At 45.3% G+C, this 72089-nt stretch overlaps 1 protein-coding gene across 1 annotated transcript; it reads right to left on the bottom strand.

The window, feature by feature from the left end:
• Positions 1–32300: 32300 nt before the first annotated feature.
• On the bottom strand, positions 32301–50204 carry SLC39A2 (solute carrier family 39 member 2). Its single transcript, XM_073631364.1, has 3 exons — positions 49804–50204; positions 41743–41861; positions 32301–33956 (listed from the first exon to the last, which is right to left on the bottom strand). Exons 1-3 carry the CDS (start codon positions 49916–49918, stop codon positions 33270–33272), a joined length of 921 nt encoding a protein of 306 aa, XP_073487465.1. The 5' UTR covers positions 49919–50204; the 3' UTR covers positions 32301–33269.
• Between the last annotated feature and the right edge of the window lie 21885 nt (positions 50205–72089).

The raw sequence follows: 72089 nt of genomic DNA, 5'->3' as shown, positions 1-72089 counted from the left end.
GTACAGGGGGGTGATCGGGGGTGAAATGTGTGCCTAGTGTGTTTTACTGTTAGTGTAGTGTTGGTGCACTTACTTAAATGTCTTTTCTCCTCAGCGCCGGAACGAAAAAGACCGACGCAAGGAGAGGTGACCTCACTTCTTCTGCCGCTGTTTATATTACAGCAGCAGAGGAAGATTTTCATCCGTTGGGAGCGATCGCGAGGGGGTGGTCACGAATGAGTGGTCTCCCCCTCAGCATGGATCACTCCCCTAACCATGCCGACCGCCTCGGGCACCAGGTACGCGATTTTGCCTGCCCGTGCCATTCTGCCGCAGCATATCTGAGTTAGGCGGTCGGCAAGTGGTTAAAGCACCTGTGCAAGATGAAGGAAAACCTGCAAACATGGCCTGTTGGGGGTACTTGAGGACAGGGTTGAGAACCACAGATTTGGAGCACTGAGCTAAAATCTAGCTCAAGACAATCCTATTCTAATTGTGGGCATTTGAGGGAAACCAAGTGAGTGTTAGAACCCCTGTTTGTCTTATTTAGGTTGGGCTTTGTGTCCCTTTTCGGAAAATTGCCTTCACTTCCTGTCACAGCCAAACAGAAAGTGAGGGTAAAACCCTACCAATGTCTTTCCTTGGGGACTCACAGGTCAATCTAACTAGTGCCCCCATTAGGCAAATTGCATTCTAGCACTTTGTTGTGTACACCCCAAATTATTAGGTATTTTGTGGTTTATTAAAGGCAAATCCACTCTGCAATACTAGTGTACTCGCTGTAAATATGAGGGGAAGCACTGGTGATTTTATCATCCAATCATGTAGAAGCAAAGATGCGTTTTTTTTTTTCCCTTGCATGTCCCCCCGGATCTCCAGCAACTGCACTTCCAAGTGCACTTGTAGTGCAAAGTGGATTTGCCTTTAGTAAATAAACCCCAAAGTCCAAGATACCTAATAATTTGGGGTGTACACAGCAAAATGCTAATGTGCCATTTACCTAATGGGGAAGCTATTTAGATTGACCTGTGTATCCCAAAGAAAAAGACATTGGTAGGGTTTTAACCCTTACTTCCTATTTGGCTATGTGACAGGAAGTGAATAAATTTGAAGGAGAAAGTGACAAAATTTGGGAGGTGTCTTCACCCTATCAGGGGTGCAGACATCCCCAAAAACTGACAGGACTTATAATCCCGCTGCACTCTATCCCCAAGCAAAAATAAGAAAGGATTTCATTTAGTTTAACTTTGCAAAGACACATTCCTAAGTTCAACTGTGATGCATGTCAATGGCCCATTTAGACATTGTTTAATAGAAAACACCAGTTGCCTTTCACTAGAAACATTTGTTGGTCCAGTCCTGGGAAATCTGCATCTGCTTTACTATTAATTTCCCTAAAAATTGGGTTCCTGCAGCTAGATGCGCCAAATGCATCTAGATGCGTGACCGCTGTGTATGTGAGATGCGCAACTGCTGTGTGCACTGAGGTATGCAGTAGTGTATTTAGGTTTTGTGCTGCCCTAGGCCTGACTAAACTCATGCACCCCTAATTTAAATATGACCACCCCTTCCTGTCAAGGCCACACCCCTTGCTGTTCAAGACCTGCCCCGAAAATTTCAAGTGGGGATACTAGTTCTGAGGGCCTGGGGGGGGGGGGGGGGGGGGCAATGGATTCCCTTAATTTGCAAAGATTTCTTCTTGCTTCCTGTTTGGTTATGGGGCAGGAAGTGAAGGGAAATCTCTACAATGGGACAGGGATGGTAAAAATAAACTGACAGGGGCTCCCTTACTCTTTCCAAAATGAATAAAAAAGGGTTGCCTATAGTTCTACTTTAAGCACAAATTTCTGATAATTTTATGGAGAGGACTAAGAAGATATAACCATGCCACCGCAGAAAACATAGCACAGTGAGGAAGGTTTGTGGTCCAGGATGATAGGACAGTCAAATTTAGAAGTGGCGCCCCCCGCCCCCCCCCCCTCCCAGTTGCAGAATGCCAGCCGCCCGCATACCGGAAGCAGTGAGGCCGCTTTATGGGGGCGCTAGACTAATTTGCCTCTCAGTCCAGTCTGCCCCATAGAACTGGTGCTACACTAGCAGTGTAGCGCAAGCTGATGAGGAATCTTTCCGTGCTGCCCCCCCTACAAAGTGCTGCCCTAGGCCTGGGCCTTGTTGGCCTAGGCCAGGATACAGCATTGGAGGTATGTACCCGTGGTGCATATCTGGTTCCCGGAAGCAGTGGCCAGCACACAGGAATGACATCACGCCCCACCAGGAAGTTGCTTGTACTGCTGCTAATTTCTTCCCACCACCATGCCCCGCTCACTGTTCTCTGAGGAAAAGATGATCCTTATTTGAAAATTAATAAAAAATTTTATTTTTTAACATGGTGTGGTGTTTGTATGGGTCCCTAACACACATTCATACATCCAATTTAGACAGGATCCGATTTACCTACCAGCATGTTTTTAGAGTGTAGGAGGAAACCGGAGTACCTAGATGAAACCCACACAGGGAGAACATGCAAACTCCAGGCAGATGGTGTCACAGGCGGGATTCGAACTAGTGAACCTTTTTGCTGCTAGGTGAAAGTGCTAACCACTACACCACTGTGCTGGCCAAATATATATCCATAGATGTAGGTTCTTATGTCCACCAGCAGAGAGAAGTTGGGTAGATGCCACACTCCCATTTCTGGAGGCATAATAATGGTCTAGCACAGGGGTCTTCAAACTATGGCCCTCCAGTTGTTCAGGAATAGGGATGAGCTTCGTATTCGAGTCGAACCCATCGAATTGCGAACGATATGGGCCGTTTGCGCCAAATTCGTGTGGAGCGTCACGGCCCATAATTCACTGAGGCATCGCAGTGCATTGCTGGCTGATTGGCCAAGCATGCACTATGACCCACATGCTTGGCCAACCACAGCGCCGTCTGTAGAAAGAGCTGTAATTGGCCAAAGCCAGGGTGGCTTTGGCCAATTATGGCTCAGGGGGTTTAGTACACGCCCCACACTATATAAGGCCGCCTACACGGCGGCCCTGTGTAGTGTGTTCCGGCGTTGAGAGACAGAGAGACAGTGTCATTTTATTTAAGTTAGATAGATTAGGCAGGACAATCATTCAGTTAGCTGCACTTACAGTGTATTGTGTGTGTGTGTGTGTGTGTGTGTGTGTGTGTGTGTGTGTGTGTGTGTGTGTGTATATATATATATATACACACACATACATACACATATACATACATATATATATATATATATATATATATATATATATACTGTATTCAGTTTAGCTAGATCCGTTCCTGTTATTATCTTCCTACTGACAGGCAGGCTTGTGTTACAGTAGTTACAGCTACCTGAAGAAAATTGCTGGTGTTCTTCCGATCCTATTAGTACAACAGTCAGGCAGCTAGACTATTTACAGTTAGTGTAGTGTGTCCTCCTCACAGTGTTCAGCTAAAGCTTCAAGTTAGTTTAGTGTGACCTCTGCACAGTGTTCAGCTAAAGCTACAAGTTAGTGTAGTACGACCTATGCACAGTGTTCAGCTAAAGCTACAAGTTAGTGTAGTGCATCCTCCTCCTCACAGTGTTCAGCTAAAGCTACAAGTTAGTGTAGTGCACAGTGTTCAGCTAAAGCTACAAGTTAGTGTAGTGCGTCCTCCTCACAGTGTTCAGCTAAAGCTACAAGTTAGTGTAGCGCATCCTCCTCACAGTGTTCAGCTAAATCTACAAGTTAGTGTAGTGCGTCCTCTTCACAGTGTTCAGCTAAATCTACAAGTTAGTGTAGTGCGACCTCTTCACAGTGTTCAGCTAAAGCTACAAGTTAATGTAGTGCGTCCTCTGAACAGTGTTCAGCTAAAGCTACAAGTTAGTGTAGTGCGTCCTCCTCACAGTGTTCAGCTAAAGCTACAAGTTAGTGTAGCGTGTCCCCCTCACAGTGTTCAGCTAAAGCTACAAGTTAGTGTAGTGCGTCCTCTTCACAGTGTTCAGCTAAAGCTACAAGTTAGTGTAGTGCGTCCTCTGAACAGTGTTCAGCTAAAGCTACAAGTTAGTGTAGTGCACAGTGTTCAGCTAAAGCTACAAGTTAGTGTAGTGCGTCCTCCTCACAGTGTTCAGCTAAAGCTACAAGTTAGTGTAGTGCATCCTCCTCACAGTGTTCAGCTAAAGCTACAAGTTAGTGTAGTGCGACCTCCTCACAGTGTTCAGCTAAAGCTACAAGTTAGTGTAGTGCGACCTCTGCACAGTGTTCAGCTAAAGCTACAAGTTAGTGTAGTACGACCTCTGCATGGTGTTCAGCTAAAGCTACCTGTAGAAGGTTGGTGGTGTTTTCCTGATCCTATCACTACCGCAGGCAGCTACATTATTTACACGTTAGTGTAGTGCGACCTCTGCACAGTGTTCCGCTAAAGCTACCTGTAGAAGGTTGGCGGTGTTTTCCTGATCCTATCACTATTGCAGGCAGCTACATTATTTACACGTTAGTGTAGTGCGACCTCTGCACAGTGTTCAGCTAAAGCTACCTGTAGAAGGTTAGTGGTGTTTTCCTGATCCTATCACTACCGCAGGCAGCTACATTATTTACACGTTAGTGTAGTGCGACCTCTGCACAGTGTTCCGCTAAAGCTACCTGTAGAAGGTTGGCGGTGTTTTCCTGATCCTATCACTATTGCAGGCAGCTACATTATTTACACGTTAGTGTAGTGCGACCTCTGCACAGTGTTCAGCTAAAGCTACCTGTAGAAGGTTAGTGGTGTTTTCCTGATCCTATCACTACCGCAGGCAGCTACATTATTTTAACGTTTAGTGTAGTGCATCCTCTGCACAGTGTTCAGCTACAGCTACCTGTAGAAGATTGGTGGTGTTCTCATACTACAGTTGATTTTGCTAGCTGCAGTATCAGTATATATATATATATATCTCCCAGCTTAGTGCAGCTACATCTCACTGCAGGCCATTAGTATGTCTGGAAGGCCAACAAGGAGAGGCAGACAGTCGCAAGCCAATAAAAGAAGGCAAGCAGGCTCTGTGTCTAGAGGCAACAGTGCTGGTCGTGGAGACGGTGCATGATCATCAGCAAGCTTGGCCTTTTTTTCGGCAGCTGACCGTGTTGAGCCGTAACATGCGGAAGACTTGGTCGAGTGGATGACAGAGCCGTCCTCATCCTCCTCATCCTCTCTCACCTATGCTCAGGGTACTTTGTCTGGCAAAGCAGCTGCCAACGCGGCCTCTTCCCTCGGCTCAATGGCATCAGTGACTCCTACCCTAGCCCCACCATGTCCTCCTGAGGAGTCCCTCGAACTGTTTGACCACAGTGTTGGGTACATGCTCCAGGAGGATGCCCAGCGTTTAGAAGGCTCTGATGATGATACTGAGCTAGATGAAGGCAGTAACGTGAGCACGGACAGAGGGGGTGCCCAAGAAGGACAGCAATCTGGCAGTCATGCTCCTCCTGCTTGAGCATACTGCCAGGTTTGCTCCAGCGATGAGGAGGGAGGGGATGATGAGGTCACTGACTCAACGTGGGTGCCTGATAGAAGGGAGGAAGAGGAGGAGGCACATCACCAACGAGGCAGGATGCCCTCCAAGGGCCAGTCTAAGGGCAGCACACTGATTGGATCACACCGCAAAGCTCCGCATGTGCAGGCGCTGCTGTCTCTGCGCGTTATTCCAAAAGTTCTTTGGTGTGGGCCTTTTTTGAGACGAGTGCATCAGATCGCACCGCTGCTATTTGCAACATATGTCGCAAGCGTATCTCGCGTGGCCAAAACATCTCTGGTCTGCTTGACCAGACATATGTTGACCTGCCATGCAGTTCGTTGGTAAGCATATCTAAAAGACCCACACCAAAGAAAAAAGAGGACCTCTCCTTGCTCCTCATCAGCTGAGATCTCCAACCCCACTATACCTTCAGTCCTCTCCGAGACCTGCACTGAGAGGAATGAAGGTGTAGAATTAGGTGTGTCACAGCCAAGTACTTGTGGGCAATCTGCTTTCGGTACACCGGCATCAGATTGTACCACGCAAATTTCCCTGCCCCAGCTGCTGCACCACCGAAAGAAGTTCGCTCCCAGCCATCCACATGCCCAGCGGTTGAATGCTAGCTTGGCAAAATTGCTAGCACTTCAACTGCTACCTTTTCAGTTGGTAGACTCTGCCCCCTTCCGTGAGTTTGTAGAATGTGCGGTTCCTCAGTGGCAGGTACCCAAACGCCACTTGTGGAAGGCAATGTCCATGCCTCGCTGGACAGGGCGGTCAGCGGTAAGGTGCATATTACCGCTGACTCATGGTCCAGCAGGCATGGACAAGGATATTACCTAAGTTTCACGCCGCATTGGGTGACTCTGCTGGCAGCTGGGAAGGATGCAGGACAAGGTGCAGTAGTGTTGGAGGTTGTTCCACCACCATGCCCCCAAAATGCCACTACTAATGATTCTGACACACCTCTCTCCTCCACCCCCTCCTCTTCTTCTTCCTCCATGGCCTCTTCCTGTGCTTTTTCCTCGGAACCAGCGGTGCTCCGTAGGCGTTCAAGGGGCTACTTAAGTATGCAGGCCAAAAGATGCCATGCGGTGCTTGAGCTGGTGTGCTTGGGGGACAGGAGCCACACTGGGGCAGAGTTTCTGTCAGCTCTGCAGGGGCAGGTTCAGAGGTGGTTGACGCCACGCCAACTTAAGGCAGGAATGGTTGTTTGTGACAATGGCACCAACCTCCTCTCCACCGTCTGACAGGGACAAATGACCCATGTGCCCTCTTTGGCTCACGTCCTTAACTTGGTGGAGCAGCGGTTCTTGGGCAGGTACCTGGGCTTACAGGATGTCCTGAGGCAGGCCAGGAAAGTCTGTGGTCATTTCCGCCGGTCATATAATGCCAGTGCTCGGCTGGCAGACCTCCAAAAGGAATTTAAGCTGCCCAAGAACCGCCTAATCTGTGACATGCCCACCAGGTGGAACTCAACGTTGGCCATGCTGCAGCAGCTGCACATGCAGCAGAGGGCCATCAATGAGTACCTGTGTGACTATGGCACCAGGACAGCGTCAGGGGAGCTTGTTTTTTTTTCCCCACGCCAGTGGGCCATGATCAGGGATGCATGCACTGTCCTGTCACCATTTGGGGAGGCCACGAGGATGGTGAGCAGTGACAGTGCATGCATCAGTGACACTGTTCCCCTTGTCCACCTGTTGGAGCACACGCTGCAAGGAATAATGGACAGGGCACTTGAGGCAGAACAGAGGCAGGAAGAGGAGGACTTCCTTAGCTCTCAAGGCCCCCTTTATCCGGACAGTGTTCCTGCGTGCCCGCCGATCACACAGGAAGAGGATGAGGACGAGGAGGATTGTGTAAGTATGGAGGTGGAGCCTGGCACTCAGCATCAGCAGCAGTCTTTAAGGGATCATTTACAGTCCCAAGAAACACATGGACTTGTATGTGGCTGGGAGGAGGTGACTGCGGTTCATGTCGTCCTTAGTGACCCAGAGGACTCTGGACCGAATGCCTCAGCAAACCTACGCTGCATGGCCTCCCTGATCCTGCAAAGCCTGCGGAAGGATCCTCGTATTCGTGGTATCAAGGAGAAGGAACAATACTGCCTGGCAACCCTCCTTGATCCACGTTACAAGGGTAAGGTTGCGGACCTTATCTTGCCATCGCAGAGGGAGCAGAGGATGAAACATCTTCGAGAGGCCTTGCAGAAAGGTTTGTGCAATGCGTTTCCAGAGCCTGGGAGGTTACAATTTCCTGGTCCTCCTGGATAACGTGTTGCTGAGGCTTCAGTCAGTTACAGAAGGAGCGGTGGAGAAGGTGGCCATCTGACCGATGCGTTCAGACAATTTTGGAGTCCGCAGCCCCAAGGTCTGATCAGGTCCAGCAACCATCGCCAGCGTCAGATTCACATGGTGTAGGATTACCTAGGGGCAAGATCAGACTTGGACACCTTTCCCACCGAAAATCCTCTAGGTTACTGGGTCTTGAGGATGGATCACTGGCCAGAGTTTGCACAGTATGCAATTGAGCTACTGGCCTTTCCTGCATCCATCGTTCTTTGGGAACGCACATTCAGTGCTGCTGGAGGCTTTGCGTCTGACCACCGACTTGGTCGATCGACTGACCTTCATAAAAATGAATCAGTCTTGGATCACCACCAGCTACCAAGCACCTTATGTTGATGTAACCGAATAAATTTTTTTGAAATGTCAGATCCCTTCAAAGACTGCCTATGCTGATGCTGACTATCCTGTTATACTGAGTAATTATCCTCTTCCTCCTCAATGATCATGATGATAGCTTGTAAGAAAATTTTTGGTTCTGAGCGCCGCCAGTCCCGCCACCAGTGCCTAAGGCCCAATTTTTCTGTTTAACAGGGGCATGTAATTACAAATTTTTCATGCAATTCTTTGCAGCAGGGCTAGTTCCTGCGCTCCAACTAGAGCATCTGTGAGGGGTTTCAGTGTTGTGGCACCAGCACCAGTGCATAAGGCCCAATTTTTCAGCCCCTGTTCAACAGGGACATGTAATTAGAATTCTTGATCTAATATTTCACAGCAGGGACCGTTTCTGCGCCCACCAACAGTATCTGTGAGGACTTACAGTGTTGTGGCACCAGCACCACCATCAAAGGCCCAATTTTTCTGCCCCTGTTCAACAGGGGCATGTAATTACAATTCTTGATCTAATATTTCACAGCAGGGCCCTGTGAGGGCTTACAGTGTTGTGGCCACAACACCCAAGGCCCAAATTTCTGCTGAGCATATAGGGCAGGCCCCTACTTTCAAACATCCAACTTACAAACGACTCCTACTTGCAAATGGAAGTAGACAACAGGAAGTGAGATGAAATGTACCCCTAGGAAGGAAAATTCTCTCCTGTAAGAGTTAATATGGGAAAAACTTTTCTCCTTTCCACTGAGGCTTTATCACTGATCCTTGTTTCACCACACATTTTCAAAAAACATTTGTCATTGGGACAAAAAGTGAGGTGAAATCTTCTGAAGAGGAGCACAGACAGCAAAACAAATGTCACAGGGGTGATAACCCTTCTCTATGTTTTCCAAAAAGCTTTTTTTGGCTGGAGCTAAACACGTTAAAAATGTAACAGTTCAAAATTACAAACAGATTCTACTTAACAACAAATCTACAGTCCCTGTCATGTTTGCACCGCCTGTATACTGCTGTTCAGAGTATATAGGGCCTGGGGGCCACACACCTTTCCTTTTTTAATTTGGGTGCGGGGTTCCCCTTAATATCCATACAAGACCCAAAAGGCCTGGTAATAGACTGGGGGGTACCCATGCCGTTTGTCTCTCTGATTTTCATCCATATTGCCATGACTCGACATTACATTAAAGCCGCAAGCAGTTTTAGATTACTTTTTTTCCTTTAAAAATGACATTTTGTGCAAGGACTGTTCTAAGCACGGGAAACGCGCCACTTTACAGGCATACTATAGACACCCGCCAGGTACGATATTTTAAGGAATATTTCATTTTTTTTTTTGCTTTAAGCATCATTAAAATCACTGCTCCCAAAAAAACGGCCGTTTTTAAAACTTTTTTTTGCATTGATACATGTCCCCTGGGGCAGGACCCGGGTCCCCAAACCCTTTTTAGGACAATACCATGCAAATTAGCCTTTAAAATGAGCACTTTTGATTTTCAACGTTCGAGTCCCATAGACGTCAATGGGGTTCTAACGTTCGTGCGAATTTTCGGTCCGTTCGCAGGTTCTGGTGCGAACCTAACCGGGGGGTGTTCGGCTCATCCCTATTCAGGAACTACAATTCCCATCATGTCTAGTCATGTCTGTGAATGTCAGAGTTTTACAATGCCTCATGGGATGTGTAGTTCAGCAACAGCTGGAGAGCCGTAGTTTAAAGATTCCTGATCACTCTAGCATGTCTTGAAAAAAGGTCGTTTCTCACGTGCCTTGTATAATGCCCAAAAAATATCGTTAGGAAAATACAAGTGGTTCATGGCACATCTACATTCCAATTTTGGCACTTAAGATGGTCATGCACTATGCAATCTGATTGGCCAATCTTTGTACAACTCGATATTTCGGCAAACTAGATAATAGTAAGATGCACTTGAACAATGAATTCAAATTAGAGGAAATCAAACAGGCTCTTGCACTAAATCTAATTTATTTAAGATCTAACTGATTGCAGTGTATTGTCACCTTTAAAGATCAAGATCTGAAAATATTAATTTATTGGGTTTAGAAACACTTCTCTGTAATGTATTAAAGATTTGGGTAAAAGAAAAAAAAAACGGAAAATTTATATCAAATACTTACCGTAATTTTCCTTTCCTGATAGGCTCCATGGCAGCATACGTGTGGGTTGACCCCGCCTCCATAACTACCCAATAGGACCCCTCCCTATAAATTTCAGCTGTGGGCTCTCAGCCGTGTTTCGTAACTAGCCTACTCCAAGCATTGGGAGGGACTCCTGCTGCCATGGAGCCTATCAGGAAAGGAAAATTACGGTAAGTATTTGATATAAATTTTCCGTTTTCCTGACAGGCTCCATGGCAGCATACGTGTGGGAAATAACTCGCCAAACACACCCGGGTGGGCAATAACTCGCCAAACACACCCGGGTGGGCACAATGCTGAGCGAGAAAATAAATTTATTTAACACTGTCCACTGACAGCACTTTCAAACCAAAATTAATGGATGACAAAGCGGCAGGTTCAACACAATAGTGGGAAACAAACGTATTGATAGATGACCAGGAAGCCGCTCTACATATAACTTCGGGTGCGACATGAAGAGAAGCCGCCCACGAGGTTGAAATACTCCGAGTTGAGTGTGCGGTCACTGCCTCTGGAGGAGCCAAGCCCTTCGCTTTATAAGCCCTTTGAATGGTCTGTACTATCCAAGCAGAGATGGATCTGATTGAGGCCCGTTTTCCTCTATTTTTTCCTTGTAGAAGAATGAAAAGGAAATCCGTCTGTCTAAATGATTCCGTAGCTTCCAGGTATTGACTCAAAGTATGTCCCACATCAAGGGGATGAACTTCTTGACCTTCTGTTGAGTTAAAGGTAGGCAATACAATTTCCTGATTTTCGTGAAAAATAGAAGTCACTTTAGGGTTTGAGCCCAACATGGGAATTAATACTGCTCTATCTGGGAAAAAGGTCAGGAAAGGCTCTTTGGAACCTAAGTTCGTGATTTCAGACACTCTCTTGGCTGAAGTTACTGCCACCAGGAAGACGGTCTTGAGTGTGAGGTCTTTAACTGATAGAGGATTCTCAGGATCTGTTCCAAGCGTGGAAAGGAAATCTAGAACAAGGGGAAGATCCCATTTAGGGAATCTCGGTTTCCTTTGAGGTCTTAGCCTGATAGCACCCTTGAAGAATTGGCGAACCAGGGCCTGGTTAGCCCATGAAATTCCTGTGAATGCCGAGATGGCTGATATTTGCACACGAAGGGAACTTACTGCTAGAGGCAAATCCAACCCTGTTTGCAGAAAGCTGAGGATATCCTGGACTTTTGGAGAACCACAAGGATTAGGTCTAGAGGCCATGTGCTCTGTGAACTTGGACCAGATACGTTCATACACTCTATTAGTGCTCTTCCGTCTGGCATTCAGAAGCGTCGGGATGGCTTCTTCTGGACAACCTAAGGCTTCAAGCCTTCCCCTCTCAAAAACCAAACCCTGAGATGTAGATGAGCAGGGCATGGATGCAGGATAGAACCTTGGGACAGAAGATCCGCCCTGAGAGGCAGAGGGATTGACTCCTGATAACTGAGGAGAGTTAAGAGGGGAAACCATGGCCTGTTGGGCCAAAACGGTATCACTGCCATGACTTCCACTTCCTCTGTTCTGAGCCTGCGGAGAAACTGGAGTATCACAGGTACCGGAGGGAAGGCATACGCCTTGTTGAACCTCCACCGATCCGTGAGGGCATCTATCCCATATGCTTGGGGATCCCGGAACCTCGAGTAATACTTGGTGAGTTTGTAGTTGCATGGGGATGCAAACAGATCCACTTCTGGAGACACTCCCAGTGTCAGGAGCCATTTGAACACCTCTTTGTGCAGGGACCACTCGTTGTTGTCCATTTGAACACGGGACAGAAAGTCCGCCTGAACATTCTGGACCCCCGGAATGTAGACTGCCGAAATGTTGGACAGATTCCTCTGAGCCCAGTTCATGATTGGCTCCACTTCCCTTAGGAGGGACCAGCTGCGAGTCCCACCTTGTTTCCTTATATAGGCCACCGCGGTTGTATTGTCCAACCGGAGCATCACTGAGGAGTTCTTTATCAGATGGTGGAAGGATCTGAGCGCCTGAAAGGCCGCTCGAAGTTCCAGAATGTTGGATACAGTCTTCTGAGATGGCGAGATCCATCTGCCCTGAGCCACTTCTGACAGGCAATGAGCACCCCAGCCCTGATTGCTGGCATCTGAGGTCACTGTGACCCATGTGATGGGAAGAATCGAATGGCAATTGCGGAGATTTTTCCCTTGGAGCCACCAAAGGAGAGACTCTCTCATGGATGGAGTGAGGAGGATGCGCTGATTCTTGCTGGGAGAATCCCACTGTTGGAGAAACCCTTTCTGGAATGGGCGAGTGTGCCATTGAGCCCACTTCACCATGGGAATGGTGGCTGCCATTGTGCCAATCACCTTCAGACATTGAAGAGCGGATAGGTGAGATGAAGCAAGGGTTGAACGGATCCTGTCCCGGATCACCACAATCTTCTCCTCGGGTAGCGAGATGGTGCCTTCTAGTGTGTTGAAATGGGCACCTAGAAATATGAGAGACTGAGATGGAATCAGGTGACTTTTCTCCAAATTCAGGAGCCACCCAAACTCTTGGAGAGTGGCAATTACTAGACTCCTGTGCTCTAGAAGCTGACCCTTGTCCTGGGCTAGAAGGAGGAGGTCGTCTAGATAGTGGTGAAGGCGAACTCCTTTGACTCGGAGCAGAGCAACAACAGCCAGCAGAACCTTGGAAAACACCCGAGGTGATGTTGTGAGACCAAATGGAAGGCAGGTAAACTGTAAGTGTTGATCGCCTACAGCAAAGCGAAGGAACTTTTGGAAGTCTGCCGCCACTGGGACATGAAAGTAGGCGTCTTTCAAGTCTATTGACACCAGCCAATCTCCTAGATGAACTGATTGTTGAATCGTTAATAGTGACTCCATCTTGAATTTTTCCTTTCGGATAAACCGGTTGAGATGAGTCAGGTCTATAACAGGCCTCCATGTGCCGTTCTTCTTCTGTACCAGAAACAGAGGGGAATACATGCCTTCTCCTCGTTCGCCATCTGGAACAGGAATGGCTGCGTTTTGAGCCAATAAAGAGCTTATGTAAGCTAAAAGAACTTGTTTCTTCTCCTCTGAACTTGGAAGATTTGTTGGTATAAATCTTAGTCTGGGAGTGCTGTTGAAAACCCAGGTGTGGCCTGAGGACACTGTCTTGACAGTTCAGAAATCCCGAATTGAGGCCGCCCAAACATGCCGGAAGTGGAGCAGACGAGCCCCTACCTGACATGTTTGAGCGGGCCCAATTTCAAAAGGACTTAGTGGAGTCCTGGTTACTGGTAGAAGCCCCTTTTATGGGCTTTTTAAAAGAGGACTGCCTGGATTTCCAGGATCTAGAAAATTCCCGACCAGGCCTATAGCTACGTGCTTCCCTTGCACGGTCGGTGTTCTGCGATCTTGAAAAGGTGCGTTTTTGGTTCTGTAAACGCCTGTCTTGAGGGAGGAACCCCGATTTACCACCCGTAGCCCGGGTAATGGCGCTATCAAGCTTGTTGCCGAAGAGGGATGAACCCTCAAATGGAATACGGCACCAAGCCTGCTTAGAGGCTGGATCCGCCAACCAAGGTCGCAGCCACAAGGCCCGACGGGCGGTGACCGATGACAACATCACCCGAGCCACTAGGCGAACAATGTCAATAGAGACCTCCCCCAGAAAGGCAGAGGCAAGCCTGATTTCCTAAATAGGGGAGCTCTTAGCCGCTTCTTCAGAGATACCTCTAAGAGAATCATTCACATTGTCTGACCATGCCTCTAAAGCTTTAGAGACTGCTGCTAAGGCCAGAGCGGGTTTGCACACTGTGCCTGCTGTCAGGTAAATCCTTTTTAGGTCGGCATCAATCCGTCTCTCCAGCGGATCTTTAAATGAGACTGTATCTTCAAGAGGCAGAGTCACATATCTCACAAGCCTCATTAATGCAGCATCTACCAAGGGAGCTGACTCAAGGTGTTTAACCTCTTCTTCCTTGAAAGGGTATAGTTTTGCGATTTTAGATTGCATAGAGCTTTTTTTATCCATCTTGCCCCATTCTTCAAAAATTATAGCACCTACTTCCGTGAGGAAAGGAAAATAATGACGCTCCTTGCTGAGTTGTTTGAAAAACTTTCTCTGTTTAGCAGGAGAAACAACTGGTTCTTCCCAAACCAGAGCGTTTTTAACAGCTTTCACCAGAGAAGGAACCAGGGCGTATTCAAAGCCCATCCCAGGATCATCTGCTTCTGACCCACTATCTGAAGGGGGAGCTGACTGGTGACTAGGTTGAGAAGACTCCCACGTCTCAGGGACTGGACCCTCTTCTGACAGGGGAATCAGTGGATCTTGAGGAGAATCACGAGGCTTTGCAGCGTCTCTCTCCTGCAGCGATTCTTTCACGACTCGCTTTATTAGAGTTTCCAGGTGTTGGTCTGCACCTTCCCTCTCATTAGCTGCTTTAGAAAAACAGCGGTCACAGAGAGACTTGCTGGCAGGAACTGGGACCCTGCACCCCCAACATATTTTCTCCGGTCCCCTATGAGATGAGGGGGGGTGAGGAGAGCCTCTACTGTGGTCTTTAGACTTAGAGGATGAACCATGGTGTCTAGAGCCAGAGGAGGAATGCCGGTGGTGTGATTTAGATGACCCGCTCCTTCTGCGGGAACTACTTTGTCTTTGATCAGACCTAGAAGGGCTAAGGAAAGAAGGAAGACAGGAAAAGAGAAAGGCACAAAGTCAGAATGATGCCCTACACTCCGCTCTCTTCCCCCCAGCAGGTAAGTAAAGAAATATACTTTCAAATCCTACCTGCTGCGAGAGGACTGGCCACCAGGAGGCAGTGAAGAGTCCATTGCTGATGCTGGGAATCACTGCAGGTGAACACAGAGTAAATCAGATACACCAGAAAGCAAAACAGCAAGCACAGACCCATCTGTACTGCACCTACCTGGGGAAGGCTCTGCAGATGCTCAGGGAAGTCGCCGCTATGCCCATGATCAATCCCGAGCTCTGCAAGCTTCCCCATGCTTTTAAAATTGGCGCCGCGTGACGTCACGGCCGCGCCAGGCCCACGGTCGTCGTGCGCATGCCCGAAACCAGGCCTCGCTTTCGTTCCGGGACTGCGCCTGCGCAGAACGCAGACAGAACCCGGAAGTAGAGGGAGCGGCGGCTGGAACGCACAGGGAACCAGCTGCTGCATAGGCAATTTGACAAAGAGCACACAGAGAGAAAAACAACAACAACAAATATATACACTGCTGCCATGAAGGCGATATATGCTCACCACCACCACCTACGATCGACTCGGCCGGAACATCCATACACACACCGGGCTTTTGGCAGATAATGGCCACCTGCATACTGCTAGGCGATTGGCCTGTGCGCGCTTTTCATTCAAAAATGACTCCAGCTCTTCAGCGCTTACTCTGCAATACACTCCATACCCTGCTAACAGTCAAGGCTTATTGGAGGGATGAGACATCACGCCAGTCGGCCGATACGATCGCAGGACATCGTCTTCAGGTAGGAGAACCAAACATAAGGTCCTACGGAGGAGGACAAAAAAAGGAACACGGCTGAGAGCCCACAGCTGAAATTTATAGGGAGGGGTCCTATTGGGTAGTTATGGAGGCGGGGTCAACCCACACGTATGCTGCCATGGAGCCTGTCAGGAAAAACACATTTCAAAGATATATTAGAAGTAGGGTTGTCCCGATACCGATACTAGTATCGGTATCGGCACCGATACCAAGCATTTGCCCAAGTACTTGTACTCGGGCAAATGCTCCCGATGCTTCAGCCGATACCTTGACTGTCAGCGGTGATGGACGTGTGGGGGAGTTACAAGCTTCTCCCCCCGCGGCTTTCAGCTGCTTAGTGACATACAGTGGTGATCGGTGCTTGTAATTCCCCCACACGCGATCACCGCTGACTGTCACCTCCTCCTCCTTAGTCCTCCTCCGTTCCTCTGTCCCCCTCCGCTGTCCTGCTCCATTGCTGTGTCCCCCTCCGTTCCTCTGTCCCCCCCCCCGCTGTCCTCCTTCTTTGCTCTGTCCCCCTCCGCTGTCCTCCTCCGTTCCTCTGTCCACCTCCCGCTGTCCTTCTTCTTTGCTCTGTCCCCCTCCGCTGTCCCCATCCGTTCCTCTGTCCCCCTCCGCTGTCCCCATGCGTTCCTCTGTCCCCCTCCGCTGTCCCCATCCGTTCCGGCTTTCCGTTGTCCCCCTCTCTCTTCGTCTGTCCCCTCCGTTCTGCTCTCTCTCCGCTGTGTGTATGGAGAGAGTCAGCTGACTCTTTCCATTCACATAACTGAAACATTGTAATCTTCTGTGATTACAATGTGTCAGTTTATGAATGGAGAGAAGCTGCTGTGTTCTCTCCATTCATTCTCAGTGCAGCTGACGCTGCAGAGAAAGGGACTGGGGAATCTCTATCCTCAGTCTATTTCTCTGTCTCAAGGGGGAGATATCAGAGGTCTGTTAAGACCCCTGATATCTCACCAAAGCCCCCCAAAAGGGCTGATTAAAAAAAAAAAAAAACACACACATAGTGCAATAAAGAATAAAAAAAAAATTGTAAAAAATAATAAATGTAAATGAAAAAAAACAAAACAAAAACACACACACAGACACCGTTCACTATACCACCACCCCCACCCCACCCGCCCCCCCCCCTCAAAAAAAAAAAAAAAAAAAACTGTCACGTGACATTAAAAAAAAGTATCGGTAATCGGTATCGGCGAGTACTTGAAAAAAAGTATCGGTACTTGTACTCGGTCCTAAAAAAGTGGTATCGGGACAACCCTAATTAGAAGTAATAGGAATGAGCATAGCATCAAAAGGGTTAATTAACTGAGAACACCTACTAATTGCCTAACAGGACATATCCAATGAGATGAAATTAACTAATTGTTTTGGGCATTCGCTATTATCAATGAGAAAACCGCAGTTACCCTTGCACCAGTTGCTGTTTACATATTTATTCACATTTTGCGCTTCAAAGTGCGGTTCGCATGTTCGGTTACTGACTTTTCCAGCACACCAATTAAGGTATGAACTGGCGCAGAACATTCGTCTTAGTCAATCACCCCCAATGTCTCCTCTACTGCTGTGAGAATGTCTAACCACTGAAATGCTAGGATTATTATCAGAGACCTTCAAATGCCACATTGCCAAGGCGCCATACTAAAATGCCACATTTTGCCCATTTTTCGGTGAAATGCCATATTTTTGGCGATTTTCGGGAAAATGCCACATTTTGTGCCATATTTTGCCTTATTTGGGCCAAGATAAAATAAAAATATTCTAATATTCTTCAAGTGGGACAGTAATATTTGTCAGCAATGTCTTCATATAGCAATATGAAGATTTAATACCACCTTACACAGTGTATTCCATGTGCTTGTCTGTGAGAGAGACACACAGACTGTCATTGGCAGACTTCCCTATTGTGTATGTATTGGGAGGGAATGTGGATTGTGCCTGTCTCATTGTTAAATGTTAATGACCTCACATTGTTCTGTCTGCCTTAAGATAAACTTATTATGGGATGTATGTGTGTATGTGGATTGGCTGCTAAGGGGGAGGGGGATTGTCCCACAGTGTATATCTTTGTGTACACTGTATGTAAAAATCCATTAGCAGGGGGGAGAACCATAGGGAAACGCATATATACAGTATATCAGCTCCCTTTCCCACGTCCTTCATACCGAGCTGAAGTGTATTACTGAAGCCATCGCTTTTGTTTTACATTTTTCGTGTTTTCCTAATTCAATATGCCTAAAGTTGCTAGTTCAAACGTAACCCTTTTCAAGAAGTGGATTAATGGTGACAGCAATTTCGCCGTGGAAGGTGGAAAGATATTCTGCAAGTTGTGCACGAAATCGGTAAGTTTTTTTTTTTTATTCAGTTTTCTTTGAGAACTCTTCTTACACCTATATCATTCTCATTTCTCTCACTTTTTCCATTTTTCGAGAGAATGTCATCTTTTTCTATTACTTCCACAAGCATGGGCGTCCGCAGCAGGGGGCAAGGGAGGTCAAGTGCCCCGCCCCCCCCCCCCCCCCGGAATCGGCAACGTGACAGTGCGGGCAGTGCCGGCTAAACTGTGCTCGATGGCAGATGAACATGCACATCAGTACACAGTCACAGATCACTACCCAAGTCAGACCTAAAGTGTCCTTGCAGAGCTGCAGCGGGCTGCCAAGTGCTGGATTGCTCCCTGCGCTCCTACATTCAGCTGAGAAGGCATCAGTTACACTTCTCTGACATGATGTCATTCAGAGGCCGGGACAGGAAGAGAGAGAGGCACCGCGAGGGAGCGTGCATGTTGCTGGAATTAGGTAAGTGAGCGATGGCAGACAGAGGGCAATATATGTTGCTTAACAGTGTAATGTTGCAGTGACGCTTTTCCAGTGCACTGGACTGGTTAATGTCTTGGGAGCTGTGGTGGGTTTTGTGATTGGGGGTTAATTAAGCCATTAGCCAGTAATATGCAGCATGAAGGGGTTAATGTACTGACAGTGGCCACAAAAGCACAAGGCGTTTATGAACACTGCCATTGATCTCTAATGCATTAGTGGCAAGTAGCAGTTAATTAACCCCTTTGTGCTGCATTAGTGGCCAGTGTCAGTGTTAACCTATTCCTGCTGCAATTCAAAGGGGTAATTAACACTGCCACTGGCCGCTACCCCATTAGTGATCAATAGCAGTGTTCATTAACCCCTTGAGCTGAATTAGTGGCCAATGTCAGTGTTAATTAGCTCCTTCATGCTGCATGGTTTTAAATTAGCATATCACCACTGACCATCTATGCTGGGGCTAATATTGCAGCTACTGCACCAACGCTGGGGATTATTATTGCAGAAACTGACACCAATATTGGGGATTATTATTGCAGAAACAAAATGTGCCAAATGTGGCAGTGGAAGGGGGAGGGTTATCACGCTTTATGGGATAATGACTAAGCCCCTCCCCTTCATGACATTATTGAAAAGAGGTGGAGCATTGGTGATTAAAATTATGCCCCCCCCCCCCTGAAAAAAGTTCTGCGGACGCCCATGTCCACAAGCACTGTATATTTTGAAGTTATGGCCACTAACGTTCGTTTTATGGTACCCAACAGCCTTGTACCCCAAGTAGCCTTGAAATGCTCCTCAAGTGTCAAAATTTTCTATAGTTGAAAACTGTTTTCTGTCCTCACCTTAGTCCCCGTTCCGAAACTGATCTATTCTGGCCTGTGTAGGAAACATACTTTTACTGGAGAATTTTTACAGGTACTGAATACAAAACTTTTTCTTGTATTTAATTTACAGTATGAGTTTAAGAAGAAGTGGCAATTCGACGTGCACAAGAAAAGCGAGCAGCACCTGGCAAGGGACAAAGCTCTGAGTACTTATCGGAAGCAGCAGCAGCTCCTTAGAGATGTGGTGTCATGGGAAATTCGGCCCGAGGTCCAGGAATTTTCCAGAGACGTCACCATGGCTTTCCTTAACCACCTCAATACAGTGCACTTACACCCCCTTCCTGCCCAGACCAATTTTCAGCTTTCAGCGCTCTCACACTTTGAATGACAATTACTCAGTCGTGCAACACTGTACCCATATGAAATTTGTGTCCTTTTTTTCACACAAATAGAGCTTTCTTTTGGTGGTATTTAATCACTAGTGGGTTTTTTATTTTTTGTGCTATAAATAAAAAAAGACCGTAAATTTTGTGAAAAAAATGCCTTTTTCTTTGTTTCTGTCATAAAATTTTGCAAATTAGTAATTTTTCTTCATAAATTTTGGCCAAAATTTATACTGCTACATAGCTTTGGTAAAAATAACCCAAATTAGTGCAAATTATTTGATCTTTGTGAAAGTTATAGAGTCTACAAACTATGGTGCCAATCACTGAAAATTGATCACATCTGATCACACAGATGTAGTGATGGTCTATCTCATTTCTTGGTACACTAAGGCCCCTTTCACAGGATCGGACCGTTCAGGTCCGCCTGTCAGTTTTGACGGCGGACCTGAATGGGCGATCCATGTTAGCCTATGGAGCGTCGGATGTCAGCGGAGACATGTCCGCTGACATCCGACCCCGTCCGATCCGCTAAAAGCAGACGTATGGCTCTACGTCCAGATCCGTCGCTGGCGGATCGGATCGGGTGAGATCTGACAAAAACGGACACGCTGTCCGTTTTCGTCCGATCCCTCCATAGGCGGCAGCGGCGCCTGACAAGCCCCTCCCCGCTCAGTGAGCAGAGAGGGACCTGTCATCCGCCAGCTCAGCGGAGATCAACGGACTGATCTCCCGCTGAGCCGGCGGACCGAGGCGGGCTCCGTAGAAACGGAGCCCGCCTCGTGTGAAAGGGGCCTAACAAGTCAGAAAAGTACAAATACCACCTAAATGACCCCTTTTTAGAAAGTAGACATTCCAAGGTATTAAGTAAGTAGCATGGTGAATTTTTTTAAGTTGTAATTTTTTCCCACAATTCTTTGCAAAATGAAGATTTTTTTTTTTTTTTTTTTTTTTTTTTTTTTTTTACAAAATTGTCATATTAACAGGTTATTTCTCTCTCAGAGCATATGCATACAACAAATTACACCCCAAAATACATTCTGCTACTCTTCCTGAGTATGGCGATACCACATGTGTGAGACTTTTACACAGCCTGGCCACATACAAAGGCCGAACATTGAAGTAGCATCTCCATGCGTTCTACGAGCATAAATGTCACATCTCAGTTCTCAACCACCTATTACACTTTTGAAGGCCCTGGAGCACCAGGACAATGGAATTGCCCCCAAAATGACCCCATTTTGGAAAGCAAACACCCCAACGTATAATCTATGAGGCATAATGAGTCTTTTGAACGGTTCATTTTTTTCCAGAAGTTTTTGGAAAATGTGGAAGAAAATGAAAACGCATTTCTTTTTACACAAAGTTGTCCATTTATCAGATATTTCCAACACATAGCATGTACGTAGCAAAGATGACACCCCAAAATACATTCTGCTACTCCTCCTGAGTATGGCGATACCACATGTGTGAGACTTTTACACAGCCTGGCCACATACAAAGGCCCAACATTGAAGTAGCATCTCCATGCGTTCTACGAGCATAAATGACACATCTCAGTTCTCAACCACCTATTACACTTTTGAAGGCCCTGGAGCACCAGGACAATGGAATTGCCCCCAAAATGACCCCATTTTGGAAAGCAAACCCCCTAACGTATAATCTATGAGGCATAATGAGTCTTTTGAACGGTTCATTTTTTTCCAGAAGTTTTTGGAAAATGTGGAAAAAAATGAAAACGCATTTTTTTTTTACACAAAGTTGTTCATTTATCAGATATTTCCAACACATAGCATGTACGTAGCAAAGATGACACCCCAAAATACATTCTGCTACTCCTCCTGAGTATAGCGATACCACATGTGTGAGACTTTTACACAGCGTGGCCACATACAAAGGCCCAACATTGAAGTAGCACCATCAGGCGATCTACGAGCATAAATGACACATCTCATTGCTCAACCACCTATTGCATTTTTGAAGGCCCTGGAGCACCAGGACAATGGAATTGCCCCCAAAATGACCCCATTTTGGAAAGCAAACACCCCAACATATAATCTATGAGGCATAATGAGTCTTTTGAACGGTTCATTTTTTTCCAGAAGTTTTTAAAAAATGTGGAAAAAAATGAAAACGCATTTTTTTTTTACACAAAGTTGTCTATTTATCAGATATTTCCAACACATAGCATGTACGTAGCAAAGATGACACCCCAAAATACATTCTGCTACTCCTCCTGAGTATAGCGATACCACATGTGTGATACTTTTACACAGCGTGGCCACATACAAAGGCCCAACATTGAAGTAGCACCATCAGGCGATCTACGAGCATAAATGACACATCTCATTTCTCAACCACCTATTGCATTTTTGAAGGCCCTGGAGCATCAGGACAATGGAATTGCACCCAAAATGACCCCATTTTGGAAAGCAAACACCCCAACGTATACTCTATGAGGCATAATGAGTCTTTTGAACGGTTCATTTTTTTCCAAAAGTTTTTGGAAAATGTGGAAAAAAATGAAAACGCATTTTTTTTTACACAAAGTTGTCTATTTATCAGATATTTCCAACACATAGCATGTACGTAGCAAAGATGACACCCCAAAATACATTCTGCTACTCCTCCTGAGTATGGCGATACCACATGTGTGAGACTTTTACACAGCCTGGCCACATACAGAGGCCCAACATCAAAGTAGCACCATCAGGCGTTCTAGGAGCATAAATGACATATATAATTTCCTGGCAACCTATCATTTTTGAAAACCCTTCATATTTCTAACACATAGCATGCACATACCAAGAATTACAATCCAAAATAAATTCTATTGCAGAAAGGGTAAAAAAAAAGCATTACCTGTGCTTTTAGTAGTATCCACAGAGGAGAGCACTGGTCCAGGCAGCAGGCAGGGAGGTGCTTAGCGACAGCAATATTAACTATCCAGGCAGCAGGCAGGAATATTGTCTATAGTCGGCACAGCACAGTCCATAGAAATTGTCCAGGCAGAGACAGCCAGCACAGCCATAATATTGGTCCTGGTACACTGTTAACTGCAGACACTCATTATTGTACCGCGACAGGCATGGGCATGGTGGCAGTAAGTCAGCAGCAGGCTGAGGGCCACAATCAGGTAAGACCTGTGCACAGGGGCACAGGGGTAGAGGCTTCGACCCACCCAAATCTCTATGAAGCCTCCGGACTCCAGACCCTAATTCCGAAACCCGGAGAAAACAAAAATAATTGTTTTCTCCAACCGGAAAAACAATTATGGAGCCCCTCATATATGTGAGACCCCTGTGTACTACAGTAGCAGGGCAACAGATCAGTCCAAGCGGTAGGCAAAAGCATAGTCCATAAAACAGGCCAGGGTCGGTTCACATGTAAGCAGTCCAAGCGGTAGGCAGTAGAGTAGTTGATAAAACAGGCCAGGGTCAGTTCACGTGGAGGCAGTCCAAACGGTAGGCAGAGGCATAGTCACAAAACAGGCCAGGGTCAGTTCACATGAAAGCAGTCCAAACGGTAGGCAGAGGCATAGTCAAAAAACAGGCCAGGGTCAGTTCACATGGAAGGCAGTGGCATGGTTATTTGGGAAAGAATGGAAAATGGTCAGCACAGATGATGAAAATGGGGAAATGGTTAAAAATATGGGCTAATATTTTATGGATGTGTGATAAATTTGGAAGCATTCACCAATGCAAAGGCCAGGTTGGGAGGGACACTGGGGACAATGGTAGCTGGTATCTCTTCTAAATCCTCTTTTGGTGCACACGCGACATTTTTTTTGCCGTCTTCGGCCTGCTTCAGATGGTGGAATGCTGAAGAGGAAGTGGCGCTCATGGAGTCGGCAAACAGTCTCAGAGCGAAGGTCTTCTTGGGGGGGTCTTTGGTGATAGATGAGGGACGTGACAACTTCTTCTATGAATTTTAGGAAGGGGGCGGGGCTTTCAATGGATTTGGTGTAGACTACGTAGGAATTGTAAATGGCCAAATGGATGAGATAAATTGCTACCTTCTTATACCAGAATCGGGACCTCCTGATTGACAAATAGGGCTGAATCATTTGATCGTTAAAATCTACCCCCCCATGTAGAGATTATAATCTTGGACACATGTTGGCTTTTCAATGAGACCTTGTCTTCTTTGTACCACAATTGCAGTGTCTTCATGGATGGTGGACATCATGTGCACGTCCCTCTTATCCTTCCACCTCAAGGCCAGCACTTCGTTGCATCTCAATGATGCTCTTTCCCCCCTTCGCAGCTTTTTGTTCACTAAAGATTGTGGGAAGCCCTTTCTATTTTTTCTGGAGGTTCCACAGGCCAGGGTTTTTGCGATGTATAAGTGTTTGAAAAGGGGCAGGCTGGTGTAAAAGTTGTCAACGTAAATGTGATATCCTTTGTTTAGAAGTGGGTATGCCAGGTCCCATACAATCTTTCCAGTTGTGCCCATGTAGGCCGGGCACTCAGGGGGCTGGAGCTGGGAATCTTTTCCTTCATATATGCGGAATGCATACAAATATCCCGTGGCTCTCTCACATAGCTTGTATAACTTTATTCCGTATCTGGCCCTTTTTGCTAGGAATATACTGCTTTATTCTTAGCCGGCCTGAAAAGGGTACCAGGGACTCATCAACGCAAATTTTCTGATCGGGGACATAGAGTTCTGCAAATTGTTGAGAAAAGAAATTTATCAGTGGGCGAATCTTGTATAACTTGTCGTAATTTGGATGATTGTGGGGAGGGCACTGGGTGTTATCGCTGAAGTGAAGAAAGCGCATTATCATCTTGTATCGGGACCTGGACATTAGGGCAGAATAAATGGGCATATTGTGGATGGGGTGGGTGGACCAGTAGGCATGTCCTTCATTTTTTTTTGTAATCCCCATGTTTAGGGTGAGGCCCATAAACATTTTCAACTCCTCCAAATTCAGATCTCTCCACTCAAAAGGACGGGCATAGGATGATTGGGGGTTGTTGGCAATATATTGCTGGGCATACAAATTTGTCTGGTCCACAATAAATTGCAGCATAGTGTCGGGCAAAAACATATGAAAGAAATCAATCTCTGAGAAATTGGGTGTTGGTCTGCACACCTGGCAGTGCTGTGAACGGGGGAATAATTGGCGATGCCGAGTTGGAAGGCAGCCATATTGGGTTGGCAAGACCATCTGGCATGTATGTAGAGGCCCTGGCTCTTGGGGGGTGTGACACTCCAGTAGTTGGATTGGAATTTCCTGTGCTGGTACTCAGGCGTGATGTGGCAGGACTGGTACTGGGTCTGGGCATTTGTTCCTGGGGCCTATCGCCGGCGGCAGCGCTGGTACTGGGCAATTGTTCCTGGGGCCTAACGCTGGTGGCATCGCTGGTACTGGGCCTGGGAATTTGTTCCTGGGGTCTATTGGTGGTGGCAGCGCTGGTACTGGGCATTTGTTCCCGGGGCCTAACGCTGGCGGCAGCGCTGGTACTGGGCCTGGGAATTTGTTCCTGGGGCCTATTGGTGGTGGCAGCGCTGGTACTGGGCCTGGGAATATAATCCTGGTTTCCAGAGTGCGGTGCCCTTTTGGGAGGGACCCATTCTTCCTCCGAATCATTTGTCGATTCACTATTTGGTTCAAATGCCGAACTTGAATCAGAATCCAAATTGGAATCTGATGAGAACTCCCCGTTGCTCTCATCGGTCATGGAGAGGATCTGGAACGCCTCCTCACGGCTGAATACTCTTTTGGACATGACGCGGTGTGACAGGTGGCAGGTGACGGTCACTGATGGGCTGTGCGATAGGTGGCAGCTGACGTTCACTGATCGGTGATGACGGTGTGACAGGCGATGGTCACTGATGGGTGACAGGCCACGGACACTTTCTGGTGATGGGTGACGGTCACTAAAAGGTGACAGGTGATCGGTGATGGCTGACGGTCACTGATGGGTGACAGGTGATGGGTAACGGGTGATGGCTGGTGGTCACTGATGGGTGACGGGTGATGGCTGGCGGTCACTAATGGGTGACGGGTGATGGCTGACGGGTGACAGGTGCACCACTGATGGTCACTGATTTGTGACGGGTGACAGGAGCACCGCTGGCGGTCACTGATGGGTGACGGGTGATGGCTGGCGGTCACTGATGGGTGACGGCTGGCGGTCACTGATGGGTGACGGGTGACGGCTGGCGGTCACTGATGGGTGACGGGTGATGGCTGACGGGTGACAGGTGCACCGCTGATGGTCACTGATTTGTGACGGGTGACAGGAGCACCGCTGGCGGTCACCGATGGGTGATGGCTGGTGGTCACTGATGGGTGACGGCTGGCGGTCACTGATGGGTGACGGGTGACGGCTGGCGGTCACTGATGGGTGACGGGTGACGGCTGGCGGTCACTGATGGGTGACGGGTGACAGCTGGCGGTCACTGATGGGTGACGGGTGATGGCTGACAGGTGACAGGTGCACCGCTGATGGTCACTGATTTGTGACGGGTGACAGGTGCACCGCTGACGGTCACTGATGGCAGTCCCTTATGTGACAGGTGCACTTTATTGGGTGACACTGGTGACTGTTGGGTGACAGATGACAATTGGGGGGGGCGATGGGACAGGTGTGGTGTTGGTGCAGACACTACAGAACACAGATCGGTAACTCACTGCTTCTGGCTCTTCTCTCCTCACACTGGAAACGGTGTGTGAGGAGAGAAGAGCTGGTAACAGCTAGTTACCGCTCTGTGTTTACATTTATGATCGGCTGTGAATGGATCACAGCCGATCACGTGGGTAAACAGCCAGCCAATGGCTGTTTACCGGCGTCGGTGACGAGTAGTGTTCCCGGGAACACTCCGTCACCGAAGTGCACGCGCAGCGCGCTCGCGATCGCGCGCATGCGCCGTGCACAATGGGGTGGACCTATCTGTGATCGGCCGTGACTTCATCACGGCCGATCACGTGGTAAACAGCCATGTCCAATGGCTGTTCACCCCCCTCGGTGGCGAGCGGTGTCTCCGTGACACGCCGCCACCGAAGGAACAGGGATGTGCGCGCACGATCGCGCATTCCCTGTTTAAATGGGAGGACGTCATATGACGCCCTCCCGCAACGAGAGCCGCGCCGCCTGGCCGTCAATTGACGGCCGGCGGTCGGCAGGCGGTTAAAGAAGGCATTCCGTTACACAAACTGGAGAAGGGTCCCCTGCGCAACATTTTTGACAAGTACTGTAGCGTCAAATTGCCAAGCGTGAGCACCCTAAGTCGAATGGTACCTCAATTGTGTGAAAAGGTAAGCAACGTTCAATGATAGTTTATGTTCAAATCACGCATAGGTACCTTTGGTTGAGCAACAATACCTTCTGCAAAAATTAAGATCAACGAGTAAAAATTTACAAACATGTTTACGTGTAGGTATGAAAAAAACAAATGTTCATGTTTTAAATGGTGCCGACTGTATACGTGTGTCAGTGGCGTAACTAAAACCTTCAGGGCCCCGATGCAAGAAATCATGAAGGGCCCCCCTGACCCCTGGACAGCGCTTTTCCTAGGGGGATGTCTGATAAGAGGAGGAGCCGCGAGAGCCGCCGAGGGACTCCATAAGTCGGTGTTCGGGGCCACTCTGTGCAAAACTAACTGCACAATGAAGGTATGACATGTTTTTTATTAAAAAAAAAAAAAAAACCTTTACAATTACTTTAAGGGGTTAAAACAGGTGGTCAGGAGGAAACATATTGCCTCTTTACCGGCTGTCAAATGCCTCTGAAAAGTGATCTGAGCATGGATCGCTTTTCAGAGGAACAGCATTTTGTTGCTGGTACTTTGAACGAGCAAGAAAAAAAAAATCAGTCCTGATTGTACACATATAGGGTGTCAGGATTAAATGTGCATACATAAAATGTGCATACATACATCTAAACAGTGGCGGCTGGTGCTCAAAATTTTTTTGGGGGCGCAAACATTTTTTGGAAAAAAATCATCAAATGCAGCACTGTGCCCATCAATTGCAGCCACTGTGCCACTTAAATGCTGCCAGTGTGCCATCAAACGCAGCCACTGTGCCCATCAAACGCTGCCAGTGTGCCCATCAAAAGCTGCCAGTGTGCCACTTAAATGCTGCCAGTGTGCCATCAATTGCAGCCACTATGCCCATCAAACCCTGCCAGTGTGCCCATCAAATGCTGCCACTGTGCCATTTAAATGCTGCCAGTGTGCCCTTGAATGCCCCCAGTGTGACCCCGGACCGCTCATCGGCACTTACCCTGTCTTGGTGGGGCAGCGGGTGACTGCGTCTCCTGCTGTCCACATCTCCCGTCCTCTCCTCCTGATAGGCGTCCAATAGCGGCGCCTGTCGTTTCAGCCAATCAGGTGACGGGTAACATACCCGAGCACCTGATTGGCGGAGAGGCAGTTTAGTGTTAGGAAAGTGAATAGTCATTCGCTTTTCTAACACAGCTGAGTGGCCTGCGAGGTCACCTTTTTTGATGCCTATTAGAGTCTATGGCTCTAATCTGGTGCTTCAAAAACACCCCTCGCCGCTGTAATTCAGGTTTCCTGTGCCCAAAAAGGGTCTGGGCGCCTGAATAGGGGGTGACAGCGGCAGCCATAGATAGATTCATGCAATGCATGAATCTATCTATTAGTGATAGAGGGGTGGCCCGGAGAGAGGGGGCGGCGCCCGTGCGCCCTTAATGCATGGGCCATCACTGCATCTAAACACACACACACACACACATACACATAGATAAACACACACATAATATACACACACATATACTGTATATACACCAGGGGCGGATCCAGGGGGGGCAACGGGGCAATTGCCCCCTCCGAGAAATGCAGGTGACTGAGAGCAGGGTGTGTGAGAGAGCCGCCGGGCGGCTCCGTGACTGAGAGAGCCGCTGGGCGGCTCGTTGACTGAGAGAGCCGCTGGGCGGCTCGGTGACTGAGGGAGCCGCTGGGCGGCTCGGTGACTGAGGGAGCCGCTGGGCGGCTCGGTGACTGAGGGAGCCGCTGGGCGGCTCGGTGACTGAGAGAGCCGCTGGGCGGCTCGGTGACTGAGAGAGCCGCTGGGCGGCTCCGTGACTGAGAGAGCCGCTGGGCGGCTCCGTGACTAAGAGAGCCGCTGGGCGGCTCGGTGACTGAAGGAGCCGCTGGGCGGCTCGGTGAATGAGGGAGTAAGTGAGGGAGCCGCCGGGCGGCTCCATAGGCGAGGGAGAGCCGCCGCTCAATGTGTTTGTGGGCGGGCTGCTGCCTGCTGACCAATCAGGGAGCCGGTGGGCGGGGGAGCAGAGAGATGACATCATCTCTCGGCGCCCGCCCTGCATCCCTGCAGTTCAACTTCCCCCCCTCCATGCAGGCAGCTGTGGCAGCAGAGAGATTACATCATCTCTCTGCTGCCTGTCTCTGGGACACAAGAGACCACCTTAGCAGGTGGCAAGTGACAGGCGACTGGGCAAGTGACAATCCGCAACATGTGGCAGGCTACGTGGCAAGTGACATGGCAAGTGACAATCCGCAACGTGGCAAGTGAAAATCTGCATCTGGTGACAGGCGACGTGGCAAGTGACAATCTGCAACGTGGCAGGCGACGTGGCAAGTGACAATCTGCATCTGGTGACAGGCGACGTGGCAAGTGACAATCCGCAACGTGGCAGGCGACGTGGCAAGTGACAATCCGCACAGTGGCAGGCGACGTGGCAAGTGACATGGCAAATGACAATCTGCAACGTGGCAGGCGACGTGGCAAGTGACAATCTGCATCTGGTGACAGGCGACGTGGCAAGTGACAATCTGCATCTAGTGACAGGTGACGTGGCAAGTGACACACTCGGGGCTCCCACTGATTCTGCATTATGGTGAGTTAAACTATTTAATTTTTTATAACAATGTAATTATGGTAATAATGCGCTTCAATCATCCTGACCCCATAACAACCATGGTGCCGTGATGATTGAAGCGCCAACACCAGCCATTTCCCCGATAAATGTACCCCAAAAAAATATATTTTCTGGCAGTGCCCCTCCCAGCTAAAAAAAATGGCTGGAGCAAAAGTAGTAACAATGCCATATACAGCTAAAAAAAATGGTCTGACATGTTTACAAAAAAAGTTTTGGGAAGCAAGAGCATACAGTGGTCACCCCAACACTGTATCAAGTATGCATATTCCTGTTATGTTAAAGTGTTACTAAACCCAGGACCCTGCATTCAGTAGATCTGGTCTCCCAAAGTACATAGAATATGGAATTCCAATAGTTTTAGTAAATGTAAACTGCTAAATAACTTTTCTCATTAGCAGTTACAGCAGTCTTGTAACTTCTATCAGTGTCTTGTTAAAGCTGGGAGGAGTTTTCATTCTCCCCCGATTGTCCGATGAGGCTGTAGAACCCCTGACCCTCTGTCTGCACAGTGCTGAGTGGCCCTATGCTGATCACATGCATTCTCCCAAGAGAAAAAACTCTAGCAATACACCCCAAACTGAACATGTGCAGCTTGTCCCCTAACCTCTGTACTATCCGGAGATGGTTTGGGGACTCTGGAAGAAGGGGAGGATCAGAGGAGACAGGATCAAACAGCCTTTTTACACAATGCAGAGGATTAACTCTAAGTTCCACAGTAAGTATAACAAGCATGCTTTACTGCATATACAGACTGAGTTTACTGTTGTGGGTTTAGTAACACTTTAACCACTTCCCATCCCAGCCATTGTAATATGACGGCTGCAGGAACACTCTGTCCATCCAGACTGCAATCATATGACATCCTCGGCTTCCCGGCGTTGTAGGGGGCGCACGCGCCTCCGGCGGTACCATCTTAATCAGTCGTGTCATTAGGGAGTGGCTATTGAGGCTAGAGCCCGAATCCCTGAGTCCAGGGCCGTGCGAGTGTCGTGGGCTGCCTGACACAGCGCTGTTCCACACAGCACTCTCAATGAGTCTACATTCGATGTTTTACACTGACAGCCAGAGCCCGGAGATCAGTGTGAGAGTGAGTCCTTGCTCCGCCCATATCATAGAGCCGGGAGGAACTTTCTCACACAAGCTCCTGAGCTGTGGAGGCGGCAGGTGAGTGCAGACCATGGAGGAGGGGGAGGGGGGAAACTCTCTACTACCCTAGCCTGTCTTCTGTATACACTAGCCTCTCTGCATACACTAGACTCCCTGCATACACTAGACTCTCTGCATACCCAGCCTCTTTGTATACCCTAGCCTCTCTGTATACCCAGCCTCTCTGTATACACTAGCCTCTGTATACCCAGCCCCTTGGTATACCCAGCCTGTCTGTATACCCAGCCTCTCTGTATACACTAGCCTCTCTGTATACTCAGCCTCTCTGTATACACTAGCCTTTGTATACCCAGCCCCTCGGTATACCCAGCCTGTCTGTATACCCAGCCTCTCTATACACTAGCCTCTCTGTATACCCAGCCTCTCTATATACATTAGCCCCTCTGTATACACTAGCCTCTATGTATACCCATCCTCTCTGTATACACTAGCTTCTCTACTTACACCCAGCCTCTGTATACACTAGCCTCTCTGTATACCCAGCCTCTCTGTATACACTAGCCTCTCTGTATACCCAGCCTCTCTATATACACTAGCATATCTGTATACACTAGCCTCTATGTATACACTAGCCTCTCTGTATACCCAGCTTCTCTGTATAACCTAGCCTCTCTGTATAACCTAGCCTCTGTATAACCTAGCCTCTCTGTATACACTAGCCTCTCTGTATACCCAGCCTCTTTGTATACCCAGCCTTTCTGTATACACTAGCCTCTCTGTATACCCAGCCTCTTTGTGTATAGCCAGCCCCTCTGTATGCATTGGCCTCTCTGTATACACTAGGCTCTCTGTATACCCAACCTCTCTGTATACCCAACCTCTCTGTATACCTTAGCCTCTCTGTATACACTAGCCTCTCTCTGTATACCCAGCCTCTGTATACACTAGCCTCTCTGTATACACTAGCCTCTCTGTATACCCAGCCTCTCTGTATACCCAGCCTCTCTGTATACCCAGCCTCTCTGTATACCCAGCCTCTCTGTATACACTAGCCTCTCTGTATACACTAGCCTCTCTTCTAAATACCCTAACCTGTCTTCTATATACCCTAGCCTCCCTGTATGTAATAATCCGCATCTAGTGGCAAGTGACAAGCTGCATCTTGTGGCAGGTAACGTGACAAGCTCTCTGTTGACCCCGATGTAAGGGGGGCTCTCTGAGGACCCGGATGTAAGGGGGAGGCTCTCTGAGGACCCTGATGTAATGAGGGGGGCTTTGGGTACCCCAATGTAATGATAATTTATAATGTAAAATATATATTTATATATACACAAACGTATATTATATACATGTATATGCCCGTCCAAGCGTATGACCTTCTTTACTTCGCCACTATGGGCTCTAGCCCCAGATCTTTTGTAGACCTAGCAATGCCCCTGATCTTAATACAATTTTCTGTTATCAGACAGGGGTAACTACATAATGTTTGTGGTTTACTAATAAAAAAAGACAAAAGAATAATTTTATACAGTATGTAATTGTGTAAGAAATTTTAATGTAAAACACAAGAGAAAGGCCCAGTACTATACTTGCTTAATTGTTCAAGTACTGGCCAGTGCATACATATTACATTCCTCTTCCCAATGTAAACCTAAAAAATACCAGTACAAAGGTGCTTTAGAAATTGCTACAGTAAATGTTAGGAGCTTGTCAAAAACAAAGGTGTATAAAACAGAACATAATGAAACAGTACACAAAGGACGAGTGTACATGTTGCCCATAGCATCCAATCAGAATAAAGCTGTAGGTGCAATAACTGGAATCAGCTGGTTGTTAAACATTCTTTGTGTCTACGAGTTTTAATGCATGATATATCTTGTGTCACCAGGTGACTCTTAGTAGCCAGGGTCTCTTTGCCCATTATACCACAGAAGGGATTCTCATTTTGCTCCATTCCACCATTTCATTTGTCATTTTCTTTCAAAACCATCCCAATTTTAGGCATTCACGGGCACTGGTATTCTCTGAATGACTAGGATGCTAACTCATAATAAGAAAATGGAAAACCTCATGTAACATTTTCTCAGCTTCATCTCTCTGAAGATTCTTTATTGATTTATGTATTAGTTACGAAATCTGAGGACCACGTCTTGGTACCTCGCACAAGTAGTGTTTGATATGGATGTACTGAGAGGAAATTGAAGAAACACATTGGACTTCTTGGTAGGAAGAATTCTACAATATCTCTTGTTCTAAAATGTAACTGGACCCAACCTAACAATGGTTTATTAATTTAGAAGAGCCTGTTTAATGATATCTGAAAAGTGCTGAATTTTCCATAAATATCCTCATTCTCAGTTGACAGCCCAGGTTTGTTCTATATTTTTATAGAAATAACTCGCACTTAGATATTTTTTCCAAAATATAAGTAAGTACTTTACACTGGTCTTTCAGAAAGTAGGCTGATAACTAAATGTTCTCAGTAGTACAAAAACAAGGGATACTCAGGCCCAGATAGCTATAACTGCCATTACTGCAAACCCAATAATTATAAAGAATACTTTTAAAAGAGGCCTCTCTCCTGAATTGAGTTCTTGTGGGAGAATTTCCAGGAAAGTGACATATACAAATGTGCCAGAGGCAATACCCGCTAGGATGGTCTGCACCAGAGTCACAATGCCGGTCTTTTGTAGTGTAACAATAATGCCAATAGTTATCCCAATAGGAGACATAAGAGAGAAAATCACTATGTACGTGATTAGCCAAGTTGGTCTGGTCATGCTCTGGATTAACTTTAGAGAAAGACTGAAGACAATGATACCCTTGTGGATAAGTACAGCTATTGCAATCTGGAGAGCACTGGAATAGTTGGACTGAAGACCAATTGCTAAACCCTCAAAAACTGAATGGATGGACAGGGAGCAAAAGAGAATAAGGGAGCGAAAGGAGGAACTGGAATATACTTGGGTATGGACATGGTTATGTGGATTTTCAGGTGCCATAGATATCGCACTTGGAGGGTCAACTTTTTCTTGATAGTTATCATCAGGACTTGATGGGATAGAATCCATTGACATGCCATCCTGAGTATTGCGTTGACAAAACTGAGATATTTGAAGTACAATGCGTTCTATGAGAAGGACAAAAAAGAAGCCCAATGACAGGATCAGCTCTCCCATAGGGTAATTAATCTGTAAAAAAAAAAGAAATAATAAATAATACAGAATGCAAAACTAACTGGATCGCTGATGCATCTTCAGGTAGTAGTGTATACTGTGTGACATCATGATCTTCATAGACAAAAGCCATAGGCACTATTCCCTAGAAAAGGAGCCACATGCAATACTATGATTATTAATTTATGTAGGCAACTTATAAGAAAAATGTGAATCAAGCAATATATTGCTAGAAAGACAGATATGCTAAAATAATATGAAGATGATACAAACTGAAAATATGCTCCCACACTCACAGAATTCCTTGCACTCTGTTTAAATAATGCAAAACATTTTTTTGAGTGGAGGAGGGGATCCTGTTATTCATCTGACTGCTCAAATGTCTTTATGGTAAACTGCATTTATATCCTTTTACTCTTATCTACCTTAACCACTTCCTGCCTGGCCTTTAGCAAAATGACGGCCGGGAAGTGGTTCAATTATCCTGACTGGGCATCATATGACGTACAGCAGCATAAGCCGCGATTGCGCGCCCTAGGTAGCGGGCAGCGCAGCAATCGCTGTTGTGGTGTGTCAGTCTGACACACCGCAAAACTGATCTCGGTAAAGAGCCTCTGACGGAGGCTCTTTACCACGTGATCAGCCGTGTCCAATCACAGCTGATCACAGTGTAAACAGAAAGAGCCTTTTATCGCCTTTTCCTCACTCGCGTCTGAGAGACGCAAGTAGAGAAAGGCCAATCGGCTGCTCTCCTCACAGTGGGGGGGTCTATGCTGATTGTTTATCACCGCAGCCCCCCCCCTGCGGATGCCCGCCCAGGACTGCCTGGGATGCCGCCAGGACCACCAGGGATGCCCTCAAAAGACGCCCACCAGGTATGCCACCCTGGACCACCAGGGATATGCCATTCAGTGCCCAGGCAGATGCCAATCAGTGCCCATCAGCGATGCCTACCAGTGCCATCAGTGATGCCTATCAGTGCCATCTATCAGTACCACCTATCAGTTCCCATCAGTGCCTCCTATCAGTGCCGCCTATCAGTGCCACTCATAAGTACCCATCAGTGCAGCCTTTCAGACCCCATCAGTGCCCACCAGTGCCACCTATGAGTGCCCATCAATGCCGCCTATCAATGCCCACCAGTGCTGCATATCAGTGCCCATCAGTGCAGTCTCATCAGTGCCCATCAGTGAAGGAGAAAACGTACTTATTTACAAAATTTTATAACAGAAACAAAGAAAAACTTTTTTTTTTTTTTTTTTTTTCGGTGTTTTTTTATTTGTTTAGAAAGGCAGAGGTGATCAAATACCACCAAAAGAAAGCTCTATTTGTTGGAACAAAATGATAAAAATTTTGTTTGGGTACAGTGTAGCATGACCGCGCAATTGTCATCTAAAAAGTGACAGCACTGAAAGCTGAAAATTGGCTTGGGAAGGAAGGGGGGAAAGTACCTGGTATTGAAGTGGTTAAACTGAACACAAACTGATTGCTCAAATGTCTTTTTTGGTAAACTGCATTTATATCCTGTTACTCTCATCTACCTTAAACTGAACACAGACTGACTGCTCAAATGTCTTTTTGGTAAACTGCATTTTTATTACGGCTGTTTCACATCCCTCTGTAGCCATGTTCACAATATTTCGATGTTTATTTAGTTTTTAAGTCTTACCTAAATGTATGGGTTCCCTTATCTTTACAATCTTGGCTTTTTGGTCCTCTTGCAGTTTGATTGTGGTGTGAAAAAATGTTTGCTGAGCTAGCTTTGAGTCCAATATTACCTCCTGATTGATTAATAGCCAAATTCCATCTACACCTATCACAGTATAAAACAGCAGAAGTGGCACTTCTGCTCTTGCACTTCAGCGATTTGCACAAAGCAAATATCAACAGAAAACTACTTTACAAAACACCAGACTGCAGGTAACCTCATTTCCAAATCAACTCTATTTCCTCTCTGAAACATGCAATCTTTACCTCTCCTTTTCACAATTGCAGCATGTCTCCTCAAACACTTTTCTTCACCCCTTTTCTCCACCCCACAATCTGTACATATCACCATCACTTCTCCCCTCTCCCTATTACTGCACTCATCACCTCTTTCTAACGCTAAGCCCATATGCTAACAAAACCCCCGGGACGCTGAACATATATAAATCTTATTTTCAGATTACCTCCCTTACTCTTCTGCTTCTCCTAACCTCTGGAGATATATCCCCAAACCCTAAGCCTTCCTTATTTAACTGTACCCAACACACCCATCACCCCACATCCTCTAGCAATAGTTGCAATCTCCCTTTCCTGCTTCCCTCTCCCACGGTGGCCTTCTCTGGACTCAATCTTCTAGACCTAATGGACACAAGGGAGGTGGAGGTGGATTCGTCCTATCCCCGCAGAGCACCTTCCAGGTTCTTCGCTCTCCTCCCTCTCTGTCCCTCTCATCATTTGAAGTTCACTTTATACGTCTATTCTCATCAACTTCCCTAATGCCGCGTACACACAGTCAGACTTTTTGTCTACAAAAGTCAAACGGACGCCGACGGACAAAATACAGCTGACAATCCGATCGTGTGTGGGCTTCCCCGGACTTTCAGCGGACTTTTCCAGCCGCAAATCTGACGGACTTTAGATTTGAAACATGCTTCAAATCTTTATGTCGTAACTACGCCGGACCCAGAAATCCGCTCGTCTGTATGCTAGTCCGACGGACAAAAACCCACGCTAGGGCAGCTATTGGCTACTGGCTATCAACTTCCTTATTTTAGTCTGGTGTACGTCATCACGTACAAATCCGTCGGACTTTTGTGTGATCGTATGTAGGTAAGTCCGTTCGTTAGAAAGTCTGCCACAAGTCCTTTTCGTCTACAAAAGTCCAACGGACGCCGACGGACAAAATACGGCTGACAATCCGATCGTGTGTGGGCTTCCCCGGACCTTCAGCTGACTTTTCCAGCCGCAAATCTGACGGACTTTAGATTTGAAACATGCTTCAAATCTTTATGTCGTAACTACGCCTGACACCGGAAATCCGCTCGTCTGTATGCTAGTCCGACGGACAAAAACCCACGCTAGGGCAGCTATTGGCTACTGGCTATCAACTTCCTTATTTTAGTCTGGTGTACGTCATCACGTACGAATCCGTCGGACTTTTGTGTGATCGTATGTAGGCAAGTCCGTTCGTTAGAAAGTCTGCCGCAAGTCCGCCAAAAATCCGTCGAAAGTCTGTCGGAATGGCTGTCGGAACGGCTGTCGGCTTTTGTAGCCGAAAAGTCCAACCGTGTGTCATAAGAATTGCTGTGAACTACCACCCCCTGGACCGTTATCAACTTTCCTTGATAAGTTTTCAGCCTGCATACCCTACTTTCTCTCTTCTGAAATTTCCACAATCCTTCTTGGTAACGTCAACATCCCTGTTAATACAAACACTCCTCCTACTTCTAAACTTCTTAGTCTGACCTCCTCATTTGACCTCATTTGATGGGTACAGGCTTCTACTCACTCTGATGGCAACACCCTTGACCTTGTATTCTCCTACCTATGCGCTCAATGCAACCTCTCCAGCAATCCTTTTCTGCTCTCTGATCAACACCTTATTAGTTTCTCTCTCTCCCTGTCTTCCACCACCTTTCCCTCCAATCCCCTAACCATCACCCGTAGAAACCTTCGCAACTTCAACCCTTCTCTCCTCTATTCTGCTACTGACCACCTCTATGGCAAAGCTCAACCCTGTCCTGCCCCAACCCAGCCACTTCTATCTACAATAAATCCCTGTCCTCCACCCTGGACGAGCTCGCTCCCCTTACTACACACAGAATCAGGCCCCGACCCCTACAACCCTGGCAAACAGATGACACCAGAAATCTCAAAAAACATAGCTGTGCTCTTGAGCGTCTGTCGCATAAGACTATGTCTCTCAATGACTTCAACCAATACAAATCTGCTCTCCACAAATACACTCCTTGCCTTCACACTGCCAAGCAGACCTATTTTACCACTCTCATTAACACCTTCTCATCCAGTCCCCGTCAACTCTTCTCTACCTTCAACTCTCTACTTTGTCCTCCACTGCCTCCCCCCACCAACATACTCACTGCCCAGGAGATTGCTAATCACTTCAAATATAAGAATGACACAATTCGTGATGAAATCTCCACCCTACAGGTATCTCCCCCAGTTAGCACCCCATGCCAACAGGTACAATTGACACTCCCCTTTTTAAAACCTGCTACTATAGACAAAGTTGCTAAACTCCTTTTTAACGCCCACCTAACCACCTGTCCCCTGGATCCTATTCCCTCTCAAATACTACAGTCACCTCCTCACTCTAACCTACACTATCTAACCCACATCTTCAATCTCTCTCTCTCTCTCTTGCGGCATCATCCCCAATGCTCTAAAACATGCACTGGTCATTCCCATACTTAAAAAGCCATCCTTGGCCACTACCAATCTTAACAATCTACGCCCTATCTCCTTGCTCCCCTTTTCTTTTAAACTCCTTTAACACCTGGTCTACAACCAACTGAGGGACCACCTCATAAAGAATAACCTTCTTAAATCCCCTTCAGTCTGGATTTCGCCCTCAACACTCCACAGAAACTGCTCTTCTAAAACTCACAAATGACTTACTAACCGCAAAAACCAAGGAATACTATTCTGTACTCCTACTTCTGGACCTTTCGGCTGCTTTTGATACGGTTGACTACCCCCTCCTCCTCAAAAAACTTTACTCCCTTTACAGTGCTCTTCGGTGGTTCTCATCCTACCTATCCCAACGCACCTTACAATTCTTCTTCCTCCTCTCCTCTTCCCTTCTTCGTTAGGGTCCCAAAAGGTTCTGTACTTGGACCTCTTCTTTTTTCAATCTACACCTCTTCCCTGGGTCAGCTGATAGCCTCACACAGCTTTCAATATCATTGCTACACTGATGACACACAAATCTATCTCTCCACCCCTCAACTCACTCCACCAGTCTCTTCACGCATCACTAACTTTCTAACAGGCATATCTGTCTGGATGTCACACCACTTCCTCAAACTCAACTTGTCCAAAACCGAACTAATATTTCCTCCCCCACTTGCCTCTTCCCCTGACTTCTCTGAGCAATGGCACAACCATCCACCCATCCCTACATGCCAGGGTGCTAGGTAAATCTCCTTTTGGCCCCACATCCAATCCCTTTCCAAAGCTTGCCGCTTCAACCTCCACAACATCTCCAAACTACGTCCCTTCCTAACCAATGAAATCACAAAGCTCCTGATTCACTCCCTGGTTATCTCTCACCTTGACTACTGCAACTCCCTCTTCATTGGCTTACCTTTAAATAGACTATCCCCCTTCAGTCCATCATGAATGCTGCTGCCAGACTCATCCACAAACCGCTTAGCGTCTGCTACCCCTCTCTGCCAATCCCGCCATTGGCTGCCACTTGCCCAACAAATTAAATTCAAAATACTAACAATAAGTTACAAAGCTATCCACAACTCTGCCCCCAGCTACATTGCTAGCCTAGTCTAAAAATACCAACCTAATCGTCCTCTTCATTCTTCCCAAGACCTCCTGCTCTCTAGCTCCCTCAACGCCTCCTCCCATATTTGCCTCCAGGTCTTCTCCTGAGCCTCTCCCATCCTCTGGAATACCCTGCCCCAATCTGTTAGACTATCTGCAAATCTATCTACTTTTAGGCAATCCCTGAAAACTTTTCTCTTCAGAGAAGCCTATCCTGCCTCCATCTAACAACTGCACTTTTATTTTCTTCATCAGCTCATTCCCCACAGTTATTACCCTTCCTATCATTTGACCCTACCTCCTAGACTGTAAGCTCTATTGAGCGGGGCCCTCCGATTCCTCCTGTATCGAATTGTATTGTAGTTGTACTGTCTGCCCTAATGTTGTAAAGCGCTGCGCAAACTGTCGGCGTTATATAAATCCTGTATAATAATAATAATAATCTGCCTTTTCTGGACTCACAGAATGTTTTGCATTCTTTGAAAAGAATACAATGAAATTTTGTGAGTGGGGCGGAAGAAGAGGGCATAGTTGCACAGTTTGGATGGGATTTTCACACAAACACAGCCAAGCAGGTAATGCCTATGTTTCATAAAATAAGTTCCTTAAAAAAAAGGCAGCACAAGGGACCTTACTTACATTTAACGCAAAGTGTCCTTTGTGCTGCTGATTGCTATCATAGTGGAAATCTTCAGTCCTCTGTACCCCTTCCACACAGCCATATTTAATAGCAGCACTTGACCTGTGACAGGCACTCATCCAGAGTGCTGACTATGCCCACCCTTTCTGCCACCCTTCTCCATTCATAGAATATGTACTATAGTTTCCATGAATGAAAAGTAATCTATGAATGGGTGGGAAGAGCTGAAGCCCGTGACATCACACATTAGCCATTTGCATCAGCGTGGTGAGTTGATTTTATGCATGATTTTCATATATCCTTGTGAGTGTTTTTAATCCCATTTTTAGTTATAATAAATGTGTGGAAGCAGAAAACACTATGGTCTTTCTGTTTTATTCTATGTCATATGTTATTGATGATCCCAAGTAAGGAAAGAAGTGAAGTAGACGAGAGTAGCAGGAGCATTGCAGTACCAACGAGAGTAGGAGTACACTAAGGCTATCATGACTCTGTAGTGGGGTCAGAGATTGGAGGTGAGCAGGCACTTTATCCAGAGGTGGTGGGCACCGAATACACTGGAGGAATATTATATGACTAGACACTGATTTGTACACAGTGATGGAGTTCTATATATGAGACTTTTATATTGTATTTATTACTATTCCAATATGGTGGTTTTTGTTCTGTTTATTAAGAGAGTAAAATTTGTAAGCGATTGCACTGCACTTATTTTTTGCATTATATGTTTATGAGGTGATTTTGTGGGCACATCCATTAGAGTGTAAGTGGTAATCTGAGTCTTTGGTATTAGGCACATGATTTAGGTTAAGTATTAATTGCACATTTACAGAAGATGGTGATTGCACTAATTAAATTATATTACATACCCTTAGGGAAAGACTTTTTTGTCTCATGCTTTATTATTAGGGTCTAACAGGTTGTCACTGGGGAAACTGACTGGGAAATGAGTTGTGTTCATTTGTTAAAATACTCTGAATGATAAGGATTCTTTGTGATAATGGCTTTGTATTTTATGTTGTATTTTATATTATATAGATTATTATATAATAAATGTATATATTAAGGTGAATCCATCTCTTTTTTTCACAAACCAGTCATCTTGCTCAATTCATAAAATTTCTTTACGATCATCTTTTGTTAGCATATATATATGTTAAAAGGTGTGTTACAATAAACTATATTATTTGAGACAACACCCACCTACACCAATCATATTGGCACACTTTGTGTGGGGCATTTTCTTTTGCCCGCAGAAAACCATCCTTAACTTAAAAGGGGCCAGTCGGTGGTGTTTTCTCCCTGTCTTCTCACTTATTAGGGTATTGTTTATATTAGAATATAAATGGCACTAACTACATCTGACCTGTTTCTATTTGAATCAAGCAGATTCATAAAATGTTACTATGCACAGCTCACTTCTCTTATTGCTTTCTCAGTTATCTCTGAGAAAATTAAGTACTGTCCGTGATACGGCTACAATCAAATCAGTTATCTCTAATATACAGTAAATGCAGGTAAATAGAAATACTGAAAGACACATTCTGAAAAGACATTCCTCGTCATAAATTAATAAGTATAATAAAGGCCTAGGACTGTCTTAAATACAAGTATTGTTTTCACTCTACTAATATTGTAAAGCATGTTTAGACTTACATATGCAAGTTGCTCGGCAGCATCTGAGAGGAAGTCTGCCACTACGTGAAGCAAACACGCGCCCAGGAAGATGCCAGCGGCAAATGAGCTGATCAAGCAAAGTATAAGCTCATAGATGCCTGCAAAGAAAGCAGCCCTTTGAAAATAAGCAAGTCATCATACAAAGCGATCTCATGACCACAGTAATAACATGACCTTTTACCTTTGTTAGAATATTTTGTATTGTCAGTACGCCAAAGTGTTCATAGACAGTAGATGGTGGCATACTGTTTAAAGCTGCATTTGGTGCACAAAAACATTTTTTTAAACCTATTCTCAATAGCCACAAACATATAAATCCATTTCATGTACCAAATGCCATTACAAATGCATATATTTAAAAGTAGTGGTGACATCATCACTCTCGCACAGCCTGTGCAGAGAGAAACACTGTAGAAGGGACAAAACAGGTCCACCCACTACAGATTTCCTGCAGAAAACTACAGGAGGGGAACAAATACAAGACCCGTCACCCCGCACAAGAAGAGAGAGCAGCAGTGGTTGTTTTTTAATAAAAGCAGTTCCTGCACAGAGGCAAAATTTTAGACTGGATTACTGCACAGATCTGGAAAGACATACAAAAAGGACGCCAAAGATTTAGGTAAGAAAATACATGTATTGCGTTTTTAGGCAATCTTTGCTTTTTCAGCTTTAATAAAGACCTGACCCTAAAAGATGTATATACAGACACTCATATCATTTCTGCTCAGGCTATTCTCTGCACCCAGAAATATCCAGTTCTGGGTAATACCGCATACAGACGATCGGAATTTCCGACAACCAAACCATGGATTTATTTCCGAGGGATGTTGGCTGAAACTTGTCTTGCATACACGCGGTCGCACAAATGTTGTCGGAAATTCCGAACGTCAAGAACGCGGTGACCTACAACACGACAGGACTAGAGAAAGGAAGTTCAATAGGAAGTTCAATAGCCAGTGTGGCTCTTCTGCTTAAATCCCAGCATGCGTGGAATTTTGTGCGCCGTAATTGTGTACACACGATCGAATTTACGACAACGGATTTTGTTGTCAGAAAATTTGAGAACCAGCTCTCAAAATTTGTTGGTCGGAAATTCCGACAAAAAATGTCTGATGTAGCCTACAGATGGTCGGAATTTCCGACAACTAGCTCACATCGAACATTTGGTGTCGGAAATTCCGATCGTCTGTACGCGGCATTAGAGTTTTGTATTTGTCCTAAGTACATCTGCTTCTTCGTACATCAGCCAAATATTGCAGGAAATGTTTAAGGCTTTATGCAAACTGTATTCTATTGACGCTTTTTTCTCCTACAGGAGTTTAGCCGTAGTAAAAACACGGTAAAAAAGCTGCAGCGTATATGCGCCTTCCTGCATGTGGCGTTAATACGCTCTATGGGCCAGAATTCTGGTCATTAGAATGCATTAACGCGCCTAAGCACTCCTAGCGTTAATACGCGTTAACCGCTTGCTAAACAGGCCTTTTCCAGAACTTTTTGTTTACACGCTTACATTAGTATTTTTTGCTAGAAAATTACTTAGAACCCCCTTATATTTTTTTTTTTAGCAGAGACCCTAGAGAATAAAATGGTGATTGTTGCAAGATTTTATGCCACACTGTATTTGCACAGTGGTCTTTCAAATGCCATTTCTTTGGAAAACATACACTTTTTTAATATAAAAAAAACAGTAAAGTTAGCCTAATGCCGCGTACACACGAGCGGACTTTACGGCGGACTTTGCCCGGCGGACTGGATTTCGTCGGACAATTCGATGTGTGTGGGCTCCAGCGGACTTTGTTTTCTCAAAAGTTGGACGGACTTAGATTTGAAACTTGTTTAAAATTTATCCGTTGAAATCGAGTCCGGTCGAAAAGTCCGCCGTCTGTATGCTAGTTCGACGGACAAAAAGCCACGCTAGGGCAGCTATTGGCTACTGGCTATGAACTTCCTTGTTTTAGTCCGGTCGTACGTCATCACGTACGAATTCGACGGACTTTGGTGGATTGTGTGTAGGCAAGTCCGTTCATTCACAAAGTCCGTCGGAAAGTACGTCGAAAAGTCCGCCGGGCAAAGTCCGCCGTAAAGTCCGCTCGTGTGTACGCGGCATAACAATCGAGTGATACCTCACATGTTTGAACACATATTACATATGTGAGCGGGACTTACATATGCGTTTTTTTTATTATTTGTTTTACTTTTTATTTTTATACTGTCCCTTTATAGTTTTTTTTATCACTTTTATTCCTATTAAAAGGAATGTAAACATCGCTTGTAATAGAAATAAGCATGACAGGTCCTCTTTGTTGAGCGATCTGGGGACAAAAAGACCCCAGATCTCTCATTTACCTTTAAAAGCAAAAAAAAAATGACATTTGGACTTTAAGGAAAAAAAATTTGATCTGCCCCAAGGACCATAATTGACGTAGGAGGTGACCCCGCCCCTTATGACGTCACAGTCCCAGGGCATGCTGGGACTGTGACATCATAAGGGGCGGAGTCATCGGGTGACATCATCCGGTGACCACGCCCCATGCCTATATAAGTCGTTGCACACCGTGCACACAGCATTACAGCGGGAGAGAGCGTCGTGTCAACATCGGAAGAAGACAAGAGGGAACAAGACGATGGAGAAGACCGGGCCAAGGCTAGCAAGAGAGCGGCAAAAGATCAGAAGATAGCGGAGGAGCCCGGCAGAAGAACCGGAGAGCGGGAGAAGAACCGGACACCGGGAGAAGAGGCCGGAGAGTGGGAGAAGAGGCCAGATAGAGCGGAGAAGTCAGAAGAGACCCCCGAAGTCGGAAGAAGACCCCCGGAGCTGCCTAATAAATTACTTTAATAACCTGTCTAGTGTGGTTTTTTTTGACACTTTTTTTTCCCAGGTGAATGGGTAGGGGTACGATGTACCCCATACTCATTCACTTAGGGTGGGGGGCCAGGATCTGGGGCCCCCTTATTAAAGGGGGCTCGCGGATTCCGATAAACCCCCCCGCCCGCAGACCCTGACAACCAAAGGCCAGGGTTGTCGGGAAGAGGCCCTTGTCCTCATCAACATGGGGACAAGGTGCTTGGGGGTGGGGGGGCCGCAAGGCGCCCCCCTTCTCCAAAGCACCCAGCCCCCCATGTTGAGGGCATGTGGCCTGGTACGGTTCAGGAGGGGGGGGTGCTCGCTCGTCCCCACCCTCTTTCCTGACCGGCCGGGCTGCGTGCTCGGATAAGGGTCTGGTATGGATTTTGGGGGTACTCCCATGCTGTTTTTTCAGGGTAGGGGGTTCCCCTTAAGATCCATACCAAACCTAAGGGCCTAGTATGCTCTGCGCTGGCTCCCGCGACGGGGATCGCAAGGTGTCAATCTCTCCGATAAAAGAGGTGAGATTGAACTTCCTTTTCTAGTCCCGTCATACCTCATCACGTTCAAAATGAACGGACTTTAGTCCGTGTGTAGGCAAGTCTGTTCGTTTTGAAGTCCGCTGTAAGTCGGGAAAACCGTCGGACCTAGTCTGCCGGAAAGTCCTGTCGTGTGTGGGCAAGTCCGTTCGTTCGGAAAGTCCGTCGGAAGTCCGCCGGAAGTCCGCTGAAAGTCCAACGGGAAGACCGTTGGACCTAGTCTGCCGTAAAGTCCGGTCGTGTGTACGTGGCATTAGGGCTTGTTTACACCAGCTATGTTGATCTGCGTTGATCAATGCAGGCTCAACCTAAGCGAAAAAGCTATTGTTCTGTATGTTCCCTGCTCACACCACACAAGTGCGTTTGTGTGCACTGGAGAAAAATACAAACATGCTGCATTTTTATGCAATGCACAAAAACGCATGCCAACATACACTATATTACCAAAAGTATTGGGACACCTGACTTTACACGCACATGAACTTTAATGGCATCCCAGTCCTAGTTTGTACTGTTCATTATTGAGTTGGCCTACCCTTTGCAGCTATAACAGCTTCAACTCTTCTGGGAAGGCTGTCCACAAGGTTTAGGAGTGTGTCTATGGGAATGTTTGACCATTCTTCCAGAAACGCATTTGTGAGATCAGGCACTGATGTGGATGAGAAGACCTGGCTCGCTGTCTCTGCTCTAATTCATCCAAAAGGTGTTCTCTTGGGTTTAGGTCAGAACTCTGTGCTGGTCAGTCAAGTTCCTTTATCCCAAACTCGCTCATCCATGTCTTTATGGACCTTGCTTTGTGCACTGGTGGAGGGGGGATTATGGCATGGGGTTGTTTTTCAGGGGTTGGGCTTGGCCCCTTAGTTGAAGTGAAGGGAACTCTTAAGGCGTCAGCATACCAAGACATTTTTAACAATTTCATGCTCCCAACTTTGTGGATGGCCCCTTTCTGTTGCAATATGACTGCGCACCAGTGCACAAACAAAGTCCTGACCTCAACCCGATAGAACGGCTTCGGGATGAATTAGAGCGGAGAAAGCGAGTCAGGCCTTCTCGTCCACATCAGTGCCTGACCTCACAAATGCGCTTCTGGAAGAATGGTCAAACATTCCCATTGACACACTTCTAAACCTTGTGGACAGCCTTTCCAGAAGAGATAAAGCTGTTATAGCGGCAAAAAAAAAAAACTGGGATGCCACTAAAGTTCATGTGTGTGTAAAGGTAGGCTTACCAATACTTTTGGCAATATAATGTATGTCCACCCAATTCACCTATCATACCCCATGCAAATATTTAAAAAAGCAGCTTGGGAAAGAAGGGCTTATGAGCACGCTGCCCACCTCCCAAAAAACAAGAGGCCACATGGTTCAATATAGGGTACCTTGCGGGTGGGGAGAAGCTTTTTGGAATCTGGAAGCCCCCTAAAATAAGGGGCCCCAGATATCCGCTCGACCATATGAATATGAGAATGAGTAAAGGGTACATATCGCCCCTGGTTACCAAAAAAAAAGTAAATAAACACACATAACCATACATAAAGTCCTTTATTAAACAATAATAATAATATTGACCCAAAATATCAAAATATAATGTCCCATGATATCGAAAAAATAATGTCCCAAGATCTCCAAAGAATGTAAATGCCTCATGATGATCCTCTCCTAATGATCCTCTAATCACCAAATGATAGCAAAGTTTCAATGTGTCGGGGCTGGGCTCAGCCCTTCCTTCTCTGAGCTGACCGCTTAGCTGTCGGCTAATTGCCAGCTCCTATCTCTGCACAGTGACTCACCTGTTGATGATATCCTTCTCGTCAGTCCTGCCTACTTAAGCTGTTCCAGCCCAGATGATCTCTGCCTTCGCCCTGGTCACATTTCTAGAGACGCTCTCCTGTGTTGCTGTTAAAGACTTGCTTGGCTGAGATTCCTTCTGGCTCCAGATCCTGCTTGCTGTTCTACTACGCTCATCTCTGGCTCCCTGACGTTTTGGCTTGTCTGACTATCCGTTCCAGTTCCTGAACTCTGGCTATGTTTTGACTACATTTACTCTGTTTACCTTTTTTATTATTATTAAACAAGTGAGATTTAACTGCACTTCTGTCTCAGTCTGATTCATTGTCTCTGGCACAATGGAACCAACAGCCAACAGAGAATGGGGATGTTTCATTAGTTGCAGGGACCCTGGCAACTACCAGCATCTAATAACCACAAGTTCTAAGTATGAAAACGCATTCATTTAGTGGTGGTAGTAATACTGCCATTAATGAATGACTTCCTACACAGCCAAACAGTCCAAACAGACCATTTAATTTGCTTGTTGGCTGAATCGCAACATCTGGAGTTCTGGGAGAACCCCGGTTCTTCCGAAGCTCGAACCTCATTCCTAATGACCACCCAAAGATCCCCTACTGCATAAAATACCCTTATATCATATGTTCTGACATACTAACATGTTCTAACATACTGAGAAATGACATGGAATGTTGTAAAAAACACAGGTAGGGTTTTTGGGGTTTCTTAGTTAGTTTAGACGTAAATTACAGGTATCAGATTTTACTGTTACAGGCCAGTAAGTGACCTATAACACTGAGCTGACCATCACTTCAGTGTAAGACTAAGTGCTGGAACAAATTAAAATGGATCAAAAAGACAGAACCATTGTCATATTTTATTGGTGTCTGTGTCTCAGGTATGGAAATTCACACTATTTGTCTTGGTGACCATTGCTTCCAGAACTGAAAAACAGGGAAAACCTATCATTTTGAGCTCTCTCTATAACAGGAATGGTGGGGAAATCTTCCAATGGGGAAACCTCTACTGGTGACAACTATCCAAGAGGACATTTATACAACTTTGGAAAGATCTATTCCTTCCTGTTGTTCCTATGAGGAAGTAAAGGTACATTTCTTAAGTGGGATACAAATGATAAAACAACCTGTCAGGGATTTAAACATTCCCTACTCTATCCAAAGCATAAAAAAGTTACGTTATATACTTTAAGCCTCAGTTCACACTAGAATGCGGTGTGGGAAACCCGTGATTGAAATCGCACTGCACTTGTGATCTGCTGCGTGTGTCAGTGCAAACTTAATGACACCCCAAATGCAGATCGCAAACACACTGGCCTGTATCGGATTACATGGTACAAAACGACCATGAGGCTCGTTTGCAGTTCGGTTCCAAAATTTTTGCATGTGTGACTGTGCGGTGTGGTGTAATTTGCACCAATTCAAACTGAATGGACTGAAATAGGAACACACTGAATCACATTTCCTGTGCGATTCATATGCAGTTCATAGTGTCAACCGAGGCTGTTATACTTGTAAAGCAGTTAACAAGACTTTCACCAAACATTCCTTGCAGGTCAATCAATCACTGTCAATTAATAGATATGCACAAGACAAATTCACCTGCAGTGAATGTTTAATGAAAGTCACATTCAATGCTTTATAAACATACTCCTACAAGTTCATCTTATCTACATTTCATTAGTATTATATTTGGCCTTTAGGATGATCAGCTTGGTATAGACACTTATGCCCCGTACACACGATCGGATTTTCGGACAACAAATGTTGGATGTGAGCTTGTTAGCGGAAAGTCCGACTGTGTGTATGCTCCATCGAACATTTGTTGTGGGACTTTCCGCCAACAAATGTTGACAAGCAGGTTCTCAAATTTCGGACTTTCCGATCTTGTGTACACAAGTCGGTCGCACAAAAGTCCACGCATGCTTGGAATCAAGTACGAGCCGGAAGCGCTCAGTCTTGTAAAACTAGCGTTCGTAATGGAGATATCACGTACGTCTTGTACGTCACTACGTTCGTAATTGTTGGCCAACATTTGTGTGACCGTGTGTATGCAAGACAAGTTGGAGCCAACAACCTTCGAAAAAAATTCACGGTTTTGTTGTCGGAAAGTCTGATCGTGTGAATGGGGCATTAGGCTGGCTTTGACACAGTAACAAGTCATGTCGAGCACTCTGCCTTCAATTTAGGGTCTTTTTATCAATTCATTTTTCATCCAAGATTCATACATTTCCACTGGAAAAGTTGAAATCTTGGGTGAAAACATTAATAAATTGAACTCTTAGTTTATGTACTATGCACATGCATCCTTTCTTTCAAATCACAAACCCACATTTACACAGTTCTTACATCAATTTAAAAAAAAGAATCACTTAGCATTTAACAATACATATATGTTTGATAGTAAAAAATATATATAGCAGCACATATAGCAAATACGTCATATATTCACTTTACATAAAATCATATATTATCTGTTTTTTCTGTTTTACTAACACTCAACAAATGGACATGCTTTTTTGTAACAGAAATAAATGTGTTTCATGTTACTTTGTTAATTTTATACAATATGTAGCCACAACTGCCCGGGGAAGAAAAGCTTTAAATCAATACCAAATAAAATATATTGATTTTCAGCTTTTGCTTTAATGCTATATATATATATATATATATATATATATATATATATATATACACTTAAGTTAATTCAGGCAAGATATTTTTATTTTTATTCTGTTTTACATAAAGCAATCTCAAATGTTAGCGTAAATTATAATAAAACACACACTGAGAACAATGGTATTGGTTCTCAGCCCCTATGCACAAAATAAAGAGAGTTGATAGCTTAGTACCTGTGACACTTTTTTTCAGGAACCAGTTGATAAAGGCAGGAGCCATTCCACAAATCAAAGTCAGGAACAGAAGACCCACCAAACATCCAACTTTCACTGCCAGAAGGGGCTCCATGGTTGCTCCGGGTGTCTTCGTTACAGATGTCACCTGTCCTGACTTTTCAAAATGGTTCGAACAATGAGCTTTCCTTCACCTTCTTGTTCTTACAGCTTCTCCTCCAACTCCTATCCTGTTACTCATATATCAATTTATTCACCTCTTAATTTCCATTTCTTCCTTCTGCCACCTTAATTAGTTACACTTCCTATTATGATCTAACTGTATTCCTTCCTCCTCCTCCTCCTTTCCACAGTGCTTTACTTATTCCCTTCTATTTATATACTATTATCCATCTCACCCCACCCTATACTGCTCTTTACTGACCTGTCTGCCAGGTTATCCCAATATTTAGTGACTCATTAAGGTCTTGGAATAATTGTGAATGCCAAGTAGCAGCTCATGTGTCAATAATCACTGTTTGCTAAAGTAATTATTAGATACTTGTTGAAGACAAGTTGGTCTTTTGCTAATGCTGATGAAAGTTAAAGTACAGTAGAGGCCCTTTGAGCTCAAAGGTAAAGGTTTTTTTTACATTACAGCATACTTTTATACATTAGTTCCAAAGAAATAAGGGAAAACAGATAAAGTGCTGGCAACTGGCTTAGACTACCAGACAGTTATATATGAATCGTGATTCAGCAAACATTTTGGTGTGAAAGTTCATGTTAAATGCTAGAAAGCAGCATCATAGTTTTAAATCTCAATAAATTGTACATTTTTTTCTTATTTCTTTAGAATTTTAACCTAAATATAGTAAATATATATACAAACAGTGCTAAGCATAAATGAGTACACCTCTTTTGAAAAGTACGATTTTAATCGATAACTCAATGAACACAAGAACAATTTCCACATTTTGGACAAAACTGAACTCATTTGTTCTATTTGTTCTAAACAAATAGAACATTTGTTTAGCTCATTACATGAAAGTAAGTTTAACTGCTTGCCGACCAGCCGCCATCATTATACGACGGCAGGTTGGCTTGTTCCCGCGAATCTCCGTAGCTGTACGTCGGTCCCTCTAATGCCCTGTACACACGGTCGGACATTGATCGGACATTCCAACAACAAAATCCTAGGATTTTTTCCGATGGATGTTGGCTCAAACTTGTTTTGCGTACACATGGTCGCACAACGTTGTCGGAATTTCCGATCGCCAGGAACGCGGTGACGTACACCACGTACGACGAGACTAGAAAAGGCTAGTTCAGAACCAAGCGCGGCACCCTTTGGGCTCCTTTTGCTAATCTCGTGTTAGTAAAAGTTTGGTGAGAGACGATTCACGCTTTTTCAGACTCGTGGTTTTCAGATCGTTTTCTGCTGTTCAGTTTGTGCTTGTGGGTTTGTATCTGCTCTTCAGTGCGTGCAAGCAAGCTACGCGTGACTTTGTTATTGTGTTCTTGTTTGTTCGTTACGGTTTTTCAGGTCGCTCTTCACAGGCCTTGCTGTTCTTCAGTGCGTTCTGTTACCTCGTTCTAAGCAGCCGAGCGTTTTCTAGCCATGTTGTGTATACGTACTCCTCGTAGAGTTCGTGCTGTGTGGGGGCTTGGTGTTGGGGTCCTGACCTTGACACAAGTCCAGTCTATGAACAGGGTGGGGAGGAGTTCATGGACCAAGAAGTGGTTGCTTCAGCATGACCAGTTCTGTCATATGCCTTTGCTCCGTGAGATCCGTGAAAATAATCCTGATGATTTCAGGAACTTTCTCCGGATGACGGACCCCGTATTTCACCGTTTGTTGGCTTAGCTGACCCCCTATATCAGCAGGCAGGATACCTGCATGAGGCAAGCCATCACTCCGGAGCAGAGGCTCGTCGCCACCCTGCGGTACTTGGCAACGGGGAGAAGCCTGCAGGACTTGAAGTTCTCGACAGGAATCTCCCCCCAGGCTCTGGGGATCATTATCCCAGAGACCTGTTCTGCCATCATACAGGTCCTGCAGAAGGAGTATATTAAGGTAAAATTTTTATCCTTTAATATCACATTTTATTGTATTTAATGTTTGATAATATATTATATTTCTTTCCTTATTCCTTAATTACCATGATTGTAATATGCTGTGAATGTCCCCTTTGTCCTCATGCATGCTGGATTTTTCTGTAATTATTTTTGTTGTCCTTCATACATATTTGCCTTCACTTACCTCCCCAGCATGCTCTCCTGGCCCTATATTCACCTCATGTTGTCACTTAACAATGTATTTTGTCAGCTTCATAGTAGTGCTTTACCCCAAACACCCCCTAAAATGTGTTGAAATGTGATTTGTGCGTTAAATTCAGGCAGAGTGCCAGAGGCTTTTTTTGGGGGGTCCCCAAATCATTTGGAACCCTCCTTCCCCCCAACTGCTAAGTCAGCTGATACCAATTCTCTATCTACCCTCAATCATCTATCTGCTGACTTTGCCAAACCCATACACACTATACCCACCTCTTTTGTGGTCAGATTTATGGATGAATTCCCGAAAGCATGTAGTGCAAGGGCCTGCCTGTATACTTTCAAATGGTACTGTTTAAAGTTTTTGTATACTATTATTATCTTGATAGGTAATAGCAGAATGTCCAAATGTGCTCAAATGTGTACAGTGTGTATTTATATCTTTGTATTATGATACTTCTTACCTGTCCAGTGGACTGCCAATAGTGTAACTAAGGAGGGGCTGTTCAAAGTAATACCCATTATTTATGCATTCATCTCTCAATGAAGTGGAGAGGGTTATCTGTCCAAGAGCCCCCCCCATAATGTTAGAGATGGCCCATGGGGGGGGGGGGGGGATATGATAGGTGTACCTTATACTTTGGTCTTTAAAAATTCCCATAAATAAATGTTATCTTGATGTTGGCCAAGAATGTTTGTGTCTAATCTGCTTTCCATGTTTATGTGCAAAAAGACAAATTTTTTTTTGTTTTCCTCAACAGTTTCCTTCCACGCCACAGGAATGGCAGACTGTGGCCTCCCACTTTGCCCAGCGGTGGGACTTTCCTAACTGCGGAGGGGCAATTGATGGGAAACACGTCCACATCATCCCACCACCCAACTCGGGGTCGTACTATTATAATTATAAGGGGTTCAATAGTATTGTGATGTTGGCGGTGGTGTCGGCTACTTATGAGTTCCTATATGTGGACGTGGGGAAGAATGGCCGGATGTCCGATGGTGGAGTCATCGCCCAGACGGAGTTCTACAGGTGTCTCCAGAATGGCAGCTTGGACTTGCCACCTCCAGAAGACAATGTGGAAGGACTCCCATTCGTCTTCATTGCGGATGAAGCCTTTGCGCTGGGGGACCTTCTTATGCGGCCATTCCCGATGAGGTCCCTCACCCCGGACCAGAGGGTTTTTAATTACCGGCTGGCCAGAGCCAGAAGAGTGGTGGAGAACACGTTTGGAAGCATGGCCAGCCGGTTCCGCCTATTTCTTACACCCATACATATGGCGGAGTATAAACTGAATCATATTATCCTGGCGTGCTGTGTTTTACACAACTTTTTACGGCAACATTCTGCCAACTATGCTAGCTCAGTTGGGCCTGAGGCCAGAATTCAAAATGAATCAACCCTGACGGCGCTTGAAAGTGGCCGTTCTGGCTTGCCCTCCCTGAGTGCCCGTGATGTCCGGCTAAGATACCTGGAATTCTTTGCGGGTAGGGGGGCTATCAATATGCCAGACAATGTGTGAAACCTTTATCAAATAAAAAAAACGTTAAGCAAATCTTTGGTGACATTTACTGCTTGTGTTTGTTTCCTGTTTCCTTGTTTTGAGTCCTGAAAATGGCGTGATTGTGTAACCTTATACAAAGCACTGTTGGGTTACTAAAGGCAAAGACACTTTGCACTCCAAGTGCAGTTGAAACTGCACTTGGAGTGCAAAGTGGATTTGCTCTTAGGAAATAACACCCAATGTCACAGAAAACACCAATTAGAGCACCACAAAAGTGTTGTAGCGTTGAGACATTAATCCACACATTCTTGATTAACAATCTTTTTAACACCTGCACAATCACATGTGCATTTAGAAAAGGTTTTTAAAACAAACCAACATGTTTGTTGTATAACAATTTTTGGGGTCCACATTAGAAAAAGTAGAAATGTCCATTTAAGAAAAAACCGGCATGTTTAAAACCCACAAGAAAGACACAAATCTTGAACTTACAAAGTTCACATTTGGTAGAACTTGAAGGCAATATCAGACATGAGTATTTAGGAACTGTGTTTGATATTGCGTTCAGATGGGGTGAAGTCACCCCCGGAAAAGACAAATTTTGAAGATGCACACAAATAGTCGAATGTCAACATGTGCTAGCTGCCATCATGGGGGATCAAGGGACGTGTTTTGGGGGAGCAACCCCTTCCTCACAGCTACTTTATTATTGAGGAATGGGTTGCACCCACAAAACGCATCCATTGATCTCCCGTGATGGCAGATAGCACATGCTGACACACTGTGTGCATCCCCAAAATTTGGCTTTTCTCCAATTAGACAAAAAATGTTAAAATTGTAGCACACCATTTGGAGGGGTTTTAAACTCTCCCCAAAACATCAATGATGTTCTTATTTTTTTGAATAACATCATTGATGTTTTTCTTGATGTTTTCCAAGTCTCTATTACACCCCATGATCTCCCCAATCAGGATCTGTGCACTTTCCGAGGTGAAATGCCCTGGATCCACAACATCACGATCACCTAAAAAGATAGAAACCAAAAAAAAACATGTATTATAAATATGCCGGCATCCATCTCTTACCTGAGCCTGTGGTCGCAGACACTCACCTTTTGCGGTGACAATTTCCACCACATCTTCCTCCTCCTGCTCTTCTTGTCTTTGGGGGATTTCCCCTTCTTCCAGAGGTGGGGGGTCTCTGGTCTCCTCGGATGAGGGGTGTCCTCCGAGTCTTTTCTCCCCTATGTAAAAAAAAAAAGGTATACTTAGCACACAGATATTTGATGGCAGAACTATAAATATGAAACATTGCTTGGAAGTGGGGTACAATTGTCTGTTTTGGCAGAGTTCCAAGATGTAGAATTTTTAGTGTCCTTTGTTAAGTTTCAATACTTTACCTGTTTTGTCCAAGCTTCACAGATGGAGACACCCCTATAGTATACACTGGAGCACCTGTGTGGGCCCCCTAATAAAAAGGGTGTTCTTGTGTCCCACACTAGTGCTCCAGCGTCCAGATGTGAAAACTGCTGCTGAGTGTCCTCTCCTTACACAGAATCGAGTTTGCATTTCATTTTAGTAACAAACCAACCCATCTACACAACCAAATTATTTTCATACAAGTAGGCCCCAAAAAATGTGGTCAAATGCATATGGCCAAAACAATGGTGTTTTATAGGCCGAAAGAAAAATGTTTGATACGAACGAATAATGTGCCCATGAACTTGAAAGTTGACATTTTAAACTGGATAACAGTTAAGAAAAGCACATGGAGCAACACGAACGTAATAAACTCAAAAAGAGTAGGAACACAGCACAACTACTTACTTTTTTGCAGCACTCTCTTGATCTTTCGGTACTGCTCGTGCTCTCTTAATTTTAGGTCTGACCACCGCTTCCTGAGCTGATCTTTCGATCGTCGTACCCCGAAATTCCGGTGCAGACTTTTGACCACTTTCGCTATTATCTTGGCCTTTCTGACATTGGGGTTGGGGTAAGGTCCGTACTTTCCATCACAGTCGGCCCTCTTCAGGATGTCGACCATCTCCAATGTCTCCCCAAAGGACATATTTGAGGCCTTAAATCTTCTCCTTCTGGATCCAGACGTTTCAGGCTCTGGGCTTTCCCCCCCCTCCTCCTCGTTGCTATAATTAGCACGCACCTGCTGTGTCTCCGCCATGTGCTCTTCCCCCACTGCGCTGAACGAAAAGGGGCGGGGAATAGACTAGAAAGAACGTCAGGGGCGGGCGGAGTTACACGCATGCACAGTGTGTATAAAGCGTAACAGGCGTGCGTAGTACGTACGATCTGTGAGCGGAGGAAGGAGTATCGGAGGCGCCGATCGTGATAACGAAGGTAAGATCTAAACTTGGGCCTATACTGCTTCTAGATTGAGGCCTATATTGTAACAAGATTAGGAGAGTTTTGCCTGACATTAGGGTTTGTCTCGTGTTGTGTTTTGCAGATAAAATGGATGGTTTCAATGACCACAACTTCCTCCCCCTGTTCATAGACAAGTACAGGGAGCTGCCCTGTCTGTGGCAGGTGAAACATCCACATTACAATCATAAACAAAAGAGGCAGGCAGCGCTGGAGAAACTGCTGGAGTTGGTAAAGCCGGTGGTCCCCACAGCAACCATCCCCTATTTAAAAGCCAAAATTGGTAGCCTGAGGAGCACTTATCTTAGGGAGCGCAAGAAGGTCACGGATTCCCAGAGATCAGGAACTGCAGCAGATGACGTTTATGTCCCCAGGCTGTGGTACTATGAGAGACTGCGATTTCTGTCAGACCAGACTGGAGTCAGGGAATCCCTCTCAACCCTTCCTTCCACTCTTCCTTCCACCCCAGCTGAGACTTCCGATGTCCAACCTGGGACTTCCAGCCAGGACGAAGTGGAGGAGCCCAGATGGAGTCAGGTATAGCATTCTTCTACAGATTTCTGGTCAATAAATAAATGATCTTTACTAGATGTTATTATTGATCACTAATTGCTGATTTCATAAAGTGTTTTACATATCAATAGACAGTAGTGGGCACAAAAAATTGGGACAACAATGAAAAATGCTGGGCTCAGAATTATAATCTGTTATATTTGTTAACATTCAATTTGCAACAGTCATGAGATGAAAATTGTGTGATTGATGAATCAAAAACTCAAACTATGTCCCTTTTTCATACACAGGAAGACCTCAGCCAGGAGGAGGCTCTGAAATGTGGCACACAGGAGGAGGCTATGGAATGTGGCAGCCAGGAGGAGGCGGGGGTTAGTGGCAGCTAGGAGGAGGCGGGGCTAAGTGGCAGCCAGGAGAAGCCTGGGACCAGTCGGAGCCTGACCGAATCGCAGGTCCCTCCCCTCCGCCTTCCATACAAAAGACCCAGGAAGGGGAGTCACGTTCAGGATTCAGCACTCAAGCTCATTCAGGAGGCTTCTGCGTCCCTCAGAGCCTTACCCACTCCTGAAGAGGCCTTTGCATGCATGGCTGCCACCAAACTGAAGGGCATGCAGGAGGGTCAACGCCTCATGTGTGAGAAACTTATTTATAAAGTCCTAACTAAGGGGGTGAGTGGTGAAATCACACCCAAGACCAAGGTGATTGAGTTGGACCATACTCCTCCTGCTGCCACAACTCCACTACCAGAGCCACAGCGTGGAAGGAAGCGTGGAAGGAAGACCAGAGAGTGATGACCTGGATTCAGTCTGGTCTGACAAAAGATGCAGTCTCTTGTATGACCACAGCCTGGGGACACAGATGTCATCTGCTGCTTTCTGGATCTCTGTGACATCTGGACCAGACTGCACTCCTTTAGATATGGACTCCTCAGGCCACCAATTTTGCAGTAAAATAATTGATGTCTGCCCTGGGGGCCAAAGGCTTCGCCAATTTTAGATGTTTCTCCAGTGTTGCCTCCCTCTTTGGTTCTGAGCCCTTAATAAAGGAATTTTTGGTTCAATTATACTCGCCTATGTGTGTTTTCCTTAAAAAAAAACTGTTTGTTGGTGAGGAGGCAGGTACATTTCAAAATACAATGTGAAATTAACAAGAGACACCAACACCAAACAATCTCATTGAGATTAAATAATACAAGATAATAATGGTGTTGTGGTAACTTGACACACAAAACACACACAAAAATATTCTGGAATAAAAAGCAAAAAAAAGAAAAAAAAAACAGCCTTGAAAAAAAAATTTTACAATTAAAAACAAACAAAAAAAATTGGTCAGATGTGACAAATCAAAATATATTGAGGGAATCCCGATAAATAATAAAGAAAGAAGTTTGTGAGAAGTCTGTGTGAATATGAGCACCAAAACTACTTCATTCTTCTCACATTATAAAGAAGAAGAGAGTGCGCTGTATTAAACCATTTTTTACATTGCAGCGTGACGAAAGTGCTGTATCCATTGCGAACGCTAATTTTACCAGACCGAGCTGTTCCGTCTCGGAATTTCTTCTGAGCATGCGTGGCACTTTGTGTGTCGGAACTAGCCACACACGGTCGGAATTGACGCGATCGAATTTTGTTGTCGGAAAATTTTATAGCCTGCTCTAACTTTGTGTGTCGGAAAATCCGATGGAAAATGTCCGATGGAGCCCACACACGGTCGGAATGTCCGACAACACGCTCCGATCGGACATTTTCCATCGGAAAATCTGACCGTGTGTACGGGGCATAACAGCTATAGCACGGCGGGGGGGTTGATCCTCTGGCCACCTATGATCGCTCCACAGAGAGCCAGAATGGGGATCTGTCAATGTAAACAAACAGATCCCCGTTCTGACAGGGAAGTACAGAGTGATCATCTGTTCCTAGTGATTAGGAACAGCGATCTCTCTGTACTCCCTGTCAGTCCCCTCCCCCCACAGTTAGCAACACCTCCCAGGGAACACATTTAACCCCTTGATCACTAGTAGTGTTAACCCCTTCCCTGACAGTGTCATTTATACAGTAATCAGTGCATTTTTATAGCACTGATCGTTGTATAAATGTCACTGGTCCCCAAAAAAAGTCAAAAGTGTCCGATCTGTCCGCTACAATGTCACAGTCCCGCTAAAAATCGCTGATCACCATCATTACTAGTAAAAAAAATGAATAATAAAAATGCCATAAATCTATCCCCTATTTTGTAGATACTATAACTTTCGTGCAAACCAATCAATATACTCTTATTGCGTTTTTTTTACCAAAAATGTAGAATACATATTGGCCTAAACTGATGAACACATTTTTTTTTGGAGATATTTATTATAGCAAAAAGTAAAAAATATTGTTATTTTTTTTTTTTTTTTTTTAATTGTCGCTCTATTTTTGTTTATAGCGCAAAAAATAAAAACCACAGAGGTGATCAAATACCCCCAAAAGAAAGCTCTATTTGTGGGGAAAAAAGGACATCAATTTTGTTTGGGTACAGCATCGCACGACAATTGTCACTTAAAGCGACGCAGTGCCGTATCGCAAAAAATGACCTGGTCATTAAGGGGGAAAATCTTCCGGGGCTGAAGGCTGAAGTGGTTAATAATATAACTTACATTACAAAATCTTCAGTTTTACTCAAATTAGTTTATACAAAAATGAATACACCCCACAACATAAACTACTCCATCTAGTATTTTGTATAACCTCGATGATTTGTAAGGACAGCAACGTCTTCTAGGCATGGAATGAACAAGTTGGCGACATATTGCAACATCTTCTTCCATCCTTCCTGAACGACCTCTTTTAGAGCCTGGATGCTGGATGGAGAGTGATGCTCAACTTGTCTCTTCAGAATTCCCCATAGGTGTTTGACGTCACAAGGGGTGGGCTCTCCAGGTGATGTCATCGGATGGCCACGCCCTATGGCTATATAAGAGATGGCAGACAGCGGGCGACAACACAATGGAAGAAGACAGCCACAATTTTTTTGCAATTTTTTTTTTTACATTCAGCTGTCAGCAGGGCTCCCTGGCCCCCTCCTTAGCAACCAGCTATAAACACTGTTTTAAACTGAAAAATAAAAACTGCAAAACACATCAAAAGTCGCATCACAAACACAACACTTGCGTTTCTGGTACGATTTCATTCAAGCCTATTACACACAAAAGGCGGGAAAAAAAGTCCCGACCCTTTACAAAAACACATCGGCCACAAAACGCATTGATGTGAATGTGTACCATAGGAAACCATGTTAAATGGACTGTAGTGTGTTTCAGCAAACTGCAGAATGCACTAAAAAACGAATCGGTGTGAACGTAGGCTAAAGGAAAGCACAAGCACTGCAGTACGATGCACAGTAATCCTTTACTGCACACTCTGCCTGTCTTATAGGCTTGCTTGTTTATTTTATGCACTTGGGCTGCGTTTTTGAGGTTTATGGAAGCGTAATCACTTTCCATTACTTATAATTCTTGCCTGCATTTTGACCTTTTGTGATACATATTCTTTACATAGTCTGTATTTACTGTATGTTCCACTCTGAACAGGTATTAAAAGCCACAATGTACTTAATCTGTAATTATGTTGAATGCAGTGTTATATATGCAAACGATTAAATATTATGTAAAGCGTACATTTATCCACATAACACCCAATTAAATAAAAATAACAACACTGTCATAATCAAAGCAACCTTCCCACCAATCAAACAATAGATCAGCCATAAATACCAAAAACAATTGTTAAAAATGTATTAATAATAACGAATTATACAATCCTAAAATACTGATCACAAAAAATACAATTACTCCATGATCACATCTAGTAGTTCATACAAAATCCCCCATAAAATAATAATATAATATAATATAATTAGGGTTTTGCATTCAGGGGCCCTGGCAAATTTTCGTCCAAATTCACCTAGGTTATTTTATTATTAAGCATAGTAAACTGGCCTTTGAACCAATACCAGCAAATTTAATAATGGAGGGAATTTGTTAAAGCTGCACTTCGGCATAAAACAAACTTTTTACCACCCCTCCTTCCCACACCCTCTAACCTACTGTTGATAGTCTTTTTTTCCTCTTTACCTGGTGAAGCCAGCAATACTCACCTAAGTCCTCCAACCAGATCCCTTATTACCACTGGCTCTGGTGAAGGGGACCACTAATCCAGTGCTCCTATGGCCCACCAAGACCATGGTCCTCTACTGTCCCTCTTTGATGATGTCAGACTTCTTCTCTCTCCTGAGAGGACCTCACCAATAGCCATCCAATGGGAAGTGTTTGCGTCATGCAAGCAGTAATGTGTACACCTAAAGAAGGACCCCAAACAGGAAGCAAACAGAAGAGGAGAAGACTCAGGGCTGCTGCATCATGTGATCACGGGTTAAGGTAAGTAAAAATGGGCATTTCAATTTTTTTTTTGTTACAGCAATCATATAGAGGGGCATTGGAGGGAGGGGTGGGTGGGAGTTGACATTGATTCTGGAGTGAGGCTTTAAGCAACCCCTTTCACTATTCCAAGATGTGCTCACAGGATCCCTACTGTCAGTATGTTTGAGCTGTTTTGGGGAAAGCTGACAACTTGTAAAGTATATACACTATACTATATGAAGAGTTTAGGGAAATCTATTGCTAAACTGTGCTATAGTTTTGTGGTTGGCTGCATTGTCCTGTGGCCCTCAGGATCAGGTAACATGTGGTGTATGGGGTCCTTCATGCTGCAGTGCATGTGTAAGGTCCCTTGCATAGCTGTGATTAAGATATCATTACTAGATGGCCAACCTCTTAGATCCATGGTATAACAAAAAAATGGCTGATCTTCAGCCACCATGCTGAAAGGAGTCCAAATTGTTGCCCTTTGAGGATGCTCTTTGAAATCTGTTTGTGGCATCCCTTGACGGTGGCAGGAATTCCTCTAATGACCTATATATCACCACTACTTACTTCCTATCAAGGAGCTGCAGCTGCCTCATTGCGGCATTTTCAGAGCTTTTATAAGCTGAAATGGCCAGGCCCATCTGGAAGCCTGAACCTGATGATTAGTGACTATGTTGGTTCCAGGGCTGATACACAAAGTTTGCAAGTGAGGAACCTACAGACTACTTGGTAGCTAGTATGGACCATAATCCCAATAAAACAGTGGGACTCTGTAAAAAAAGTTAGCTCACAAACGAAGCCATCAAACTTTTATGCCACTGGCCAATTTTTACCAATCTATACCTGAGGACTTTAGATCAGGATGTTGCTGCTGTCCTCAAGCAATACTAATTGTAAAAAAATATATAAATTCTACAACAATATAAGCACTGTCAAAATACGCTGTCGCTGATGCTGAGACTGTCCATGAAAATCGTGCTGTTCTGCAACATGTTCCATGATGCTGTTCCACAACGAACTGTATATACATTTAGTATTTAGCATTTTCTGTACCTTGCTAACTTTCTCTTTCAGTTAAATGTCATTGGGGACAAGGTGGGTTTACAGCAAGGCATAGTAGGGATTGGGAGGTAGACCAGATACAGCTTTCCCTCCATCCTCTAAACTCTTTATGCTGGAGTAAGCTGTGGAGACTGCTGAAGAGAGACAGTGATTGGTGCTTCAGGCTGCAGCATGTGCAATTCGTTTTGGTCCGAATGTAAATTTGGAGGAATTTTGGTTATTCGGCGCTTCGGATGTATCCGAATCTCCGAAGGAAATAGTAACAAATTTTGTTAAAATTAGTTTAAATTCCAAATTTTTGTAACGATTCGAATTTGGATCGGTTGAAAAATAATCAACCGATTTAAATTCTGTGTGAAGAATAGGTGGTTGTTCAGGCAGGCTGGGAAGCCGACTGCCGCGCCTTTAACAACCGATGACCGGCAATAGAAGATTCATAAAAAACAGCGTGGGGTTCCCCCCCCAATCCATACCAGGCCCTTCGGGTCTTTTAAGGGAAACCCCCAAAATCCATACCATACCCTTATCTGAGCATGCAATCCGGAAGGCCAGAAAAGGGGGGGACAACCAACCCCCCCTCATGAACCATACAGGCCACATGCCCTCAACCTGGGGGGGTGCTTTTGGGCAAAGCACCTTGTCTCCATGTTGATAGGGGCAAGGGCCTCTTCCCCACAACCCTTGGCAGTGGTTGTGGGGGTCTGTGGGCGGGGGGCTTATCGGAATCTGGAAGCCCCCTTTAACAAGGGGGCACCCAGATCTCGGTCCCACCCCTCATGTGAATCAGTATGGGGTACATAGTACGCATACCCATTCGCCAAAAAAGTGTAAAGTGAATAAATACAAGAGTTTTTGACAATTCCTTTATTTAAAAAAAAAAAAATGTCCCTGATGTAGACCCATCATCAATCACACCACCCGCCGCACCCTTCAACTCCTTGTTGAAGGCTCCCCACCGACTGCCTGCTCTCCATCAGACATTTCTTAAATAGCTAGGGGGCGGAGTCATCCGATGACATCAACGGGTGACCCTTGTGACTTCAGAGACCCAGCATGCCCGGTCAGTGATGCCACAAATGGGTGGGGTCACCCACTGATGTCATCAGCGACAGCTGATGAGTCATCGGTTGTAAAGGATGTGGCAGTCAGCTTCCTGGCCCGATCCTTAACAACCAGCTATTCTTCATACAGAATTTGAATTGGTCAATCATTTTATGACCACTCCAAATTCTAATTGTTCTGAAAATTTGGAATTTGTTAGAAAATTAAAGTGGTTGTTACCCCAAAAGTATAAATCACTGGCAGTGTCTCTATTATAGGCGGCATAGCACACTGTATAAGTCTCTTATAAAAATGAGGCATGTAAATACCTTTTAAGAGCTATGTTCAGGCCGGTCACGTGACTCGCGGCCGTTGTACAGCTCCAACACATGGCTACTGCAGGAGGGGCAGAGATCTCCCTCTGATATCAGCCGGGGAGGTCACATGGCCACTCAGCCCCTCCCGCAGTAGCCCTGGAGACTGGCCATGAATCACGTGACCGGCTGAAGATCACTCTTAAAAGGTATTTACATGCCTTGTTTTTATAAAAGACTTATACAGTGTGCTATTCCTGCCTATAATAGAGGGGCTGCCAGTGACCATCTATATTTTTTATTTTTACTAATAGCGGCGGGGGGGGGGTGGAGACAGAGAGAGAGACACAGACACGGAGCCGACAGGCAGGGAGGAGGGGGTGAGGGGGGAGATAGGAGAGCACAGAGGAGAGCTGCGGAATTTGGAGGGAAGAATGCTGACCACGGTGGTCAGGGCTCAGCAGCCCTGATTATCGTGGTCAGCGCAGAGAGAGGGACACAGGAAGTGGCAGGATCAGCCAGGTTTTTTACAGTTTAGAGAGGGGCAGATTACACAGCACAAGTACTGGGAACAGGTTCTCTATTTTTTTAGGTTAAAACGTTTTAATAACGTAAACATAATTAAACAAAACTAAACTAAAGTAGCTGAATTCGGAAAGGAATCAACGAAACAAAATTAGTAACCTAACTAATCTATCCGAAACAAAACAAATTTTTCCGTTCTGCACATGTCTAAAGCAGATTGAGTTTTATGCTGCCGCAGTCGGGAGGGTTAGTGTTGGAATTTTTTCCTGGTTCTTTTTTTTTTGCAGGTTTTCTTAGGCCCGACCCACTGGTCCTGTATTATATAAAAATGGGACCGGGGTCCGATTCAGGGGCGATAAGAGAGTAGGTGCGCATATTACTTGAGATGCTGCCATTACTGGGGTCCGTCCACATAGCTTTCTGCTGAGACCGGAGCACCTATGGATAAAGAGCCTCTACAAAGTACTGGAACACTGAGAGCTACAAAATGATGGCACCAATGCTGGAATTCTGCCATAATAGACTCTTTCCTGTGAATGTATGCCGGGGCAGCCACAAGCCTGAGTGAGGGACGAGGGGTGTTAGGAAAGGACAGTTACTAATGTTATCTGCAATGACCAAGCTTTTCAGTAAAGCTTTTGAAACTCTGTCCTTGCCTGGTCTGAACTTATTAAAGGGGTGTAATGCAAGTAACCAGAATACATTGTCTACAGCACGGGTCAGTTAAACACATTGGGTTATGAAGACAGCAGTAAAAGAGTTAATACAGTGTGAAGTCATAAGTGGTTACCAAGGGTAACAAAGGTTTCTCAAGCAGCTTGTCATAAGTGTGTACAAGTGGCAGGTGGGGTAGCCTCTTGCAGGAGTTACTGTCAGAACTCTCTCCATGAGCAGGTACGTCGCCTATCTTAACAGGAGCAGATCAGCACTGCAGAGGTCCTCAGCCTGTGCACAGGTACAGAAGAAAAATAATTAAGTGTAGTGCATGCATGGAGTCCACGCTAGGTTCTTGGCGGGACCCCGTTCCGTTGCTGCGAGTCAGGTAGTGGAGATACACCGGACAAGTGGAGAGGGCATTGTTCATGTCTCTCTTAAATGCAACAGTGATCGTGGTGGTGTATATTAGCATTAGGAAAGTTAAATTAACCACTTCAATACAGGGCATTTTCACTCCCTTCCTGCCCAGGCCAATTTTCAGCTTTTAGCGCTGTAACATTTTAAATGACAATTTGCGCGGTCATGCAACACGCAATACCCAAATAACATTTTTAGCATTTTTTTCCCCACAAATAGAGCTTTCTTTTGGTGGTATTTGATCACCTCTGGCATTTTTAATATAATGAGATCAGCTTGGTCTAAATGTATATATATATTGACATAACAGTTTTTAAATACATTTACAGAGTCTACTTTGTAATGCTACACAATGGTTGTGCTTTACTGCTCCTTCTCATGATGCAAGTCCATGACTTGGTCAGCTTATTGAAAACAATGCAGCTGATTTTTGTAGCTGATATATTTATATATTTAGCACATATCCATAAGTTAAATAAATGACACCTTTCCCTAGGTATGTTAACATGTAACTATGAACAATCCTTAGCAAACACATATATCATGCACAAAAATACAGATAAGATTGGTGTCAGACAAGAAACAAATATAACTGAAGCAAATCTAATCATTTAAGTTCTTCATGCCTCCGCCACCCTGCTAAGACCAGACAAATATCTACATTTGCATAGTAAGTACAAACTATACAGTCCAACAAATTATACAGTATCTCACAAAAGTGAGCGCACCCCTCACATTTTTGTAAATATCTTATTATATCTTTTCATGTGACAACACTGAATAAATTACACTTTGCTGCAATGTAAAGTAGTGAGTGTACAGCTTGTATAACAGTGTAAATTTGCTGTCCCCTCAAAATAACTCAACACACAGCCATTAATGTCTAAACTGCTGGCAACAAAAGTGAGTACACCCCTAAGTGAAAATGTCCAAATTGGGCCCTAAGTGTCAATATTTTGTGTGGCCACCATTATTTTCCAGCACTGCCTTAACCCTCTTGGGCATGGAGTTCACCAGAGCTTCACAGGTTGTCACTGGAGTCCTCTTCCACTCCTCCATGATGACATCACAGAGCTGGTGGATGTTAAAGGCCTTACGCTCCGCCACCTTCCGTTTGAGGAAGCCCCACAGATCAATAAGGTTTAGGTCTGGAGACATGCTTGGCCAGTCCATCACCTTTACCCTCAGCTTTTTTAGCAAGGCAGTGGTCGTCTTGGAGGTGTGTTTGGGGTTGTTATCATGTTGGAATACTGCCCTACGGCCCAGTCTCTGAAAGGAGGGGTTCATGCTCTGCTTCAGTATGTCACAGTATATGTTGGCATTCATGGTTCCCTCAATGAACTGTAGCTCCCCAGTGCCGGCAGCACTCATGTTGCCCCAGACCATAACACTCCCACCACCATGCTTAACTGTAGGCAAGACACACTTGTCTTTCTACTCCTCACCTGGTTGCTGTCACACACGCTTGACACCATCTGAACCAAATAAGTTTATCTTGGTCTCATCAGACCACAGGACATGGTTCCAGTAATCCATGTCCTTAGTCTGCTTGTCTTCAGCAAACTGTTTGTGAGCTGTCTTGTGCATCCACTTTAGAAGAGGCTTCCTTCTGGGACGACAGCCATGCAGATCAATTTGATGCATTGTGCGGCATATGGTCTGAGCACTGACAGGTTGACCTCCCACCCCTTTAACCTCTGCAGCAATGCTGGCAGCACTCATACATCTATTTCCCAAAGACAACCTCTGGATATGACACCGAGCACATGCACTCAACTTCTTTGGTCGACCATGGCGAGGCATGTTCTGAGTCGAACCTGCTTGTTAAATTGCTGTATGGTCTTGGTCACAGTGCTGCAGCTCAGTTTCAGGGTCTTGGAAATCTTCTTATAGCCTAGGTCAGTGATGGCGAACCTTGGCGCCCCAGATGTTTTTGAACTACATTTTCCATGATGCTTATGCACTCTGCAGTGTAGTTGAGCATCATGGGAAATGTAGTTCCAAAACGTCTGGGGTGCCAAGGTTCACCATCACTGGCCTGGGTCATCTTTATGTAGAGCAACAATTCTTCTTTTTCAGATCCTCTGAGTTCTTTGCCATGAGGTGCCATGTTGAACTTCCAGTGACCAGTATGAGAGAGTGAGAGCCATAACACCAAATTTAACTCACCTGCTCCCCATTCACACCTGAGACCTTGTAACACTAACAAGTCACATGACACTGGGGAGGGAGAATGGTTAATATGGCCCAATTTGGACATTTTCACTTAGGGGTGTACTCACTTTTGTTGCCAGCAGTTTAGACATTAATGGCCATGTTTTGAGTTATTTTGAGGGGACAGCAAATTTACACTGTTATACAAGCTGTACACTCACTACTTTACACTGTAGCAAAGTGTAATTTCTTCAGTAAGTGTTGTCACATGAAAAGATATATTAAAATATTTACAAAAATGTGGGGGGTGTATTCACTTTTGTGAGATACTGTATATGAATTTGCAACAAGAAAACATACTTCCTTGCAATTACTGAAGAAGCTGAGAACTCAACCTAATGCTTGTGTATATGGACATCAAAAGAAGTTCTGGACAGCCACACTCCAAAAAATATATTTTGCCTTGTATTCAAAAAGTGTCATCTAAAATACAGGTCACAGCAGAGCGGAACAAAACTTACGCGTTTCACACTACAAACAGTGTTTAACCACTTGCCGACCGCCTAACGACGATATACGTCGGCAGAAGGGCACGGGCAGGCAGAATCACGTACCCATACGTGATCTGCCTCCCGCGGGCGGGGGGTCCGATCAGACCCTACCCCCCCGGTGCCAGCGGCGGTCGGCATTTGTCTGGGAGTGTTGAGAGGCGAGGGGGAGGCCATCCGATCGTGGCCCCCCCCTCGCGATCGCTCCCAGCCAATGGGAATCCTCCCCTGCCTGTGTGTAGTACACACAGACAGAGGATGTGATGTCATCTCTCCTCGGCTCGGCAGTTTCCGTTCCGGCGCCGAGGAGAGAAGACTTCACTGTGAGTTACTCAACACATACACCTTCAGTAGAACATGCCAGGCATACATTACACCCCTGATCCCCCCCGATCGCCCCCCGATCCCCCCCCAATCACCCCCCCCCTCCCTGTCACACTGACACCAAGCAGTATTTTTTTTTTTTTTTTTCTGTTTACTGCATGGTGTCAGTTTGTGACAGTTAGAAGTGGTAGGGCAGTGAGTGTTAACCCCCTGTAGGTCTAGGATACCCCCCTAACCCCCCCTAATAAAGTTTTAACCCCTTGATCACCCCCCGTCACCAGTGTCACTAAGTGATCATTTTTCTGATCGCTGTATTAGTGTCACTGGTGACGCTAGTTAGAGACATAAATATTTAGGTTAGCCATCAGCGTTTTATATCTAATAAATGTTTTAACCCCTTGATTGCCCCCTAGTTAACCCTTTCACCACTGATCACCATATAACCGTTACGGGTGACGCTGGTTAGTTCGTTTATTTTTTACAGTGTCAGGGCACCCGCCGTTTATTACCGAATAAAGGTTTAGCCCCCTGATCGCCCAGCGGTGATATGCGTCGCCCCAGGCAGCGTCAGATTAGCGCCAGTACCGCTAACACCCACGCACGCAGCATACGCCTCCCTTAGTGGTATAGTATTTGTACGGATCAATATCTGATCCGATCAGATCTATACTAGCGTCCCCAGCAGTTTAGGGTTCCCAAAAACGCAGTGTTAGCGGGATCAGCCCAGATACCTGCTAGCACCTGCGTTTTTCCCCTCCGCCCGGCCCAGCCCAGCCCACCCAAGTGCAGTATCGATCGATCACTGTCACTTACAAAACACTAAACGCATAACTGCAGCGTTCGCAGAGTCAGGCCTGATGCCTGCGATCGCTAACAGTTTTCTTGGTAGCGTTTTGGTGAACTGGCAAGCACCAGCCCCAGGCTGCGTCAGGTTAGTGCCAGTACCGCTAACACCCACGCACGCACCGTACACCTCCCTTAGTGGTATAGTATCTGAACGGATCAATATCTGATCCGATCAGATCTATACTGGCGTCCCCAGCAGTTTAGGGTTCCCAAAAACGCAGTGTTAGCGGGATCAGCCCAGATACCTGCTATCACCTGCGTTTTGCCCCTCCGCCCGGCCCAGCCCAGCCCACCCAAGTGCAGTATCGATCGATCACTGACACTTACAAAACACTAAATGCATAACTGCAGCGTTCGCAGAGTCAGGCCTGATCCCTGTGATCGCTAACAGTTTTTTTGGTAGCGTTTTGGTGAACTGGCAAGCACCAGCGGCCTAGTACACCCCGGTCGTAGTCAAACCAGCACTGCAGTAACACTTGGTGACGTGGCGAGTCCCATAAGTGCAGTTCAAGCTGGTGAGGTGGCAAGCACAAGTAGTGTCCCGCTGCCACCAAGAAGAAGACAAACACAGGCCTGTCGTGCCCATAATGCCCTTCCTGCTGCATTTGCCAGTCCTAATTGGGAACCCACCGCTTCTGCAGCGCCCGTAATTCCCCCATTCACATCCCCAACCAAATGCAGCCGGCTGCATGAGAGGCATTTTCTTTATGTCCTCCCGAGTACCCCTACCCAACGAACCCCCCCAAAAAAGATGTCGTGTCTGCAGCAAGCGCGGATATAGGCGTGACACCCGCTATTATTGTCCTGTCCTGACAATCCTGGTCTTTGCATTGGTGAATGTTTTGAACGCTACCATACACTAGTTGAGTATTAGCGTAGGGTACAGCATTGCACAGACTAGGACACACTTTCACAAGGTCTCCCAAGATGCCATTGCATTTTGAGAGACCCGAACCTGGAACCGGTTACAGTTATAAAAGTTACAGTTACAAAAAAAAGTGTAAAAAAAAAAAAAAAACACATACAAAAATCTAAAATAAAAAAAAATAGTTGTCGTTTTATTGTTCTCTCTCTCTCTATTCTCTCTCTATTGTTCTGCTCTTTTTTACTGTATTCTATTCTGCAATGTTTTATTGTTATTATGTTTTATCATGTTTGCTTTTCAGGTATGCAATTTTTTATACTTTACCGTTTACTGTGCTTTATTGTTAACCATTTTTTTTGTCTTCAGGTACGCAATTCACGACTTTGAATGGTTATACCAGAATGATGCCTGCAGGTTTAGGTATCATCTTGGTATCATTCTTTTCAGCCAGCGGTTGGCTTTCATGTAAAAGCAATCCTAGTGGCTAATTAGCCTCTAGACTGCTTTTACAAGCAGTGGGAGGGAATGCCCCCCCCCACCATCTTCCGTGTTTTTCTCTGGCTCTCCTGTCTCAACAGGGAACCTGAGAATGCAGCCGGTGATTCAGCCAGCTGACCATAGAGCTGATCAGAGACCAGAGTGGCTCCAAACATCTCTATGGCCTAAGAAACCGGAAGCTATGAGCATTTTATGACTTAGATTTCGCCGGATGTAAACAGCGCCATTGGGAAATTGGGAAAGCATTTTATCACACCGATCTTGGTGTGGTCAGATGCTTTGAGGGCAGAGGAGAAATTTAGGGTCTAATAGACCCCAATTTTTTCAAAAAAGAGTACCTGTCACTACCTATTGCTATGATAGGGGATATTTACATTCCCTGAGATAACAATAAAAATGATTTAAAAAAAAATGAAAGGAACAGTTTAAAAATAAGATAAAAAATCAAAAAAATAATAAAGAAAAAAAAAATAAAAAGCACCCCTGTCCCCCCTGCTCTCGCGCTAAGGCGAACGCAAGCGTCAGTCTGGAGTCAAATGTAAACAGCAATCGCACCATGCATGTGAGGTATCACCACGAAGGTCAGATCGAGGGCAGTAATTTTAGCAGTAGACCTCCTCTGTAAATCTAAAGTGGTAACCTGTAAAGGCTTTTAAAGGCTTTTAAAAATGTATTTAGTTTGTCGCCACTGCACGTTTGTGCGCAATTTTAAAGCATGTCATGTTTGGTATCCATGTACTCGGCCTAAGATCATCTTTTTTATTTCATCAAACATTTGGGCAATATAGTGTGTTTTAGTGCATTAAAATTTAAAAAAGTGTGTTTTTTCCCCAAAATCGCTGCGCAAATACTGTGTGAAAAAAAAAAATGAAACACCCCCCATTTTAATCTGTAGGGCATTTGCTTTAAAAAAAATATATAATGTGTGGGGGTTCAAAGTAATTTTCTTGCAAAAAAAAAAAATTTTTTTCATGTAATCAAAAAGTGTCAGAAAGGGCTTTGTCTTCAAGTGGTTAGAAGAGTGGGTGATGTGTGACATAAGCTTCTAAATGTTGTGCATAAAATGCCAGGACAGTTCAAAACCAACCCAAATGACCCCATTTTGGAAAGTAGACACCCCAAGCTATTTGCTGAGAGTCATGTCGAGTCCATGGAATATTTTATATTTTGACACAAGTTGCGGGAAAGAGACCATTTTTTTTTTTTCGCACATTAGTTTAGTTGTCACTAAATGATATATTGCTCAAACATGCCATGGGAATATGTGAAATTACACCCCAAAATACATTCTGTTGCTTCTCCTGAGTATGGGGATACCACATGTGTGGGACTTTTTGGGAGCCTAGCCGCGCACGGGACCCCGAAAACCAAGAACCGCCTTCAGGCTTTCTAAGGCCGTAAATTTTTGATTTTACTCTTCACTCACTATACCTCTCAGCAAATAGCTTGGGGTGTCTACTTTCCAAAATGGGGTCATTTGGGGGGGGGGGGTTTGTGCCACCTGGGCATTCCATGGCCTCCGAAACTGTGATAGGCAGTGAAGAGTGAAATAAAAAATTTACACCCTTAGAAATCCTGAAGGCGGTGATTGGTTTTCGGGGCCCCGTACGCGGCTAGGCTCCCAAATACTCCCACACATGTGGTATCCCCGTACTCAGGAGAAGTAGCTATATGTATTTTGGGGTGCAGTTCCACATATGCCCATGGCCTGTGTGAGCAATATATCATTTAGTGACAACTTTGTGCAAAAAAAAAAAAAAAAAAATTGTCACATTCCCGCAACTTGTGTCAAAATATAAAACATTCCATGGACTCAACATGCCTCAAAGCAAATAGCTTGGGGTGTCTACTTTCCAAAATGGGGTCATTTGGGGGGGGGTTTATGCCATCTGGGCATTTTATGGCCTTCAAAACTGTGATAGGTAGTGAGGAGTAAAATCAAAAATGTACGCCCTTAGAAATCCTGAAGGCAGTGATTGGTTTT

This window comes from Aquarana catesbeiana, linkage group LG01, assembly GCF_042186555.1.
Source record: "Aquarana catesbeiana isolate 2022-GZ linkage group LG01, ASM4218655v1, whole genome shotgun sequence".
Classification (NCBI taxonomy): Eukaryota; Metazoa; Chordata; class Amphibia; order Anura; family Ranidae; genus Aquarana; species Aquarana catesbeiana.
This window is presented reverse-complemented; position numbering and strand designations above follow the sequence as displayed.

Excerpts from the sequence above, each read along its gene's own strand:
- SLC39A2 (XM_073631364.1), bottom strand. The coding sequence starts at position 49,918 with ATGGAGCCCCTTCTGGCAGTGAAAGTTGGATGTTTGGTGGGTCTTCTG. Across the intron at positions 41,862-49,803 it reads CCTGAAAAAAAGTGTCACAG|GCATCTATGAGCTTATACTT; the intron begins GTACTAAGCTAT and ends CTTTCTTTGCAG. Across the intron at positions 33,957-41,742 it reads CTGCCGAGCAACTTGCATAT|ATTAATTACCCTATGGGAGA; the intron begins GTAAGTCTAAAC and ends TTTTTTTTACAG.